The 72,089-nt window shown below is 34.2% G+C and overlaps 3 protein-coding genes, 1 long non-coding RNA gene and 1 pseudogene across 5 annotated transcripts; 2 read left to right on the top strand and 3 right to left on the bottom strand.

The window, feature by feature from the left end:
- Positions 1-6,179: 6,179 nt before the first annotated feature.
- On the top strand, positions 6,180-9,674 carry LOC108323202 (mitochondrial carnitine/acylcarnitine carrier-like protein). Its single transcript, XM_017555575.2, has 3 exons — positions 6,180-6,671; positions 8,221-8,612; positions 8,996-9,674. The coding sequence occupies exons 2-3, from the start codon at positions 8,221-8,223 to the stop codon at positions 9,492-9,494; spliced, it is 891 nt and encodes a 296-aa protein (XP_017411064.1). The 5' UTR covers positions 6,180-6,671; the 3' UTR covers positions 9,495-9,674.
- A 27,343-nt stretch (positions 9,675-37,017) lies between these two features.
- Positions 37,018-38,062, top strand: LOC108334751 (abscisic acid receptor PYR1). Its single transcript, XM_017570693.2, has one exon. The coding sequence runs from the start codon at positions 37,141-37,143 to the stop codon at positions 37,789-37,791; it is 651 nt and encodes a 216-aa protein (XP_017426182.1). The 5' UTR covers positions 37,018-37,140; the 3' UTR covers positions 37,792-38,062.
- A 2,021-nt stretch (positions 38,063-40,083) lies between these two features.
- On the bottom strand, positions 40,084-41,149 carry LOC108341812 (uncharacterized). The gene is made up of 3 exons (XR_001833315.2): positions 40,995-41,149; positions 40,612-40,703; positions 40,084-40,501 (listed from the first exon to the last, which is right to left on the bottom strand). It is a non-coding gene; the product is annotated as an uncharacterized LOC108341812 (long non-coding RNA).
- Positions 41,150-56,548: 15,399 nt separating this feature from the next.
- Positions 56,549-57,286, bottom strand: LOC108328136 (inositol polyphosphate multikinase beta-like; annotated as a pseudogene).
- Positions 57,287-58,965: 1,679 nt separating this feature from the next.
- Positions 58,966-60,913, bottom strand: LOC108336605 (protein HAIKU1). 2 transcript variants are annotated; one of them, XM_017573079.2, is made up of 2 exons: positions 60,759-60,913; positions 58,966-60,644 (listed from the first exon to the last, which is right to left on the bottom strand). In XM_017573079.2, exon 2 carries the CDS (start codon positions 60,577-60,579, stop codon positions 59,677-59,679), a length of 903 nt encoding a protein of 300 aa, XP_017428568.1. In that variant the 5' UTR covers positions 60,580-60,644; positions 60,759-60,913; the 3' UTR covers positions 58,966-59,676. The 2 variants fall into 2 exon arrangements, with proteins under 2 accessions (XP_017428568.1, XP_017428575.1); XM_017573086.2 differs by having other exon boundaries at positions 58,966-60,583; positions 60,759-60,909.
- Between the last annotated feature and the right edge of the window lie 11,176 nt (positions 60,914-72,089).

The following is a 72,089-nucleotide window of genomic DNA, read 5'->3' as shown; positions in this document are numbered from 1 at the left end:
GTTCAGGGCGAATGTGAGGTTGAGGTTGAGGGTGACTATGAAGCTGGGATTGATAGTAAGAAGGAGATTAGGCTAAGGCTAGGATTGATAGTAAGAGGGAGAACGAGACTAAAGTTCAGGGTCAAAATGAGAATGAAGCTTAAAATGTTATGGTGAATGAGGTTTTGATGTTCCAGTTAAAAGTTGGATTGAGGTTAAGGTTGAGGTTGAGTTTAAGTCTATTAGTGAGCATGTAAATAAGTTTGTGAGTGGAAATTATAAGTGGTATGCGTGCTATGGTCAGTTACCAACAATCAATTTTTGACAATTAATAAAAATTAAGGACAAACATAGTTGTAGTAGATAATTTAAAGTTTATTTACTTAGTTTTAAATGGTTAAGGTAAGTTAGAGTTTTGTATACTAGAAAATTCAAATGTAAATGTTGTTGGCATATGTAATAAAGTTGTTAAGAAATGAAACACAATTATTAAAAAGTCTATGGCTCATAGGGTAATGATAGTGGCATCAAAGCATGTGGGTTCATATAAAGAGCAATATAAGAGAATGTATGATTATGCACGTGATTTTTGTTGAGATCAAATCTTAAGTCAATAATGAAAATAAAAGTTGAAGAAAATGATGGTATGACAATATTTAAGAAATTTCATAAATATTTATTTTTCTGTCATGTCAGTCTATCATTAGTTTGGATGAGTTATTTTTTTTGAAAGTTTACTATGGAGATGAAATGTTATTTGTAGTGGGAAGGAATGATAATGATCAATTTGACTAACAAAATGTATGTATTGCATTTTGGTGTATTTTACATAGACTAAAATGATGCTCTAAGTATTTGTTGCATTTAACATGCTTTGTTTTAAATTTGAAAAAAGTTTATTGTCTGAAATATTATGACTTTTATTTGAAGTTGATCAATGATTTTTGCGTTTGTCATTTGTATTCAAACTTTAGGAAAATAATTTTGGGAGAAAAATCTCAAGAGGTTGATGGGATAAGCAATAACAAATACAATGTTAAGGCATTCAAAAACCACATAATTTTTTAGGCATGTCTTGCAAATTAAACAACATCATTTCATTGTTATTGTATTTAGACAACTTGTTATGTTTCATTGTCTTTGAAATATGTTTTGGTCAAGATATAAGTTTATCCCTAATGCTATGTGTGACACACTTATAAACAATATGCACGAGAGTTTGAATGATGTCATTCAAAGTGCAAGAGTTAAACCCATAATAACGATGTTGACGGAAATTATAATTTAAATCATTGAAAGATGGATAAACAACATATTGAATATATAACTTCCTTTCAAGAATCCATCTCTTCAAAATTTGAAAATAGATTGCAAAAGGAATCATAAGAAATAAAGTTTTTATTTGGGACTGTCTTTATTGATGTGTGGCTCTTATATGTGTAACAATTAGTCTGCAAAAAATTTATTTGAGGTCATGCACGTTAGAATGATTGGGGACAAATTTGTGGTTAACTTAGACAAAAAAAAAGTGTAATTATAGAAAATGTATGATTAGTGGCATCCTTCACTAGTGTTGAGATAAAATTATCTAGAGAAACTAGACTGTCTACCAACCTATGTTTTGAAGTTTATCAAACAACATTCAACAAAATAATGATCATAAGATATAACGTCTAAATGTTTGGATATACAAAAGGACTATACTGATGAAACATGTGTCTATCAGATATAACAATATATCCAATGCATTGAACAAGATAAATGTCTATAAAGAATACAATGTTTGAGGTAAATTTTGTCTAAATAAAAGCAACGTTTGATATAACTGAAACATAATCTATGTGAACGTAAAGCTAAACATTGATGCTTAAAATTCAACATATAAACGTGGATTTCCACCAAGCGTCTGAAAGAATGTGCTATCTAGGATATCATAATAACGTACTAAATGCCATCAAGAGATACACAATTATTTGATATCTCAAACATGCCCAAGGCATAAGACACAAAAAGTGTCAAATGCTATAGAACTTATAACACAATGTTAATCACCATATCGCTTGAACAAAATGACAAGGCATATGAACATCAAGTACTGTTAAGCATTGCTAAGCGATATAATTGGGCCTAGACGACATTATGAAACAAAAGGCTTAAAATATCACATCATAACATACCAAACACTTTGTCTACGAACAATGTTTTTATCAAAACATACTGACACGTGACAATATGTCTTAAACACACAACATGCTTAACGATCATCAATGTTTAAAACATTTAATGTTGTACAAAAAAATGTCTCTCTACTTACATGCTTTGTTCTTGTTATCTGTGGAGGTAATGTCAATACTAAAGCTTTATTCAGAAGCGGCGCACAAAGGATAAAAATTCATTGAGAGATAAGAAAACATTCTTAGAATGTTTCCTCAAGCTTTGGACTAAAAGGGTGTACAAGCTACATTTAAATGAAAGCATTGATAAAGCACTATCATGCTGCAACGTAGACCTGAGTCTGACTTGCTGCCTAAAAAGACTATGAAGTCTATCTAGAAGTTAACTCTGTGTCCAATAGTCATTTCTTAAGAGGGCTATATAAAGAAGATCCACTAAAGAGAAGAAGTTGTTGAAGTTGGAGCAGGTGAAAATAGAAAAGAGAAAAGGAGAAAGAGAAAAAGAGAACATACTCAAGAAAGATCATTAAACCTTATCTCTACTTTGCCTCAAACATATATCATTTGATGCTCTTCAACCTAAGAGGAAGAATCTCATATGATTACAAATTGTATTATATTGTATTAATCATCTTCTTGAGAGTTGTTCAAATTTGTATTTGTAATCAAACATTGATTGTGTATGTATTAAAACAATTGTATTGAGCTATATGTACTAGTCAAGATTGACTAGGAAACCAGGAGTGGTTGGCAATGCTCGGTTGTAAACTAGGAGTAGTTATAATACTTGACAACCATAAATGGGTAAACTCGGACTAGTCAAGATTGGCTAGGGGTACCAGGAGTGGTTTAAATACTTGGACACTAAGAGTGGTTAAACTCGAACTAGTCAGGATTGACTAAGGGATCAAGAGTGATAATAATACTTGCAACCAGGAGTATATTAAACTCAGTTGTAATCTTGGATAAGATTAGTGGAACCTCTCAAAAGTTCTTGATGGAGATTGGACATAGCTCAAGTTGAGTGACCCAGTATAAAAACACTTGTGTTTTTAACTATTCTAGTTGAAAAGCTTTCCTTAAATGCTTTATGAAAATATAATCTTTTAACAACTATAGTAAATCGTCTAACCCCTGCTATGGTTTGCGAAAGAGTTTTGAAAACATTATTCAAACCCCCTATTTCTAGTGTTTTTCATGTACTTCAATTGGTTCAGAAAAATAACATTTAAAGAAACATATAGTTTAATCATCTTTTAGTAAATGGTCAACATGTGTAAGAGATACCTTCATGCCCCAATATACCATCACCAATTAAAAGGATATTTCTTAGAAAATGCTACATGTCTTCACTAAACTTAACATAATCACATCTATATTTTACAACAATTTATGGAGATTTCAACAACACTGACATCATAATTATTTTAATTGTACTAAGAAAACAAACCATCACTAATAAGCATTGAACCCATTCTCTAGAAAATTTTATAGATTTCTCTAGATTATATCTTCTTTGTCTCACTATAATTGCATCATTTTATCACTAACATATTCATTGCACCATTTTAAATAATTGCACCTTGTTAGATATATTATCTTTATTTATCTTTAGTTAGTTTGTTATTATTCTTTATTTGTATTTTGGGCTTAACCCATATTTCTTCTATTATAAATATAGTACCCTGTGTGTATATTCAACACAAGAGAGATTAATCTCATACATAATTTTCACTATATTCAACATGTTATTTAGAGTCTGGTTCCTTTTGAGAAAAAAAATTTATGTTGCTTCTGCCACTACACCCACCATAACCGTTGGCAGTGTTGTCTACCGCTGCTGCCGGTGTTGTCGCCATTTACCATTGCCATAGTCGGAGTTTCAGTTTTGTTCGACGACCACATGGTTTTGATCGTCTTGGTCAGACAACCATCGTGTAGTCAATAGTTGCCTTAAGAATTTTGTAGTTCCCTACAATGTCTTTTTCACTGTTATCCATTGTTTGTTGTCGTTATCCACCATGATACTCTATGAAGGAGAGTCTATTTCTAGGTACTTTGATGAATAAAAGAGACCATTCTTTTTAGTCCCTACAATCTATCATTGTCTGTCACTACATGTCTCATCTGTTATTGGTGACAATTTAGTCCTTGTAGTCTATCGTTGCCCACCACTACAAGCCATCATCTGTCGTTGATGGCAACCTACTCTGCTATAGTTTGTCACTTTCAACCCCTGTTGGCCATTGTTCATTACTAATGGTAATCTTCTTTGTCAAAGTCATCTTAGTTGAAGTTTACAGTTGTCCACAGCTGTCCAATATTATTTTGCATAGTTTTTAGGATTCCTCTCTCCTTTTCATCCACCGCTTCTTCATCTGTTGTCTTTTATGATCTCTCTTTTGTCACTGATGTGTTTGACCTATCCATATATGATTTTTGTCCAGTGGAAAAGATGAATTTTGTTAGTTTATTTATAGTCGTGGTGACTCTTCAACAATGGTCTCTTTATCCATTAGATGTCAAAAATGCATTTCTCAACTACGATTTGCAATAAGAGATTTATATGGAGCAACCTTCCAGATTTTTTGCTTAGGGGAAGTTTTTTGGGTTGATATTTGGTCTTCTATGTCATTTTCCTAGATCAGTAACAATTTAGCTTTACTCGAGTGTAAGAAGAGATATTTTCACTAAGTCTTTATTGATTATATTAGTAACAAACTTGGTACATATGATTTGTATGCACCAACTTGAGAAAAATGTTATATGTATTATCTCTATCTTTTATCTTTAGTTGGTTTGTTATTATTTCTTATTTGTATTTAGGGCTTAGCCATATTTCTTCTATTATAAATAAAGTACCGTATGTGTATATTCAACCCAAGGGAAATTAATCCTATACATAATTTTCACTATATTCAACCCACATCACCATAACACAAATGATAATTCTAAATTTTTTTCCTACCATAACGATTCTAATTATTCTCAAAACTTTGACATCTTGTACCATTAATTATGGATACTGTTTGTAGGTAATTAATTATTTTTAAATTTCTATACAAAAGGTAAATATTTTTTATTTACATACAAATCTTATATTATTACCTATGGATATTATCTTTCACAAATTTTCTCTTTCTAAAACGACAAATATACATACAAAAAATTAGTAGAAAATATTTTTTATGTTATCTACAAAGAAATCTATATATAACTTAGTTTTATATATAAGTACGTAAAATTCGTATATAATACTTATATTATTTATGGATTCAAATTTGTATATAAATATATGTAGGTAAATCACAATTTTCTTGTAATGTGCAAATGAACGTTATCTCTGCACCTTTATTTTCCACCCCTGAGAGAAACTACAAGTGTTTTGTATCTCCAACCATTCCAACCGCGGGAGAAAATGAAGGGAATTAAATAGATAAGAAAGAATAGAAACAACATAAAAACAAAATTAAACAAAAAAGAAAGAACAAAAATAAGAGAAATGAAAAGAAAACAAACACAACCATCTCCATAAAAGAAACTACTTTGCCACATCTTCCTTTGCAATTCAAGTCCAATCATAAACAATGCCTAATGTGTCCGTTCGAACATGCTAAACCATGACTCTCTAAACCACATTAACACTAATCTAACATAAATAATTAGATCCTTATAAAAAAAATATAAGAATCAAGTTGCATTAAAAATAAATATAGAAAATATTGAATAATTAATGTAAATATAAAAACGAAACATGTTATTAAGTTTTTAAAATGTTAAATAGAGTAGTTAAAGAATAGTTTTATCATCATTACTAGTAATCTAATATGGAATTACCTTTTGAATATTTAAAGTTATCATTTATTAATATACAAAAAATGAACTATTTATATTATGAAAAATGGTAATAATTAATGAACACACTTTCATGTCAAACACTTTTTGCAAGTCGCATCGTCTCTCCTCGTGTGAGTCCACAAAACTTGGGAGTCATAGAATGTGAGCGGAACCACACAGATGACGTGTTGCCCATTTCCCATAATCTCATACTCAAAGTGCGTTCATGTTGGCCGCAATCTCTCTCTTTCGATATATGCATTTATTTATGAAGTGAGTGATTAATTGCTGAGTCAGGAAAGTGATGAGATTGGGTTTTGGTGATTCGAACAAATCCACGTTTGAGCTACACTTTGTCTAGTTGGCTTTGTTACCTTTGTCCCATTCCTATCCCAAACTTTCTTGTGGCTCTCTCCTTCTCCCAGATTCAATTGCCCATTTTTGTTTTTAACTCCTTAGGTTCTCCGCCACCTGAACATTACCCATTTCATGCCCCACACCTGTACTCCCTTTTCAATTAACCACACGAACCAAATTTTTCTGTAGACACCATCCTGCTTTTTCTGATTCCTTTTAGATTCTCTTAACTAACGAACTAACTTTCTGTGAATCAAAGGTGTTGGGTTTTGTTCCCTTTTCACCCTGCTTTTCATCGGAGTGTCTGGGCACTTCTAGAGTTCGGTAAGATTCAAGATTTAGCACAAATTCAAAACTTAGTTTATTGAATCAATGAATGCTCTGGCTTCATGTTGTTTGATTGAAAACTAGTGTATGTGAGTGTCTTTTCTTTCTTCTTTTTCTTCTTCTTTATGTTTATTTATCTCTAGTTAGATGATTGCTGACACGTATTGTATTTTTATTTATGGTTTTGAATTACGGTAATTGTGGTTTTGGAGAATTCCGCAACAGCAATTACCACGCCTTTTACTTTTGCTTTGTAATTCTGGTGTGGTGACAATGCAATCCTGTGTAACAAAAATTGCGACTGCAATTTAAAGCCAAAAGAGAGTGGAAGGTGTCATCTTTCATCTTTTGGTGTCTGAACACCAAATTACTCTTGTGAGCTTTCGGATTCTTTTCTCCTTTAATACTTCGTGGCATCAAGTGGAAAAAGGGGATGGACACATATAGATTGTATGTTGAGGGGCTATGAAATATTGTATATGGCCTTAAATAAAGCTGGTGGAAGAAAATGATTGTTTTTGCTGATTCTAAGCTATCCCATGGTGATGTTGTTATATACTTATCTGTCTAACTACCCCTCTTAATTTATTATCTGTCAAATGTGAATGGATTCTCTCCTGCCTATCCTTTTACATTAATGAAGGTGAGAGCTCTGAAAACTTTCAACTCATTTGGTGAATATGATGGAGCATGTAATAAGCTGATTTTCTGTAGTTTATAAGTTGTTGTTGCATGCTATACTTTCCATGTATATCATTGAACACGAACCAGAGAACCTGGTGTTGCATATATGAAAATGTATCTCTCGGGATATCTTAAATTATTTTGCCTTTGCATTTCTTGTGTGATAAACTTGCATTGATGAAATAGCACACATAATTAATCAATAAGGTACATAGTATGGGAAGAACTCAATTTTTAACTTTCGCGTTAGCTATAGTCCTATTCAAAAGGAAAATATGGGGTATGTTTCTACTGAGTTCCCATCCTACACTTAATGCTTTGTTTGGTTTAGGGAAATAAATAATTTTGAGCAGACAGAAATAAGTTGGTCTTGCTGGTTCAAGAGATTTAGAGAAGAATTTATTTGAAATTACTATGCTACTGTACTATAGTTTACCTACTTGCACTCATCTCTCTTCTCACATCTTCTCTATTTATTTTCAACCAAATATTTTAAACTTTTACTTTATTTTCCACGTATTTATGCTCGTCCTTTCTATTTCTATACATCATACTTCTTAGGTCTCTATACTTAATGAGTTCATTTTTTGGTTGAGAAAATAGAGGTTTTGTATGAATTGTTAAGTTATAATTTCGTGAGTTTGCACTGCACTTCCGTTTGTTTAAATAAAAATCCTATTTGATTTGCTACAAAACAAAAGCTTGATGTTTTTTGTTATGTCCCATATTGTTTAAATTGACTGTTTTCTCAAGGATCATACTTTTCGTTGGGTTCTTTATATTAAACCATTTTATATGTTGATGTTTCATGGTCTAAATAATTTGTTTCCCATTTTCCCTCTTTGGAATTTATGTTTTGCAGATGGGAGATGTGGCTAAGGACCTTGCAGCTGGAACTATTGGAGGGGCAGCACAGTTGATATGTGGACACCCCTTTGACACCATCAAGGTCAAGCTCCAAAGCCAGCCTGTACCACTCCCCGGTCAGCTTCCCAAGTATTCAGGTGCATTTGATGCTGTCAAGCAGACAATAGCATCAGAAGGGCCAAGGGGTTTGTACAAAGGTATGGGTGTTCCTCTTGCTACAGTAGCAGCTTTCAATGCTGTCCTGTTTACAGTGAGGGGACAGATGGAAACATTAGTGAGGTCCAATCCTGGTGCTCCCCTCACAGTGAATCAGCAATTTGTCTGTGGAGCTGGAGCTGGAGTTGCTGTTTCCATTCTTGCATGCCCAACTGAATTGATCAAATGCAGGTCTGATGGTGTTCTTCTTGTCATGATCCTCTTTAATATCATTTTCTTTCTCTTTTTTCTTTCTATCAGCTTCTATAGTTTTGTAGTGGTTTTGGAATCTTTATTTCCTTTTCTCTTCATATAAAGTATGGCTTGAATTTTGACCTGTTTTATTAATTTGTTTACTATAAAGTATCTCTTTTTTAGGTGCGTATAATATCTTCAACAAACTTCATTCCCTTCTCAGTTAACGTAAACCAGATTGTCATTAAGAAAAACCAAATGAATACTAGCTACAGATTACTCTTTATTAACTTTTCTTGTTACTTAGACATGACCATAGGTACTCCAAATATGAAGTGATCTTATACTTGACTTTTTCAATCCATGGTGAATATCATCAGGTTGCAAGCTCAAAGTGCGCTTGCAGGCTCTGAAACAGCTACTGTCGCTGTTAAGTATGGAGGGCCAATGGATGTGGCCAGGCATGTTCTATCAGAAGGGGGAATAAGAGGTCTTTTCAAGGGCCTGGTTCCCACAATGGCTCGAGAGATACCAGGAAATGCTATAATGTTTGGTGTATACGAAGCATTAAAGAGAAAGTTTGCAGGAGGAACTGATACTTCTGGTCTAAGTAGAGGTTCTCTGATTGTTGCTGGAGGCTTGGCTGGAGCTTCTTTCTGGTTCATTGTTTACCCAACTGATGTTATTAAGAGTGTGATTCAAGTAGATGATTACAGAAACCCAAAATTTTCTGGTTCATTTGATGCATTCAGAAAGATTCAAGCTTCAGAGGGCTTCAAAGGCTTGTATAAGGGTTTTGGTCCTGCTATGGCCCGAAGTATTCCTGCAAATGCAGCATGCTTCTTGGCATATGAGATGACAAGATCAGCTCTGGCATGATTAATTCTTATAGCAGCTTTAATATCAATCAAATTCTCAAGTTTGTTTTTTCCTTTTTCTTTTCGTTCACTGAACATATTTTATTCCATCCATTGACATAAAACCGCACAAGCGCGTCTTCTGTTATTTGCTTCAATCAACGACCGATTCTTTCACCTATAGTAAAGTAAACATTTTTCAGTTTCAGGTGCCACATACACATTATACACTCTGAATAACATGTTAACTGCATTACTTTAAAGACAAGAGAAAATTGTCCGAGGAAACAAATTGTCATCTCTCTGGATTGACTTGTACTATTCTAAAATTGTAAGATACTTGGTGCTTGGAAGTGGTTATATGCATTTGTTGTTTTTTTCATTTGTGGACTCGACTAGTGCTAACAATGTAAAAAAGCTCAAGATCATTTTGAAAGAAGAAATAATGTAACAGTGTTAATGTTTTATGCTGAACTAATTATACAAGAGGAGTGTGATACTCATCACCAAACCAGAACTGAATCTAGCTCTGTAGTTGTTGTTGAGTCACCATATAGCACATGTCAAATTCTAGAATATTTCTGTAGATTCAGGATATTGCTATTTTCTTTATCTTTTTATTGTTATAATATATTTGGTTTTGTTTTGCTCGGAATAATGTGACGTCACACCCGCTAAACTGATGTTTTCAGTGCGATAATGATGCTTGGCGGTGCAATGTAATAAAAAAGAAATACTTCAGGGAAAGAAAACAAAAACAGAAAAAAAAACTATCTCTTTTCCCTTCTATAAATTTTTTATTTTTTTATTTTTATTCATATCAATTAAATTTTCTTTATTTCTATTTGTAGCAATCTAATATTCTAAAAAAAAGAAATAAAAAATAATGTACTAAAAAATAATCTATAAGATCATACACTTATTTTCTCTAATTAGAAAGATTTTATAATATTTTCTCTAGTTAAGAAAATTATATAGATATTTTTTCTAGTTACAATAGTTTTCCTCAAGTTATAAATGAATATCAATAATTCTCAACTTTTCTACAAGATCTTGAAATCTACCCAGAGAGAGTCTTTTTGTAAAAATATATGCTATCTGAAGCTCCATGGAAACATGAGTTGTAATCACAAAGCCTTTGTCTAGTTTATCTTTGATGAAATGTCTGACAATTTCAATGTGTTTGGTCCTACTTAGAATTGAGAGAGAAACTGAAAATATTTTATTATTATTGTTCACTTAACCCTAATACACATACTACCCTATTTAAGGGATAGTAGATCAACATAAAAAAGGAAAAACATAAGGCTCCTAAAAATCCCACTCTAAAAAGCCCACTAGAAAATACATTATATTTCAACACTCCCCATCAAGCTGGAGCATATAGATCATATGCACCAAGCTTGGAACATATAAATTGAATTCTAGGCCCCCTTATAGATTTGGTCAGAATGTCTCCGAGTTGTTCATTAGAGTTGACAAACTCAGTAACAAGTTCCTTGGACAACAACTTCTCTCTAATAAAATGACAATCAATTTCTATGTGTTTTGTTCTCTCATGAAACACTGGATTGGAGGCAATATGAAGGGCTGTTTGGTTGTCACAGTACAGTTTCAACGACTCATTTTCACAAAATTTTAATTCTTGAAGTTGTCTGATCCACACAAGTTCACATGTAGTTAAGGCCATAGATCGATATTTAGCTTCAGCACTAGATCGAGCAACAACACTTTATTTCTTACTTTTCCAAGATACAAGGTTCCCTCCAAGTAAAACATAATATCATGTAGTAGATCTTCGATCAATTGGAGAACCAGCCCATTCTGCATCACAATATCCTTCGATCTGAGTGCTTCCCTTGTTCTCATACAACAATCCCTGTCTTGGGTTTCCTTTTACGTATCTGAGAATGCAAATCACTGCATTCCAATGGTCAACATGTGGATTTTGCATAAATTGACTCAACTCCCACTGGATAAGAAAGATCAGGTCTTGTTATTGTAAGATAGATGAGTTTTCCAACCAACCTTCTATATCTCTCTGGGTCTGAGAAAGGTTCACCTTGATCTCTCATTAACTTTTGATTTGAGTCCATAGGACTATCAATGGCCTTGCAATTTGTCAGGCCTGTTTCCTCTAAAATATCAAGAGCATATTTTCTTTGTGAAATGATGACACCTTCTTTTGAATGTGCCACTTCAATACCAAGAAAATATTTTAGACGACCCAAATCTTTAGTCTGAAAGTGGTTAAACAAATGATTCTTTAATTGAGTAATTATAGTGACGTCATTCCCTGTAATAACAATATCATTAACATACACCATGAGATAAACACATTTTTCAGGAGAAGAATGACCATAAAACACGGAATGATTCGCCTCACATCGTTTCAATCCAAAATTTTGCACAACCCGACTAAATTTACCAAACCAAGCTCGAGGTAATTGCTTCAAGCCATAGAGGGAATGACGTAATTTACAAACTAACCCAGACTCCCCCTGAGCAACAAACTCAGGAGGTTGCTCCATGTATATCTCCTCTTCTAGATCACCATGAAGAAAGACATTTTTAATGTCCAATTGGTAAAGTGGCCACTGACAAATGGTAGCCATAGCAAGCAAAATACGAACTGTACTAGTTTTAGCCACAGGAGAAAAAGTATCACAATAACCAACGCCATAAACTTGAGTATATCCCTTAGCTACTAGACGAGCTTTTGGACGATCAATTTCACCAGTAGGACCAACTTTAATAGCATAAACCCATCGACAACCAACAGGATTCTTACCAGGAGGAAGAGGGACAAGGTCCCAAGTACCATTGTGGTCAAGGGCCTGCATTTCATCAGCCGTGGCTTGTCACCATCCAGGATGATCAAGTGCCTCATGAATATTATTAGGAATCTTAAGGGAGGATAAGGAGGAAACAAAAGAGAAATAGGGAGGAGACAAACGATGATAACTTAAAAAATTATAAATAGGATATGGATTACGAGTAGAGCGAATACCTTTCCAAAGGAAAATGGGCAAATTATCATCTGAGTCAAGAGAAGGCGAGGAGGATGAAGGATCCATGGTCTGGGGAGCTGATGGAGGAGGATCTGAGTCTCGAGGATCTTCAGTGTTCTGAGTTTGAGATTGTCTCCGACGCTGATATGTGAGAAGAGGTGGAGGAACAATGTCATTTGCATTTTGAGTTTGAGGTACAGAAGCAGGAATAACCAGGGGATCACATGATGGTAGAGAAAACATTTGTTGAACAAATGATCAATCCTCCATGGAGGACAAGAAAAAAAGGTGTATCCTCAAAGAATGTGACATCAGTAGACATATAATATCTCTTGGTGGAGGGAGAATAACATTTATACCCTTTATGAATACGAGAATATCCCAAGAAGACACACTTAATAGCTTTTGCGAAGAGCTTATCAAGACTTGGAGAAACATTATGGACAAAACACGTACACCCAAATACACGTGGGGAGACATGGTATAGAATGTCGTTTGGAAAAATGATAGAGTGAGGAATTTTATTCTCAAGAGAGGAAGAAGGCATCCTATTGATTAGAAAACAAGCAGTGAGCACTGCATCGCCCCAATGATGCACAGGAATATTTATATTCAACATTAGGGAGCGTGCAGTTTCAATGAGATGTCTATTCTTTCTCTCTACAATACCATTTTGTTGTGGAGTGTGAGGACATGTTGACTGATGTAAAATTCCTTGGGAAGATAAGAATGAAGAAAACACTGTAGAAAAATATTCCTTAGCATTATCACTACGAAGGATCTTAATTGTCTTCCCAAATTGGTTCTTAATTTCATTAAAAAAGGACATAAATATGGACAAAAGTTCAGATCTCTCTTTCATTAAATAAACCCAAGTACATCGAGAGAATTCATCAATGAAGGTTACAAACTAATTAAAACCAAACGAAGTAACACGACTTGGTCCCTAAATATCAGAGTGAATAGTTGAGAAAGGAAATTTACATCGTGTCTCACACCTTTTAGGATAAGAAGATCTAACATGTTTTCCTAACTGATAAGACTCACAATCTAAGACTTGAATGTTCTTGAGACTCGGAACCATCATCTTCAACTTGGACAAACTTGGATGGCCCAAACGATCATGCAAAAGTTTTGGGGATGAAGTTGTAAAACAAGAAACTGAAGAGCTATGTTTTAAGAAATAAAGTCCTCGAGACTCATGTCTTTCTCCAATCAGACGACCCATACCATGTTCTTGTATAACAAAGGAATTAGCAGTAAATGTTACAGAACAATTTAAGGAATGAGTCAATTGACTCAAGGAGATTAAATTGTAAGGACAATGAGGAATATACAAAACATAATTTAAATTTAGTGAAGGAGATAAGGAAACTTTGCCAATCCCCTGAGATGCAACTTTGGATCCATTGGCAATAGTAATGAAATGAGGGATTTTTGAAGAGGACATGGAAGAAAATGAAGAAATGTTACCAGAGATATGGTTTGAGGCACCTGAGTCAAGGATCCATGGGCTATGACCTTCCACAGATTGAGATATTCAGGCAGTTGACACATTGGACATGGAGGAGAATTGTTTAGGATTAGAAGATTTTTCAGACTTGTACTTTGGTACTTGTCATTTGAAATTCTGGATTCTAGATCATCAGATTTAGAAACATGAGCAGCTTTGTCTGGATATCCATGTAAGGCATAACATTTCTCTCGAGTATGGCATATTTTCTTACCATATGTGCATTGAGGACGCATACTACGACCACCACATCCTCCTCGGTTGATTCTACCTCCTCATCTTGCTTGTGGTTCTACCATCGCTGATGTTTCAATACCATCAATTGAATTTTCATCTTTCACTAATGAAGGTACCCAAAGGAGTCGAGTAACTAGGCTGTCCATTGATGGGACTTGATCACCAGCTAACATTTGATCACGAACATGATCAAAATCTGAGTGTAGACTTCTTAGAATTAAGACCATGTAAAACTTATCAAGCTTCTTGTTTATGCCTTCTAAAGAATCAGCCACAAAAAATTCTTCAATTCATCTACGGCAGCACGAGCCTTTCCTATGTGAGCGACTATATCATGATTGGCTTGTTTGAGGGAAGTCACTCTTTGAGTTGCATCAAACAGACGTTGCACATCATTAGCAAAGATATCCTGTGCTTTTTTCCAAAGGGAGGAGCACGTTTTGTAAGGTCTCAAAATTTCTAAGACCTCTTGTTCGACAGATTGCCATAGGACGACAACACATAATTGAAAGTCAATTTTCTGCCAATGAGATTTCTCTTCATCGAGTACAGTGGAAATATCTTGTTCAAGATGATCATGGTATCCTTGACCAAGAAACCATAACTCCACGGAATAAGACCAAGATAAATAGTTTTTCCGATTTAGTTTTGCAGAAGTAATGGTAGGGGTAACAGATAGAGAAGTTGTTACAAAACCAGAAGTCATTCTAATGCCAATCAGAAGAGGAAAAAACTGAATTTAGGGAAGAAACCCTAGATCAAAGCTACTGTCAACGGAACAGCAAAACAGTTACCATAACACACTCAAGAGACTGAGGCAAAACGACCGACAGTGGTGCGGTGATGTTCCGGCACGGGAAAGGCGGCGCGTGAAGCCTACGCACCCGAGATTGGCCAGAAAGAAGCAGCGTGTGACGACACGTCAAGAGAAGAATAAAGCGGCGACCAACAGTGATGAGTTGCGCTCGTCGAGGCGCACCTAACCCTTGACTTCGCTGGAGGAAAAACTGCGACGACGGCGGCGTCGACGACACACAACACCGACGGACAGCGACACTGGACAACAGCACTAGACAGCAACACTGAACAGCAGACAGTGGCGGCGACACTGGACAACAGCGGACATCGGCAGCGAGAAAACGGCAGCAGACAGCTAAACCTAAGTGGCTGTCGATACCAACTTAGAATTGAGAGAGAAACTGAAAATATTTTATTATTATTGTTTACTTAACTCTAATACACATACTACCCTATTTAAGGGATAGTATATCAACATAAAAAATGAAAAACATAAGGCTCCTAAAAAGCCCACTCTAAAAAGCCCACTAGAAAATACATTATATTTCAACAGTCCTATTATATTGTACTAGATTATAGACTATGCTAATGGCAAACTTATTGTCATAATGTAGTTGGACAGGATTATCCACCTTGACTTTAAGATCATCCAAAATTATTTTCATCCAAAGTTCTTCACACATTCCTTGAGCAAGAGCTCAAAATTCAGCTTCTACACTAGAACGTGATACTCCTTGGCGCAACATTTAGCTCACATAGGACGAAAAACCCCCTAAACATGTAAAAATATATGTAGAAGAAATCGTTAGTACTACCCTCCTTTTCATATGCAGCACCTGTTCGTTCCCCTTGAAAACAATCAAATTGAACTTGTCGCCATCCTTTAGGGACTTCACGAAGAGGCAGCTATCGCCTGACCACTAAAGTTGATTCCTCGTACAGAAACAGGTGGCGTACTTCCCCACTTAGTGGGATGCCCAGAGTATCACATCCGCTTCCCCTTCATTGGATGCATCAATTTTGAGGGCTACATCTGTAGGGAGGTTCAACACACACACATACACATAGATCTCCACACTGGTAAGATATTGTCCGCTTTGGGCCAAGCTCTCACGGATTTGCTTTTGGTACCACTCCAAAAGGCCTCTTACCAATGGAGGTATATTATGTGTATATAAACCTATCACTAGTGCAAAATTTGCCTTTCACGTCACCCAATAGACGTCGGTCCACGAAAACACCAACGTAAATAATTGACCGGTGGCATTTTCGTAAATAAGTTTGACTTTAGACGTCCGTTTTAGAGGGGCCCCGACGTGTATAATATTATAGACGTCGGTGCCCTCCAACAGACGTTTAAGTGGCTGACAGGGTAGTTGAAGAGTTAACTTTTTCAGCCTCTTAAACGTCCGTTGGAGGGGCCCCGACGTGTATAATATTATACACGTCGGGGCCCCTCCACAACGGACGTTTAAGCGGCTGACAGGGAAGTTGAAGAGTTAATTGTTTCAGCCTCTTAAACGTCCGTTGGAGGGGCCCCGACATGTATAATATTATACACGTCGGGGCCCCTCCACAACAGACGTTTAAGCGGCTGACAGGGAAGTTGAAGAGTTAATTGTATCAGCCTCTTAAACGTCCATTGGAGGGGCCCCGATGTGTATAATATTATACACGTCGGGGCCCCTCCACAACGGATGTTTAAGCGGCTGACAGGGTAGTTGAAGAGTTAACTTTTTCAGCCTCTTAAACGTCCGTTAGAGGGGCCCCGACGTCTATAGTATTATACACGTCGGGGCCCCTCCACAACGGACGTTTAAGCGGCTGACAGGGAAGTTGAAGAGTTAATTGTATCAGCCTCTTAAACGTCCGTTGGAGGGGCCTCGACGTGTATAATATTATACACGTCGGGGCCCCTCCACAACGGACGTTTAAGCGGCTGATAGGGTAGTTGAAGAGTTAATTGTTTCAGCCTCTTAAACCTCCTTTGTGGAGGGGCCCAGACGTCTATAATATTATACACGTCGGGGCCCCTCCAACGGACGTCTAAAACCCCCCGCGAATATCAATATTTAAATCCAAAACACGTCATATTAGTTATGGCCCCGACGTCTATAATATTATAAACGTCGGGGCCCCCCAGTACCGGACGTCTAGTGCCATTTATACTAAAATGGCGAACCCGCGAGGAGTTACGCTCATTGTTCATCGTCTTCCCCGCGATTTCACTCTGTGGCTGTCGCAATCAGAATCGCGACGGGACGACGATCCAAAAAAAACGGGTTTCGAAAAGAGATTTTGGAGTCGCCACCATAGTTTATTCTGGAAAACTACGGAAAAACCATAAAATAATAAGACACGGTCCACGAAAACCAGATTCTGGGTTCGGGAGTCGGTTACGCGTAGGGAAGGTATTAGCATCCTACAGCGCCTGCCCGAAGGCAGTACCTTTAACTAAATGCGCGAATGTGATGTGGTTTTCAAAATGTTTAACTATCCCCTAAAATAAAATTCTAAATAAACAAAATATATTTTTTAGTTTTTTGGGCCCGACAAGGATTGACCTTGCTCCTACGTATTCTCATTCAAAATGAGAAATCAGGGTTACGTAGTTCTTTTTGAAACTGTGTTGGAAATTTTGTTTAGGAAATTGTTTGAGAATTTTGTTTGGAAATGATTTTGGACAAATTTGGATTTTTGGGAAGTGAACCTGACAAGGGCTAGCCTTGCTCCTACGTATCTCCACTTTTGATGGAGAATCAAGGATCACGTAGTTCTGGGTAGAAATTGTCTGTTGCTTTGAAATTGTTGATGATTTTAGTTTTTGAAAATTTTATACTTTTTGATATTTTTATAAAATAAACAGAAAAGGTATTTAGCACAAGGACGATGCGTGCGATCACACGTGTGTTCAACCTTTAAAATAGTTTTGTAATTCTATTTAAGAAAGAAGAAAAGGTTCTTAGCACAAGGACGACGCGAGCGGTCACACGTGTGCTTAACCTTTAAAACGTATTTTTTGTAACTTTACTTATGAAAGAAGAAAAGGTTTTTAGCACAAGGACGACGCGAGCGGTCACACGTGTGCTTAACCTTCAAAACATATTTTTGTAATTTTTATTTAAGAAAAAGAAAAGGTTTTTAGCACAAGGACGATGCGAGCGATCACACATGTGCTTAACCTTTAAAACATATTTTTGTAATTTTTATTTATGAAAGAAGAAAAGGTTTTTAGCACAAGGACGACGCGAGCGGTCACACGTGTGCTTAACCTTTAAACGTATTTTTTGCAATTTTACTTAAAAAGAAGAAAAGGTTTTTTTTTTTTAAATAAAATAAAATAAAAATAAATAAATAAATAAAATAAATAAATAAATAAATAAAACAAATGAAATAAGATAAACAAAATAAATGAAATAAAATAATAAAAAAAAACAAATAAGTAAATAAAAATAAAGCAAATAATGAGGGGCCCGAAAAAAGGGGTGCCGAACGGTCCGTCGCAGGCTACCGTGCAGTCCGTGGAAGTGGCCGAACGGAGGTTGGGAAAGGATTCAGAATAACGAGCGCTCATTGGGGAGATGACGAGCGGATGCTGGGAAATGAGGCTGAATGACGAGCGTTCGTTGGGGGAGGCGACGAACGTACGATGAGAATGAGGCGGAATAACGAGCGTTCATTGGGGGAGATAACGAATAGACGTTGAGAAAAGGAGGGTGGATGACGAGCGTTCGTTGGGTTAGATGACGAACGGACGTTGGGAAAGAGGCTGAAAGGCGAGCGCTCGTTGGGGAGATTATGAACGGACGTTCAAAAATGTGGCTGAATGACGAGCGCTCGTTGGGTGAGATGACCTACGGACATTGAGAAATGGAAGCTGAAAGACGAGCGCTCGTTGGGGAGATGACGAGCGGACACCGGGAAAGAAGGCTGAATGACGAGCGTTCGTTGGGGGAGATGGTCACCAAACGGTCCGTCCAAGAAGTGGCCGGACGGACGTTTGGAGAGGAGGCCGATGACGAACGTTCGAAAAAGGCTTAACAACGTGCGTATATTTCTGGGCTTGGCCCACCCGGGTGGTTTCTAACCTAGAATCCCCTAGGGGTTCGGCATTCTCCCTTCATTCCTCACCCACTCAGATCCAACACTCTCCCGTAAGCTCGCTCCCTCAGCTCACACACTCTCCAGAGACCCAAGGTCTCTTACTCTCTCCGCAGCCTCACCGCCGCCTATGCCAGCGCCGGCCACCGTCGCCTCAACCAGAACGCGCCTTGGCCTCGCCGGCGACAACTCGCGCCACCAGACCCACTGCCGACCGCGGCGCCACTGCCCTCTCTACCTCGCTTCTCTCGCACTAGCCTAGGGTTGAGGCTTTTCCACCTTGGGCACCGCCTACCGCCGCCTCTGCCAGAGCCGGCCACCGTCGTCTCTAGCTGGAGCGCGCTTCCTCACCGGCGCCACGAGCGTCACTCTCCTCCCTCTCCATTCGAAGATTTTCTCAACTGCTAATCGTCCCCGCAACACCACCTTTCCCTCTCTTCTTCCCCTAATTTTTATCGTTTTTTATTGATTTACTGATTAATTTGGCATTGATTGATTCGACGTTTTACCGGGATTGAAAATTACGAGTGTGTGTTGTGTACATCTGAATGTGAGGGGTGAATGTTGGATTTGTTCTGCCTTGTGTGTTGATCGGGTTATGCTTGTTGGAGGTGGTTACGGGTGTGAACACGATGACCAGAGGAGTAGAGGATCAAAGGGGTTGATGGAGGCTTGCGAGGGAGGGAGACAAAGGTTGGAGTCGAGAAATGGGTGAAGATGGTTAAGGGTAGGATGAGGCTGGAATGGAATCTGTTTTAGTGCTCTCTGTTCGTGACTTTGGGTGCTTCAGGGGCTGAAATATGATAATGTCGATGGTGGTTGTTGCTAGCGATGCAGATGCGAAGTGGAAGCTGGAGCAAGAGCCCTACGTGAATGACAACCTATTCGGTTTAGCAGCCGAAGGAAGACAGTATAATGGGGGATCACAACTCGCATTAAGGTGATGCGAGCATGAATATTGGATGTAAATGAATGGAATAGTGGATGAAACAGCAGGATAATCGAGAATTCATACCAGTAGGACTATGAATGAATGCGGATAACATAAATTAGGGATACTTACCTTCAATGAAACGATTAGCCCTCTCCTTCCTCTACTGTGGACTCGCTTTCGCTTTTCCTCTGCTCTTCCCACCCCTTGCACACTCCTCTCTTTTCTCTCCAATCTCCAGCAATGGATCCCCTTTTTTTTTCTTTTTTTTTTCAAGCCCCCGTAGCTCTCCCCCATATCCCCCTTTCTCTATGCTTTTCTGTGCTTTTTCTGCCACTCTGCAATTCCGTATACCAAATCGTGTATGCCAATTCTGTAGGCTCCAAAACGTCTCTGCCACACCCGCGCACTCTGCAGAAACGGTTTCTTGCCCCCCTTCCCGCACACACACTGTTTCTCTTTTTTTTTTTTTTTTTTACGCTTTTCACTAAAGACAAAAACGCCCCCTTTTCTTAATTCTTTTCTTTTCTTTTTTTAATAAACTAAAAAGGTAAAAACTAAAAAAAAACAAAAACTAAAGACACAAATAAACTAATAAGAAAATAAATAAATAAATAAATAAATAAAAATAATAAAAAAAACGAAAATAATAAAATAAAAATAAAAATAAAAATAAAAAAAGGTAAATAATAAAACAAAGGAGAACAGTCTACGGTAAAGCCAAAAAACCAATCCGGACGAAATTCGGTATTGACAGCGGCATTGCATTTCCAGGTGCGTTTTCTCTCTTTTGGACCGTTTAAATTTACTTTTAATCCGATTAAATTGTTCTGTGATGAAATATCTTTGATTTGAACCGATTAAAAATCGTTTTCGGTGCGTTTTGGTGCAGTTTCTTGCGTGTTCTTGGGCGGCGTTTTTGACTGTTTTTGGCCTACGTTTTAGGTCGTGCCCTCCTCGATTTCCCTCCATTTCATTTGGAATCTGCTTTTCAGGTTAGCTTCTTCGTTGATAATTTTTTTGTATGCATGTTATTGGGTTTTGTGTATGCATGTTTTTGACTTTAAGGTCTGCATGTGTTATTGGCTTTTGAATATGCATGTATTAGTTATGTTATTATAATTGTCATGTTAGATTATAAGTATCAAATCATTGAGTGACACTTAGTTCCCTTTTGAAATTTAACACAAACGATTAATCTTTTAATCGTTTGTGTTAAATTTTGAATTATCCGATTGGACAATTTGAGAAAATTAATTTTCATACTTTGTAATAACATGTAAGTTGGAGTTTATGGATAAGATTGATAAAATTTCGGTTCAGTACGTGTACGTGGAGTTCCTAGGGCGATTGGTCTTCGTGACTACTTTGGCCCTACACAGAAAACCACAACATCAATGAGTCAGGAGGCATTGAGGCAGATGGATCTTCAGTGGGAGGAAAGACTCAACCAAAGCATGAGATCAATGGAGCAACGATTCATGGAGCAGCTACAAGAACAAAAAGAAATACAAAGAGCGCTTGAAGAGAAGCTGCATTCCATGACGCAAGGCAACATGGGGACCGCTGAAACTCCCACACCACCTCGTGTCAGCACTAGAGGATCATGCTCTGCTATAGAACCTACTCAGTATAGCGGTCAATATGAGCTGTTGGTTGATGGGGATCCCCCACGCATTGTGGCTGTCGGACGAGTGCTTGAGGGAGGGCTGACTATTCATGGTGTTCCCATATTACCCCACCACGTGCGTGTGACGATTGACGAGATTCGGGATCCCCAGGCTCAGGTGCCTGTACCCACTCCAGAAATTAATTTTGTGGGGGAGGCCATAGGATCATTTATAGCCTGACCTAGAGCATTGATCATGTCACACATCGCTACTCCACAGGTATAATGTCTTTTTTATTAGTATTTCTATGTGAAGTTTAAAAATATTTGTTGATAACTCTTTGATGAAATTCTTATCTTCAGTTCACACGTCCTCATAAGCAGCCGATTCATGATACAGTCATACATGAAGATGATGACATGGCTGAAGCGGAGGATGATCCTCTATCAAAGCTAATGACAAGATTACCCAGGTTGAAGAAAGCACCATTAGAACTATACTGGGATTTGAGAGTATTTGGTCTTCCCCCCTTGTGCCAGTTTATATCACATTGCCTGATGCATTGGAGGTGATTGGGGGAGACAGGATGTTGAATATTTCCATCATTCAACTGTGGTACATGTAAGATAGTTAATTTTGTCTTTCATATTACTTTTATTTAGATTCTTGGTTTAATACCCAATTTTGTCCTCAGTTTGGTTCGGAAATCTCAATTTAGTCCCTCATTTTAAAAGTGTTTGAAATGAGTCTTCTCTTTTAAAATTTCGAGTCAAATTAGTCCCTTCTGTTAAATATAAGCAGACGGAGTTAATGGAATGATGATCTGGCAGTAATTAATGATTAGGTGTCAAAACACAACTGTCTGCGTGCTTACGTGGTATTAAACCTTAAATTTATATATGAAATGGCGAAAACACCCTCACACATCCACCTTCACCTCACTCGCTACTCACTCACACTCATTCTCACTCTCTTACTCTTCTTCTTCGTCTCGTCTTCGTCACCTTCATTTCAATCACACCTTTTTTTTCAAAATCACATTCTAGGGTTAGGGTTTCCGCATTATGATGTGAAACGATAGCACGCCTCGTCCACCATCTCCTCTGAAACCCTCCCCTTCGCCGCGATCTCCGCTCCTCCTACCATGGGAAACTGCTGCAGATCCCGGCCGCCGTGGCCCGCGAGGATGTCAAATCGAGCTTCTCCAACGCAAACCACCATGGCAAGCGCGGTTACGGGGCTGAGGCTGTCAAACAGAAGGCGCCGATCACGGTCCTCGCTGGCGTGCCCAAGGAGAACATCGAGGACTGCTACCTCGTGGACCGCGAGCTCGGCGTGACTTACCTCTGCATCGACCGTGACACGCACGAGCTGCTCGCTTGCAAAAGCATCTCCAAGCGAGGTTGCTCAGGAAGCTCAGGACGGCTGTCGACGTCGAGGATGTCCGCCGCGAGGTTGCCATCATGCGCCACCTTCCCGAGAGTCCCAGAATCGTGCCACTCCGCGAAGCCTGTGAGGACGACAATGTCGTTCACCTCGTTATGGAGCTCTGCGAGGGGGGTGAGCTCTTCGACTGGATTGTTGCCCGCAGCCAATTTCTGAATAAAATCCTTTCTTCCCCAATTAAAAAATCATTTCTGAATAAAATCCTTTCTGCGATTTTGTGGTTTGTTTCTGGATCTTCCTACGAGAAGACGAACTCACGAGACGAAGGTGATGAGGCGCGAGGTGGTGGCGGCATTGGGGCACTTATGCGTCACGGCTTGCACTTCTTCGTTATTCTTCATCCTCATTTCTCCTAAACCCCAAATTCAGAAGCCCTCCAAAATCCCCTTATTACCCTTTCGTCTTCTCCTGACACAAGCAAATTATGACACGTAACCAGTAACTGATGCCAAATCATCACCTATTAACGCCGTTTGATTATATTTAACGGAAGGGACTAATTTGACTCGAAATTTTAAAAGAGAAGACTCATTTCAAACACTTTTAAAATGAGGGACTAAATTGAGATTTCCGAACCAAACTGAGGACAAAATTGGATATTAAACCTAGATTCTTATAGTTTCTAACAACTTAACTTTGTTGTTTTAGGTACATGGACACAATCGTTGTAGACCAAGGTCGGTCTTCCATGTACAGATTTGTTGAACCTCAGACCATTCAACCTTCTGGTAACACACTTGAAAACAGACAACATTATTTGCAAACATGGATGGATGAGTCAAAAAGAGACGTATACCTTGTGCCATACATTGATGGGTAGGTGTTGTTATATGTAAAAGTTCATTATTAAAGTTTCCTTAATTAGTTAAATAACTATTTGTCCTTCGTGATAGGTCGCACTGGCAGCTGATGGTCATCATTCCCAAACAATGTAAAATTATATGGTTTTGTTCGTTGCATAGGAAGATGAAAAATGACTTGAGAACAATGCTTCAAGGGTAAGTGTTTCTCCAAAAATCACTTTGAATTTGATGTTCACCTTAAACTTTTATGATAAATATAGTTATATTAATTTTACTTTGTGTTTTCAATATGTACAGAGTTATTGGTAAATCTCGAGGTCAACTAGTTCAAATTTTGTATCCAAAGGTTGTAAGTCATTTATAGTTCTAATTCATTTCTTATGTTATTGAATGATCTAAATTCTTAACTATTTAGTTTGTCATTTTAGTGTAACCAACAGCTAGATTCATGGGAATGTGGCTTCTATGTCATGTGTTGGATTAAGACCATCATTCAAGCTGTCATTACAGATGACTGGAATGAGGTAATGATGTATACCTTGAATACATTACAAATCAAATTCATCTTCAAACATATATGAAACCATAATGAATCTTTCTTCAATTTTGCAGCGCTTCAAGAGTACATCTCCTATACCAGAGGACACAAGATAAGGCAGGAGTGGACAACTTATCTTCTGCAAAGATGGAGTTAGGAATAGTTTTATTTGTTGTTGAACATTGCTTAGTTTTAGTTTAAGTTTATATCTTGATAGTTTTGGTAGTGGATTATTTTTTACATTAAGTAGAACTTTCTTTATATGAAACGTATATATATATTATACTATATTGTTCTTGGACAATTTTCTGCTTTTCAGGTGTGGTTTTATTACAAAAATAAATTAATTTTTTTAAAAAAAACACCCAGTAGACGTCGGTTAGTGCACTAACGGACGTCTATAGACGTCTGGCAGTGCACAAACCGACGTCCAACCCCTAATCCCTAGTACAAAACCGTTCAGGCATATGGACGTCTAGGGGTACCCCTCGGACGTCTACATAGACGTCGGGGCTAACACAACAGACGTCACCCACAAAGACATCGGGGGGAGGTCGGACGTCAAAAAGCCAAAAGAACAGACGTCTAAAGTCCTTTCTGCACTAATGCATGTTCATCTCTTATTTTATCCGATGTGGGACTTTGTTTGTACCCAACATCCTCCCCTCAAACAAAGAACTATGGTTCTTCTACCTCCCCTACAACGGAAGTCTTTTCTTATCCTCGAGTACACCATGGTCAACACTGAGCATCTCCTTGTCCTCTTTCGCCATCCATGGTCACAACACTGAGCATTTCTTACTTTCCACCTCTCATGATACATCCGGCCACCTATCAGGCTTCACTTTCACTTTATCATGGAGGGACGTACTCAACTGAGCCCAGTCACCAGACCTGAAGCATGGGCTCTGATACCATTTGTAGGGAGGTTCCACACACACACATACACATAGATCTCCACATCGGTAAGATATTGTCTGTTTTGAGCCAAACCCTCATGGATTTGTTTTTGGTACCATTCTAAAAGGCCTCTTACCAATAAAGGTATCTTATGTGTATATAAACTCATGTTCATCTTTCATTTTATCCAACCTGATTTGACGACCACTCGTTGATCCCAAAAGAAGAACCAAGGATGACTTGGACAATAACAACACACCATTTGCATACTTCCGACCGCTTCCCCTGCGAACTCCTTAAACAACAACAACAGATCAATGATTATAACCAGAAATTTGAGAAGAGAAGACTGGATGCTCGATTCGCAGAAAGTAAAAGAATATTATAACAATTGACGTAATATTCTTTTAAAAACCTCTCACCTTCAAAAGTGTCCTTCTTTTTTCCATTTCTGAAAATTTTCATTTCAGGTTTTCACTTTGTGCACACTCCATTTTTGCCTACATCGAAGTTGTTCCCTACCGACAAGCCACCACTTGCTCTTCCACCAAGCTACGTGTTTGCATAAACACCACCACATTCCACAAGAACATTGCAGCATCACCATGTTTTGGGATCCGACTTATTGTTCGACCACCTGTATGTGAGTTGTTCTAAATCGTGACCTTGTCACCGTAAAATCACCACTGCAACAAGTTAATTATATATTAATATTTATATATTTTTAAACTTTTATGTTTACATTATTAAAACACGAATAGTTTTGATTAATTTTTTTATTAAAACTAGAAAAAGAATATATTAGCTTTAGAATATTATTAGATTTATAATTTCAATTATATGTAGGCCAAATGAATATTTATTTCGTTTATTTATAATTATAAATTTCTTTAATTAAATTTAAGTTTGAAATATTTGTATATATCATCATTGATATTTTTCTAGTTTGATATTCATGTTTGTGACACGTTGATTATTTGTTCCATAAACAACTTTGTATTAAAAATATTATAATTCATTTCCCTTAAATTAATTTAGTTAAATTTAACATATTAGTGCAATAGACAAAAGCAGAGTTTTGAGTGTGATTATTAGATCATGTATTGGATGTGGATCATAACCTGTCTCATTGTTGATTATTGGAAACAAATAACAAACTATTTCAATTATATAAAATAATGTTTATTCCCTATTGAAGTTTTTTACCAATTGCAATTCATTGAACAAAAGAACAATTGAAAAAATTCATAATCATGAATGGTAAGATATTTTCTATGTATATAATAATATAAGTTGTTTTTGAAATATACGGTTACTTTTGATTAATAGTTATGGTTACTTTACTTACAATTTGGTTACTTTAATTTTGGTACCATCTTTGAATAAAATGTGAATTTAAATATTATATTTGTTCTTGTTAGATTTCATATAATTCATGATTTATTGGTATTGAATAATTTTGTGTGTGTAGTTTTTCTGAAAGATTCTATATTATTATCGAAGTTTATAAGTTTTAAAATTTTAAATTAAAAATTATGTAATACTCTCTTATATAAATCAATGCATAATTAATTGATGTGAAATGTTTATCGTATATCCTTGAAAAGATGAAATAAAATGATCCATTGTATAATAGAGTTTGACTTTATTAAAGGATAATGGTGGTTCTTAAGCAACCATAGATATTGTTGGTGACAAGTTAATGATGGTTTGCGGAGTTGGGTAAGAGTGATAGGTCGCTGTGTAAAAGGGTAAGCGGGTAGTGTTTGGACGGTGGGGTAGAGATAGTGGTAGGCCAAATTTTCAAAAATCATCAATTTCATTGGGCGAAAAGAAGAAGTTGAAACTATTAAGTTAGAAGGAAAAAGAATACCAAATTAATCTCATTTTCTATACAATGTCAACCATATCTCATTAAACATGCCTCAAGTAAGTGTCAAATGTTAATAATTCAATGAAAACTTAAAGATGGGATCGTAAGGAGGAGTTGTAATTATGAAAAAAAAATTAGATAAAAATATGGTATAATACGTTTAAATACTTACGCCAACCTTTGATTCAAATACATAAATGACTAATCCTAAGTAATAAATTCTCCATCTTTCTATTTAACAATGTCAATCATGTCATCAAGCATGACTCGTGTCAACATCAATTTTCATACTTGAATGCAAGCTTAACTATGGATCACATACAAACTCAAAAGGTTATAATATAAAATTACAACGAACGAGAAAAACTCAATAGGACCAAACTCGGGCAAATACATTAACTATGTGAATAAAAGAATATAATTAAATCAACATATAATATGGTTATAATAATTTCCCTTAAAAATTAGGTTGTAATAATTGTTCCTTTTCTTTATATAAAATTCGTGTATAGGTATATAAGTTAATTTCGTATCAATCATTTATTATTATATAAACATATTAATATAAAAAAAATAATGACAAAAGAAATATAATGATTAAATCAAATCCATACACAAAAGTAAATGTTTCTATTGGATTGGTTGAGTATCCACAACTTTAAAATAATTTGATTTTTCGCTTCCTTTTTCCTTATCCATTCGTTAGTATTTTTAGTAATTTAAGTTTTTCGTTCATCCAAAGTTGTCAGGATGACACTTGCAAAAAGTAAACTGATGTTAAAATAGAGGGTATAAGTGCTTATATATTAAATATATGTCTAACTACCTTGCTTGAACCTCCTATTTATACAAATTGTAATGAACTTTTAGTTATCACCGACTTAACTGTGGTCCAATAATCACTTAATTATAATTTCTAAGCTGATTTGCATTAATCTTGGCAAGTTTGGTTAATCATGCTAGTTGTGTGCCTGATCGGTCATTGTATCGATTGGTCGACCTTTATAGGGATTTGTCCAAGAGGCACCATGAGATTTCTTCATTGTCCTAAGTGTTTAAATAGATCGAGCTGGGCTTCTGAAGTTGTAGTTGACCCAATCGATCCGTGTTGGACCTGTCATGTACCTACTATATAGTAAACTTTCTTCAGAAGAAATTAAACAATTCTAAACATAAGAAATTTATATTTATTATTAAAAAAAATCAAAAACAACTCTAAATATCATAATATCATATCATTTATAATAAATTTTATTTCTTAATTGTAAAGAAGTCAACTTATTTGCACAATGATTTTTCTTCATAAGATTATGCGAACACTTAAACTCCATACATTTTATATATCTCTAAACATTTTCTTCATGACCCTCTAAAAGACTAAGAAACAATATGAGAAATACAAAAAGTTTTACAAAACAATATAAAAATACTTTCTAGCCAAACATGTTTAGAGACAACGTCCTAAGAATACTTAATAACAATAATAACTCCCATAATTTCAGTATATAAAGGATTATTCATCCGAACAAAGTTTAGAAAGTACTAACATATTCATCTATATTATATCTAAAAAAGTCCACACAAGCAATAAGACTAAGACTTTCACAAGCTTCATTAGCATTCACCTTAATACAACAACCATCTAGGTACTGTAAAAGGATTTGTATATGAGAAGTATTTCTTTCTGGTCTAATGGTTATATCTGTAAGACCCAAGAAAAAATATTTACCTTAATAGTAACAATTTTATTACTAGTAGTAATAAATTTCTTTATGAATGGAAAATATAATAAGTTTATAAAATGTGTAAAGTTAAATAAGAAATTTTGGTAACTTAATTGGTAGAAAATTTTGGTGATGGGTTCAAACTCTTTTCTACCTCTTTGTAAAAAAAAAAAAGTAAAATAAAATTTAATGGAGAAAGCATTCATATTTGAAGTCATTATTAAGGAATTCATTATGAATCCATTATGTAAGTGGTGAATCCATTATGTAAGTGGTGAATCCATTATGTAAGTGGTAAATCCATTATGTAAGTGGTGAAATTAAAATAATAAATAATATTAAAAAAAATGATGAATAGTAAAAATTTTGGACTATAAATTGCAAGCATGGGGAAGGCTGAAACTTGCACCAAAAATTTAGAAAAATTTTGAGAGAAGAGAGTTGGAGGAAATTCTAGTTGCAAAGGAAAAATTCTGGAAGTTTTCGGGGAACAATTTCTAAGCACGAGATTAAGTCTGGAATAGAGGTAGGGGAGCTAACCCTTCTTATACATGATTTTTATACATGTTATGATCATGAATATGAGTTATGAACATGTTAAAATTTTGGTAATGGTAGTTATCTATTCACTTGTATAAATTTAATTTTCATGATTACAATTTTCTTATTTTCGAATTACTATGGTAAAACCTTCCTTTTAATTATTTTTACCATTGGATTTAGCTAAAAGTTTAATATATGAATCCTAAGACCTATTTCTTCACTTTGACCGTTCGAATCATCAATTAGAAGTATGTACTTGGAGAAATAAATCCTGCATATTTGAGTAAATTAATTACCCCTGTAGTTCTGTTACTGAGTCCTCTCGGTAAAATATAGATTCTGACCTATTTGACCGTTAGATCAACCTGCAAATTTGATATATGATTCTTAGGATATATTACTACACTTTGACCGATCGGATTTGTAATTGGAAGTCTATGTTTTGAGAAAGAAATTTTGAAAGTTTGAAAAATTTGATGAACACTATATTTCTATTCTTAAGTTATCATGGTAAAAACTTCAGATATATTTTATTTACCGTTAGATTGAGCCCAAACTTTAGTATGTAGTTCATAAGACATATTAAATCATCTTGACCGTTCAGATTTGTAATTAGATGTCTGTGCTTAGAGGAATTGGTTCCGCATTTTGAGTATAACCAAAAACATCTTTAAATTCTGTCCCTGAGTTACCTCGGTAAAACCTCAATATCTATGTAGTTAACCGTTGGATCAATCGGAAATTTTAATATGTAATTTCGTATCTTCTCAGGGATCTCAATATTGCTTAATTTCTGTTTTTGGACCATTTATACAAAAATTATGAGTTCTGCCTTATTAACCGTTGGATTTGACTGAAAATTTTACCACATGATCTAAACATGTTGTTAATTAGTTTGATTGGTTCAGATATTTAATTAATGATATGAGTGAAGAGAAATTTTTTCACGAAATAGTAAATTTATTTGAATTGAGTAAAATCTTGAATAATTATATTCTTAAATTTTATGTGTAGTTGTATTTTGAAGATTGGAAGATGAGTAATACAATATATTATATATTAGAAAATTAAATTATATTGAATTTCGGTGTTAATATTATATGTTGTTGTTTTAAATCTGTAAATAAGAAATTTGTTAAAAACTAGTTGAGGAACACTTTGGCTAAGGAAAGACTTGGTACTTAAGTTGTCCATTGTGACGCACCTCTCTTTCCTGGAAGTCTACTCGACAAGTTTTTAACTTAAATCCTATTGAACAGATTATGTACTGCTAAATTATTGTATAATATATCTTGTTGGAATGGAAATGTCTGATGAATTCATGTTATTGTGGTAGATATGGAATTATGAATTATAATTGTGATGATTGGATTTAAATTTATGCATTTGAACATGATATGAGAATTATGGGGAGATTTCGTAATGGTATAATATGAGTTGAGGAATGTGAGCATGATATGAGTCTCGTGGAGAGATTTTATAATGCCATGGTATGTGTGTATAAGGAATGTGAGCATGGTATGAGTCTCGTGGAGAGATTTTGTAATGCCATGGTATGTATGTATATGTTGATGTTGAGGGTCATGAAGTTGGAGGTTATCCTGATACTTTAATAATCATCCAGTCTCAAGTAGAGAAGGATGAATTATGTTGTGAGAGGGGCAAGAGGTCCTGGTCTATGTGCCGGTTTTGGACATAGTGAGGGGACTAACCTTGTGGATGGTATGGAAAGCAGGATGTCCTGGTCTATGTGCCGGTTTTGGACATAGTGAGGGGACTAAGAATGACATCACAAGTGCGGAACCTCCCGTTGATCGCTCATCAACATATCGTCGGGGATAAGTGTCTATTGGGTATTGTGGAATGAGTGTATATCGAGTGTATCAAAGTAATGGATGAGTATCTATGATGAGATTGTTGTATGATGGTATGAGTGTGTTTGACATAATTATTATATGAGGTTTGTTGAGTGCATCAAAGTAAATATGCATGTTTCATGAATGATTGGTTGCATGTTAGCTCACCCTACTTGTTTGTGTTTGGGTATGTGCGATGATCGTATAATTCGTTATACGGGAGCAGAGGAAGGAATGTCGTCTGACTCACTACCAATGAAGAGAAAGATAGAAGAATAAAGTAGAAGAACTCAACTCATAATGTTGTAGTTGAAATCTGAGTCTAAAATATGTATAGACATATATCAACTATGAATTTTTAAGTGTGAGATTACTTAATATTACCGTAAATGTAATGTTATAATATATAAACTATGAAATTTCAAGTGCGAAATTTGGGAATGTTACAATATCAAAAGATTTTTAAATTAGAAAATCATACATATTCAGTCTTCATATGTTTCATAGAAGAATTACCCGTCAATCTCACAGTCAATCTCACATATCATCTATCGTAATTTGCAATGAAACACTTTGTTGAAATATTTCATAATTTTTCACCCTTTCAAATAGCATACGTTATAACGGAGAGTCAGATGAGTTTAAGAAAAACATTCCATTAACTCTTATTTATAAATAAGTTGTAGACAACCATTGCAAATCTACAAAATTCCTTGCAACAATGACCAAATATATAAAACAATTTGATATTGAAAGAAAAAGGTGTCGATTGGACTTCTCTTTATCCTTACAAAGAAAACACATGTAACATAAATTCAACCCTCTGTTCTATACCTCATGGATGCTTTATACACATAAGTTTTCATAAAACAAACAGTTTTTGATTTTAGGAAGGAATGAAAGCATATTATTTTAGCTTCTCCAATCTTTTAAAGTAACAACAATAAAGAAAATATTTCTAACGGCCTTTTATATGAGAATTCCATATTTAATAAAAATCCAATTAGAAATATCTTCGAAAGAAGTCGTTTGGGAGAAATCTCACTTAAAAAAGGAGACAAAATGCAAATAAAATTAGTCTAAACTTAAAAAGGGAGACAATGTAATGAGACAACATAAGGAACATTAGCAAAGAAAAAAAAATGCATTTTCCATTACACCGAAATCATTCCAAAAATTAATCCTAAAATCATCCTAACAATCCACTCAGTATTAATATATGTGTTGTAAAATTAAAATAGTTTTAAATAATCGAACAATCTTTCGAATAGGTAGGAATATAATTTATAATATTTGTAAATAGTTACAAAATTTAAAAATTTAATTAAAAATAAACAATATGGTAAGAAAATCGTGTGTTGATAAAATTAAAATATGACAGGAGAAACGATTGTATTACAGCATAAAATTAATGATTATAAATATTTTATTCAATAAATAAATTATTAACATAAATGTTAGACATTTTTAAACAATAATAACTAATTTTAAGCTTATAATATAACCGATTTGAATAAATCATTAGAATTTTAAGTGTAAAGTCGTTATTAGAAATTGAATTGATTGTTAAATTGATAAAAATAAATTTATAATATTTAAATTTTAAATATTCTTTTCTAACAAATTCAGTTAATTTTTCTATTTTGTAATAGTTAAAACTATATATATTATTAAATTTTATAATATGTGTCTATGCTCTTAAATTTCAAAAGGTTAAAGGATCAATTTATTTGTTAATGATAGATGTTTTTAAGAGGTTTATTAGTCAGAGATTAAATAAATGTGATGTTAGGCTAACTAAAAAAGTTAATATTATTTTTAACTATTAAAATCTTTAAGATAATAAATTTATATTGTTGGAGATATTTCTTCATACACCGTATTCTGTTCATCCACCCATAACTTAAAGTAAATGATCTAAATATTTTTAATTTAAAAATTATTTAAATTTTAATGTAAATATCAAAGTTATCTTTCCTCTCTATTTGACCAAGTTGGCCACCTCTTAAACAAATTTAGTCGTCGCACTTTCATACACAGCTTGTGCATCTCTATTACCGAAGGCCACATTTTCATTACTAAAAAGTTATGACGAGACTTGCATCTTGATTGCTAAAGAATTTCAAAAACAATATTATAGAGTTTTTAAACCACTTATTTAAAACATTTTTCGATGCATTTAATCAGTTAAATGATGCTCGTCATTGATTATTCTAACAATTTTGGAAAACAATTGTAACATTTCTTTGTAATAATAAATTCTTACACATTTTAATTAATTAGACATACTCCTCATTAATTGCATAAAACATATTTAATTGATTAAATAAGATATTAATAGTCTGATACAGTGAAAAAACACTTAAAGCCCTTTTAGAAAAAAAACCAATTATCTTACTAGATAGTGGATTATTCTTATATGAAAACCTTTCAAGAAAAATTTAATTGATTAAAAACGCTGAAATATATTTTAATCTTGATTTTAACATTAGAAGAATGTTTTCTCTTTTTAATATAGGGTTTGTACTGAAATAGAAAGTCATAATGAATACATTGTGTGAAAGACACAAATATAACAGAAAGCAAGATTCTATAACTTGAATCTTCAACATCAACATCTTCTTCCTTCCTTAAGTCTTTTAGATGTTTTCTTCAAGATCAACAAATACACAATTTCTATTAAGAAAAGTAGAAATTCACATGGATAAAATGTAGTGTGATTGTATTAAATTAGAAAAAAAAAAAGAAAAACATGCGTGACATGCTTAAATGACGTTATTGTTTGTAAATGTATTCACTATAATTATACATGTTCATATAATCTTTAGTACACATTAAAATATGTCTCTAGTGTTCATAAAGGGTAAGCTACTTGCATCATTTATCATGTGAGAGGTTAAATTGGATTAAATTAGAATCAAATCATGATACATGAATTATTATACTCTTAAATATAGAGTTATGTCTTAATAATTACTTATAAATTTTGGCTTATTAGTAAGTCTTTGATCCAACAATTAGTATTACAATAAAGTGATAAGTTTAATTCGTAACTGGACAATTACTAAAAATATTGTTATAAATCACATCAATTATTTTATAATAAAAACCAAATATGTTAGTCACATTCACAAAGTGATACTTAAAAATAAAATAAAATATAATTATATTATCATTTCTAGATAAATTTTTTGACCTAATAATGCATTTAATACAATAATAAATAATAAATGTTCAATGCATTACTACAAACCATACTATTATGAACCTAGAATAATCCATTGTCGCAAAATGATTACAGTCCAAAATATATCTTTTATAACAACTACTTATATTAATTGTAATATATTAAGTATAAAAAGTGAGTGTTACCATAATTATAAATAAGATAATATCTGTTATACCAATTGTAGTAATAACATGAGTGAGTGTAATGACATTTTGTAATAAAGATGAAAATTTTTTATACTGATTGTAGTTACAATTGGTATAGAAAGTGGACATGATGTCATTTTTCTAATAAACAAGAAAACCTTTTTTATATTGGTTCTAATTATAAGAAGTATAAAAAGTGAATACAATGATATTTTTTTAATAAATAAAAAAACTTTTTAGATTGTAATTAAAGTGGATGTGGTGATATTTTTGTAATAAATAAGAAAATTTTCTACATTAAAATCGATTTTCTTTGTTTTTTTTTTTAAATTAGGATACACTAAAACTCTAAACTTTCCAATTCTTAGCAGTAGCACTCAAGCGAGCACCTTCTTTCTCCATTCACACTCTCAACATTCGTGAACACCTTCTTGCTCCATTCACATTCCCTGCACCATGGATCTACACATTCACAAACCTTTGAGCATTGTTTTTGTTGCAATGACTGCAACAATGATTGTCGGCAAGCCTTTCCCTCTCGCTTGAGGCTTGCTCCTTCCCGTTCTCTGATTTGCGATTTAACTTCTTCGACATCGAAAGTTCATAGAATCGAATACATAGTTCTCCACAATGTTGTTTGTTATTTCCCGTCAATGAAGGCTAGAGGCTCCATGCTCTCTGAACTCTTTCGTCTCTTGAAAATCACCATCGTTTGTGGTTCCATTCTAGAAAATTTTGGCAGTCGCTTATACAACACTTATTGCATTTTCAGCATTGATGCAAAGTCTCTTGCCAAGCATTGTTACCCAAGGTTGTTACTCCTTCCGCCACCATAACATTAAGAAAAAATTTGAAGAGATTTTTTTTTATACCGGTTGTACCTTTAACTTACATAAAAAGTGACATTTTCTATACTAGTTCTGAAACCAGTATAAAAAGTTAACATTTTCTATACCCTACTTCTATATCGATTCCAAAATCGTTATAATCTTTTTTTTAACTTATATAAAAAGACTTTGCACTAGAAAAAAATTTATCCAAAACTCAATCAAAATGGACATGGTGGAATCTTGTCCTTCAAAAATGAAATATTATCATTTAAAAAGTTCAAGTTATCATTTACAAAATCATTCTTTATTAGTGCAAATTCTATTGATAGTATTAAAACATTGTTCTTCTCCTCCTAAGTTGATTTTGATGTCCTTCTGTGCCTGATTCGATGATTACCTACAAAAGTTATTCCAATATTAAAGTAAGTGTTCGTTTTTGGTTATCAAATCAACAAAATATAGTATTAATATCAATCAATTACCATACATGTGTCTTATGTTTATATAGATTTATAAATGGACTTTACCTTTTGAAGGAGACTAATTGTAGATCCAACACATAACCTTGATTTATGATAATTGTAGATCCAACACTTTACCTTTTGAAGGAGACTAATTTATGATAATTAACCTGAGTTTAGTCTCAATCCTCTTATTAATAATACCTCCTATATTTGATTGTCTGGACATGGTCAATCGGTCTTACATGGTATCGATTTGTCCTTTATAGTACAAACATATTTCATAATATTTTTTAAAATCTCATACATATTTATATAATATTAAAACTATTTTAATTCAATATTTATTTCCAATAAAAAAACATAATTACATTAATTAATTAATCGTTTGTATAAATTAAGTAAAAGAGATGTATAATTAAATAATCACACACTCCTACTCCAAATTTTATACACAACCATTACCATCTATTCCAAATTTTAAGAATTACTACATGTTTTTTCATAACAGCTTATGATTTCTTACAAAGTATTGTATTTAATATTGATACATCACAAATTCAAAATATTATTATTTAAAACTGATGCCCGTTCTTGAAATAGGATTATTATCCATTTCAGAATCTTGATATAGTTTATCATTATACTAAAATCATTTAAATTTTCAAATACCACACCGTCAATTTTATTCAAGAAGTGTATATTTTTGTTTTTAAAGTAAGTAAAACTTGGAGAAGCGGTGAATTTAATTGATTTTTTTGTAAATTTAAAATTTCTGAGAACTTTATATTGTAACCCGACACATACTTTAAAATGAATGGAGCATGTATGACCGTATTATATAATTGGCTGAACGTGGATGAGGTTAGTCCAGGGACGCTCAAATAAAGAAAAATCCCATATTTAATTTCTGGAAATTGCAAAATATTTAGCATTCTTTATGAGAAAAGATAAAATAAAACGACAAAACCATACTCAATTAGGTGTCAGACCATTCCCTTTGTATTGATATTCAGTGATACGGTTACACACCACATCTGCTCAAAAACAAAACCTTTTTTATTTTCAAAATATTACCCTTTTCAGTTCGCAACTCTCTCTCCCTCTCTGCGCTCGCTATGGACCGAACCATCACCTCCAGCGCAGAGCAGGATCCGACTCAGACGCACCCGACCCGCCACCACCTCGAGCCCCCATCCGGATTGACTCCTGAGGAGTTCGCCGACCTCATACCCTCTATCATGGAGCACCACACCTACTCCATGACCGCCCGCCAATGCTCCTCCCTCCTCGCCCAACGAATCCACGCGCCGCCGGAAGCTGTCTGGTCCGTCGTCCGCTGCTTTGACAACCCCCAGGCCTACAAGCACTTCATCAAGAGCTGCCATGTCAAGGAGGATTTCCAGCTCGTCGTGGGCTCCACTCGCGACGTCAACGTCATCTCCGGGTTACCGGCAGCCACCAGCACCGAGCGCCTCGACCTCCTCGACGACGAACGGCACGTCATCGGTTTCACCATCGTTGGCGGCGAGCACCGCCTCAGGAACTACCACTCCGTGACCTCCGTGCACGGCTTCGAGCGCGATGGCAAGATCTGGACTGTTGTTCTGGAATCTTACGTGGTGGATGTGCCAGAGGGGAACACCGAGGAGGACACGCGTCTCTTTGCTGACACCGTCGTGAAGCTCAACCTGCAGAAGCTCGCGTCTGTCACCGAAGGGATGAGCAGTGACGGTGAGGGTGACGATAACCGGAACGGTAAGTCATAGCTTGAGCCACCCAAACCCGAAGAAAAATGGGTTCAAATTTAAAAGAAAAAAATAAAGAAAATATATTTCATTGGGAACCTTTTTATTTTCTTTTTTGGCGAACCTATTATCTTCATTTCTATTTTTCACTGTTGAAATTACGAGTATAGCCTTTGTTCCTTTGGGATTGGAACCAGTTTAACGTGTGAAATAAAGTAGTGATGCCTTTAATTTGTAATGCTATCTTGGATGTTAATTTCGCTCCAATATCTACGGTTTGAGTTTGATTTCATTCTTGTCCTTTCTTGTCAATTCACTTCCTATTTTTGTTATTATTCCTTATCTTTATGGTACTTCATTAAATAGTTTATCTATTGGGATGGTCTTAATTACGTAATTAAATCGTTCATATGGTGCAGTGTGATTCTTAATTTTTTCTCTCTCAAGTGAAATCTCTATAATAAGAATCTTACCGAAAAGAAAAACTCACTAATACGAAGAATATAAGATGCTTCATAAGAGTTCTTTTGTTACTTTGAACATATTATTTTATTATAATTGATATCAAGTTATATGTTTTGAAACAGAGTGTAGCTTCTTGTATAAAAGAGAGCGGAGTTTGGTATCATTTCAATTTCCAAAGAGTTACTTATTTTTTACATACCTAAAACAATTAATAAAATTAAATGATTTTGTTTAAGTAAAGTATATAAACCTGCATTGAAGTACATTTTTCATTAAAATAAAAGACTAACATTATATGCAATAATATATTCAGCTCAAATTTTACCCTTTTCATTATAATACAAACAATTTATTTTGTTTTTTAATCCTTTTTTATGTTCAATTTAATTTAATATTTAAAAGTAACCAAATTAACTTATTTTACACAACCATTATTTTCGGTGTGTGTACTCCGTCTGTCTGGTTAATCAACAGACTGAGCGGTCTATCAACCAATAACTCAGTAATCGATCAACAGAAACCGTAATTAAGGAAATTAATGGACAATTAGTAAGAGCAATAAAAATCATTGATTAATGATTAATAAAATTCATTAATGAGCAATTAATGAGTCTATTTAATTAGAAGTCATTTACAGGTTTATAAATATAGGTTAAGATTAAGCTAAAAGATATTTTGTTTTTCATAACCCAATTTTATTAAGAAAAATTACTTGAGCATCAGAGTATTTTTTTTAGTAACTTTTAGGCTGATTGAATGACTCAAGAATATCTATAAATTATTTGGTTATTAAAGCTTGTATGGAACAGTTAAGCAAGGAGGTAGATTCTCGACTCCCTAAACCAAAACATAGTTTAAAAAAATTAAAACGAATAACTTTAACGGTTCAAAATGTCCAAATTTTTTTTAAAAAGTATAAAACAATATTTTCACTATATAAAACAAAAAACAAATGTATATTAAATTGTAGAGCCATTCCCTATGAAACAAAATATGTTAAATTTTGAAAGTATAAAGGAATATTTTCACTATATAAAACAAAAAACAAATGTATGTTAAATTGTAGAGTCATTCCCTATAAAACAAAAGTATGTTAAATTTTATGATGATAAATTTTGAAAGTATAAAGGAATATTTTCACTATATAAAACTAAAAACAAATTTATGTTAAATTGTAGAGTCATTCCCTATAAAAAAAATGTTAAATTTTATGATGATATATTTTCACACAAAATTTTCACACTTTTTGGATATTATTTTTCTTTATTTTTACTATTTTTCTTTTTAAAAATACAAAAAAATATTTTTTTTTATAATAATTTTACTTTTGTAATATGTATTAAAGAAATGTAAATATATATCATCTTACCATTACTCTTTTAATATTACATAGGTTAGAATTTTAAATATAAATACATTATTATAAATTGTTCATCATTTATAATTACACACTATTCAATTTATATTTGGAAAAGGCATACACAATGTACTAAGACTTTCATGTTAGAATATGCTTTTATATAGAACCAAAATTACAGCACAATCAAATATTAGTCTTTGTAAACCATTTTCCAATTCAAGATAAAAATAAAATGCAAAAAGATACTTCAATTTGTCATTAAAAACGATGAAGGTGGTGAGATTAGCAATGAGTACGTGATTTTCTAAATATAGAACATCTTAGATTCTTTCATAGGTTTATTTGTTGATGGAGATGAAAAGAAACGATGTCTCTAAATACGAGAATCATAACCTTTTATATAATTCTATCAGTTATATTTATAATTTTAATATACTTGACTCAACATCAAATTAAAAATAGGGTTAAATATGTTTTTAGTCCCTATACTATCAAGCGATTTTGGGTTTAGTCCCTCTTTCAAAGTAAGGTACATTTTAGTCCTCCTCCTTAAGGAAACTTTGATTTTAGTCCTCCAAAATTAACACCGTTAAAAACCAGCTGACGTGGCTAACGGTAGACTGACATGATTTTCTTTTCTTGCGCTGAGTCAGTGTTTCTCACCTTTTCTCCCTCTCTCTCCCTCATCTCTTCCTTCCATCTTCTACCAACCTCCCCACCCTCTGCAAAAAGGTCATTGGCGCTGTGCAACTTGGGGAGTTTGTGCAACTTGGGTGGTCTGCAGTGGAACAAACAAATTAGGCTGTTGAGGTTGCTGGGTGGAGTAGGAGCACCATAACCTCTTCCGTATCTAGGATCAAATGGTTGTTGATAGCTATCAGGATATTGAATTCCAGAAACACCATGCTGCACTTGAATGGGTACTGACTCTTAGATGATGAAACACATGGAATAATTTCAAATCATAGAAAGAGAGTACTTATTGCATCAAAAAAATGCCAAAGAACAAAAATTACCTGATAATAATTTCTATTATAATTGGAATTATCGGCACCGTAATAGGACCCACCATGTGCTTGAGTATTTTCAAAAGCAGCGATTTTGAACTCTGCAAGCAATTAACCATTTGAAAAGGAAACAAAAAAAAGTGAAGAAAATAGAAAAGAATAATGTTTGCATTATTTGCTATTCATTGAAAATCACAAACTTTGGTAGCTCCCACCAATTATCATGTTATGAGTTTCTATTATCTCTGCTAATCCAGAAGTAGGGCTTAATAATTTTGCGATTTCCAATCAATAGAAAAGAGTGGTTGCTAGAACTCCTCACAGTAGAACGATTTCAGCACTTCAAATTCCAACCAAAAAATTGACTAGCAGCAAGGACCAATAAGACTTACACTACAAAGAAGAGCAGAGGTTTCCTTCCAGAATTTCAGGGGCCTAGTGTTCACTAAGCTCATTTATTTGCAATAACTAATGCATCTGCCCATTTATTTGCAGAAATGCATTGCATAACTGCCCACTCAGTATATATGTTCAACTCTTCATCCAAATTTGTTGTGGGGAGGTGAATTTGGAGCTCGGTGGGAGGTGATACTGGTGGGGAGGTTGGTAGAAGATGGAAGGAAGAGATGAGGGAGAGAAAGGGAGGAAAGGTGAGAAACACTGACTCAGCGCAAGAAAAGAAAATCATGTCAGTCTACCGTTAGCCATGTCAGCTGGTTTTTAACGGTGTTAATTTTGGAGGACTAAAATCAAAGTTTCCTTAAGGAGGAGGACTAAAATGTACCTTACTTTGAAAGAGAGACTAAACCCAAAATCGTTTGATAGTATAGGGACTAAAAACATATTTAACCCTTAAAAATATTACTTATAGTATCTACACAATTAGTCTTTTTTGACATATATGTCTTTAGTCATAATTTTTATATTAGTTAAATTACTTTAATATTTATGGCTAATAAAATAATAATCCTAACACGTAATATATTTATGTGTATGATCCAAAATTAATAACATTGCATTGTATTTTTTTTTACCTCTTTTCCAATTAGAAAGAGAAAGAGAAGGTCATCTTAAGTATTGAATTGTTGTCTACTTAGACTTTATTATAAAACTTTGATTATAGCTTAATATAAGACTTTGATTAGTAGACACCAAATTTACTTCTTATCTTAATCATAAAAGATCATTTGTATTTACACAAAGTTTTCATCTCATGCATGCATATAGTTCATAGTTACATTATTTTGCTTCAATTGTAATTTTTGTATGTTTTCTTTTAACCACATGTTTCCTCTTAACTATTATAGTCATAACTTATGAAAATCATTATTTACTGTACGACTGTTTACTCTTGTATGTGAATCTATTTAGATCATTTAAAATAGTTAATACACAACATCTATTTACTCTTTGTGCAAATTGCTTTAAAATAGATAATAAAAATGGATTATAAAAAAGAGTAATAATTAAGAAACATTAAATACTCATATTAAAGTTTCAAACAAAACATTAAATGTACATTATTAGTCCAACAAGTTCACAAATAAAAATGAAGATAAGTTTGTTTTAGCTCATAAATGAATTTTGTCAATTTGTAAACTATACTTTTTGTTCTACTATATAAATTGTCTCGTTAATGATGTCATTAAAAAATGTCATATTTGACATTCATATGATGAAACTCCAAATCACAACGTGCAACAAAAGTCATTGTTCTAAAAGAGTTTTTTTTATGCTTTTTCTTTTGGGTATAACCCTTCGTCACAAGATGAGCCTCGTACCAATCTACATTACCTTTTGAAAAGCTTTGTTTTTCTTATAATCAAAGTCTATTAGATGATTTCAAACATATTTTCTACACTAATAATAATGATTTCCAAAAATATTTTTAAAACATTTAAAAATACATATTCATTTCATATTTTACGTACTTATTCATACAAAATAATAATTTTTCACTATTTGCAAAGTTGAAGACACATTATGTATAAATATTTTGGAATGTTAAGATTTATAACTCATATCTTAATATAAAAAGTTGGAAGTTGACAGAGATATAAACATTAAGTAAACCTTAAGCAAAGATTTTTCTTTAGTATAACGGAGGTACACAAATCATTGAAATTAAGACCATTCTTGTATTACATTAACTAATCATAATATTAACAGAATGACACCCAAAATAATTGAGAGGTTTATCTTAAGTCAAGAAGAAATAAACACAATCTAGGAGAGAATCTCTAAAATATTATCAAAATATTTTTAATAAAATATTAAAAAACATAACCTAGATTAGTTCTATTTAGAAACTTGTTTAAGTAAGGACATGCATCAATCTTCTTCTTTTTTTTATTTAAAGAAAAAAATTATATTTTTGTTGTATGTGAAGAAAAAATTTACTTGCATTGAATGGTGAACACATTGTTACACATTCAATAATTTAGTTGTACCATTTACTTGAAATTATTTTTTTCAATAATCTAGATCAAAATTAATATAATTACATAAAGTCCTTATTCTTTAAATATAACTATTTGTTATTGTCATGTGTCAACTCTTTTTAACTATATATATTTTGGAGTAGTACTTAAAATTAACTAATCATACTGCTTTTATTGGTTTTGATAAGTTTGTTATTGATTTCTTATGAGGGAAAACACAAGTAAAATACTATTATTCTCTCCAACAAATAAAAAGAAACTTCTATTTTTTTTAAAAAAATTATTCTTTATGCACATCCAAACAATATATTAAAAGGAGAGGTATGTGATGATTGTAGAATAAGCTAAAAATGGTAAAAAGGATAAAAGGAGAGGGCCATAACATGATAGTCCCTTCCCTACAGCTTCCTCCACCTAACCCAATTATTGTTGTGCTTTACCCTTATATGATAGGAAAATGATACTTGAACAACCATTTTTGACAACATTTAGACACGCGCACACGTGTCTAAATTTGAGTGGTTCAGTTAGAAAAATTAAATGAAAATGGACCACTCAAATTTAGACACGTGTGCGCGTGTCTAAATGTTGTCAAAAATGGTTGTTCAAGTGTCATTTTCCTATATGATATATGCCACCCTACTATCCAACACAACTTTCTGCTCATTCTCTTCTCATCATACCATTAAGGAACAAGAATCAGTTCAAAATAGTTCAAATTTTTTTCTCACTTTACATTTTTTTTAATTATTTTTTAAGTCTTTAAAATTTTTAAGTTGTTATCTTTTATTATTTTATACTTAAAAACCATCATTTTATTCGTTTTACATATATTTTCTAATTATTTAGTCTATACACTAATACAATAAAAGGAAACGATAACGGTTATTTTTGCTTATACGTAGTGATTTCGTAACCGAGACATATACAGGCGAGGCAAAAAGGTGTGTGTTTTTGTCTCGGTTCAAATCCAACCGAGGCAATAGAGGGGGTTTTTCTTTTTTTTTGGTGTTTTTTTTTTGTTTTCACATAACCAAAATCGAAACCCTAAAATCACTGACCCAAAACCCCAAATCACAGTGTCATTTTTTACGCTGCCGTCGCTGGATACTCAACCCTTCTCCCTCGTCGTCGTCACCGGAGGTCACTCGCGACGCGTCACCGGAGGTCACTCGCGATGCGTCGCCGTCGTCTTCTCTCACCACCGCAACGCCATTCGCACATAGGCTCGGTCAGAACTGAACCCGCGTTTTCTTCGAAGGAGGAAAGCTTTCGCGATCCCACCACCACGAGAACGCCCATTGAGACGCCGAAAAAATAAAACCCTCCTTGCGACACTTGAACTAGGAAGAAAGAAAAAGAGAAAAAGGGGAAGAAGAGAGTGGCGCTACCTCCTCTTACATCGCAAGCCAAAAGAGAAAGGGGAAAGGAGAAGGTCTACCCGCGCAACGAAGGACCTAGGAAGTCTACTGCGAGCCACCATCAAAGACGAGAACATGCCTGAGTCACGCTTCCGCAGTGTTGTTATTATCGCCGCCGTGAGGCCATTGTCTCTACTCGAGACGCAGAACGTTCTCGCCCCCAAGATTGGGTGGTCCGCGAGAAGAAAAGGAGGAGAAGTTGATTTCTCGTTAACTGGAACAAAGAAGAGAATGGCGAAGAGTTTCCCATTGTGCGGCCTTAAAGCATGGTTTTCTTAGTGAAATCTGATTAGGGCTACGGCCTCGGTTCTATAAAGAACTGATGCCTAAACCCTCTGAAAAAATATTCAACTATTTTATACTTTGATTCTTTAAACAACCGAGGTAATAGACATTTGCGATAATTACAAAAATGTCACTGTGTCAGTTTTAGGCATCAGTTCTTTTTGAACTGAGACATATACGTTTGTGATAATTAAAAAAATGTCATCACGCCAGTTTTAGGCATCAATTCTTTTTTAACCGAAACATATACGATTTCGATAATTATTAAAATGGCATCGCACCATTTTTTGCTTCGGTTACAACTAAATCGATATCAAATACGTAAGTTAAAATCTTTCTTTTAGTAGTGATACCATGGAAACTAACAAATATATATATATATATATATATATATATTTCATTGTATATCATTTCGAATTTCAATAGAAGAAAAAACTATTGTGAGTTCCTTAGCCATTGTGATCTCTGGATAATGGTTGGTAAGACCTTTTCATATTAAGATTATCTTTACAAATTTTTGAACTCATCATCTTACTCTTTTCACTTAATTACTTTCAACCTAATTAATTAATATATGCCACCGTATATGTAACTTATTATTAAGTCAAAATTTACATTTTATTGACTACAAAAGCTATAAACTTGCCATAGCCATTTGGATAAGAAAAATAATTAATTGAAAAAAAAAGTCTTACAGAAATAAAGAGTAAATTTCTCAACAGAGTGTATACAAATAAAGTGGAAAAAAGCGATCTTTGAAAAAAAGGAAACTGTTTTTATTTTTGAATGAGTAGAAAAGAAAGTGAAAAATAAAATGTTATATTTGAGTATAATGTAGTGGCAGTTTTTTTTAATGTTCTAAATGTACTTTATGGTAATCATATAAAATCGTTAATGTATATATTTTTTTAATGTTATTTTGGTTATGAAAATTTAGGTATAGTTGCAATGCATTTTTTATCTGCCTGTTGAAGATTCGTTCATGTAATTGTAGTTTATTCAAAGTCTTTTTAGTCTAAGTTGTTGATGTTAGTTTCAATAACTTTTTCTATTTTGGTGATATGACACATGCCTAATTAAAAAAAATTAAAATTGTCTTAATTAGTAATTTAGTTATTATATTTAAGTATATATATTTTTATTTAATTAAATTCTAATATTTTTAAATAGAGTTAATTAATGTTAATGATTTTTAAAAAGTATCGTATATCAAAATCTAAAAAATGTCATAGGTGAAATGTTTATAAGTTGCCACGTATCCAAATTTAGAAAGTACTACGTTTCCGATCAAAAAATATTTATAATTGTGCCTTGAGTGCTAAGAGCGATGGAGGAAATGTTTATACTTTTGGTAGAAATATGTAATTTTAGATTTTTCAATTTTTAAATAAATTGACCGTTTTAGCTTTAGTTTATCGAGAATGTTATATTTGGTATCTTAGCTATAAGTTTATATTTTTCATAATTTTTTCATAAGGTGATTTTTGTAAATTAGATTTTTGAAATAAATTTGATTATTTATATTGTATTTAAATATTTAAATATAAAGAGATATTTTTAGGATTTAGTGTATTTATATAAAAATTACAATTAATTATATTAATGAATAATTATATTTCTCAAATAACTGACAATTCTTTTGAATCATCATATTCTTCATTATTATTTTACTAAACAACTACTACTAAGTTATTTAAAAAAGAAAAATTAGAACTACATAAAATCATATTTCTAATTTTTAACTTTACATTAAGCTTCTTTTCAAATAATTTCCCACATAATCATATTATTATTTTATTGTATTTTTCTAACTTAGTACACCAAAACTTTTATTGAATAAATTATGTTAACTACATAAATATACATTTCTCAAATTTAATTTTACAAAAGCCAATCATAATATATAATTACAACATAATTACAATATACACATCTCTGCAACCCCTCTCATTTCATACTATTATCAAAATCTATACAACAATTGGAAAAATCATTCCACAGATTATTCAAATTATTGCAATCCAGTTTCAAATACTAAATGATGACAAGGAGTTATTTTAAGATAAGGTTTATTCAAGATGTTACTTTAGACTTTTCAACTTGTGTATTCCTAGATTTAGTTTCTAGAAATCATTGTTATAAGTGTACCAGACATCGTTGTAGGAAAAGTAGAAAATAAACTCCAATACAAATAAAATTAACTTTGTTATTTAATTAATTTTTTCAATAAGATGATTACCAAAACTACCAAAACTTCTATGGATATAATAAACCTAAAAGTGACTGAGGTAATCACATGTTATGAAATTCTTTTCTGTTTCAATTTTAATATTCCTGAGATTTTAATTTTAATTTAAACAGGGAATTTTTTTTTTGGTTTTGATACGTAATTTTGTGTTTCTTATTATTTCCACACGAGTACAGTCAATAATAGAAATGAGAGCATCCAGCTCCGGTAATATACGTGTCAAAATTATACTGCTCTGTCATCAGTCCAAGGATACCCACAAAAACAATACGTAACAAAAAGGAAAATGATACTTGAACAACCACTTTTGACAACATTTTGAGACGGGACAAGTGTCAAAATGGTAGTGGTCCACGTGGAAAAATAAATTGGAAATGAAATATGACGTGGAAAGGGAGTGGTCAGGGGTTTGAAGTTTGGTGTTTCAAATTTGAATTTCATTTTGGAACATTTGTAGAGAGAGAAGAGAAGGTTGAGAGAGAGAGTCTAACCTAGAGAGAGAGGCCGAGAGAGTTGGAGAAAGGGAGTTCGAGAGAGAGAGGTTCGACGGATTGCTTGCCGGAGTGCCGCCGGGCAACGTTGAAGGCCGTCGGAGCTCTTCAACCCCTCCAGCCGGTTCCGATTCACGGCCGTCGCAGCTCCGACGTTGGCCAACGAAACGAAGGCGGCATCGTCTTCCCTCCGACCCAGCGAACTAGGGGCGCGTTTTGAGTCTCGATTCGTCCCACCTGCTTCCCTCCCTGTGCCGGACCTTTGCATTCACCGCCGGAGTGCCGCCGGAGCATCACCGGAGTACCGCCGGAGCATCGCCGGAGTGTCGACTGTACGGTGGACGAAAAAGAGGGGTTTTCCGGGTTGTTAGTCCCACCACACATTTTTCTTCGTGTGTGTTCCAACCGGCACACTTTGTGTTCACTCAAGGTTCGTTTTTTTTATTTGAGTGGAATGAATGTATAATATATGTATGATGTTTTTTATGGATGATTTTGGTTATGTATGATACGTTGTTTGTAAGCTGTAAAAATATGACTTGTTGGATGGCGGTGGAATGTTGTTTATGTATGATGGAGGTGGTTTGTTAATAGTATTTGTTGGATAAATTAAATGTGTGGTGATTGATACTATGGACATGAGAACATAAACATTCTTCCTTTGACAATACTGAAAATGTGTCTCCGAAGTGGGAAAATTTATGGAATAGAGGACCTCCAAAAGTAATGTAATTTCACTTTTTGTGCTTTACCCGTAATCTAGATATTTGATAAGTTATTAGATGAAATAAATGTGGTGGGATGACTTGGGATTTTAGAAGGTCCTTTGATATAATTAATGATACTGTTTGTGTGGTTTTCCATTTCATGTTTATCCTTTATAAATTGACATATAATTGAAGTGTAATGGATTTTGTTGTGTTAATGATTTTTATAAATGTTGTTTGGTTAATCTTACATTATTTTTGTAATTTTGTTGGATTGGCAGTCATGGACCTAGTTGGCCTTGCTGTGAAAAAACTTCAACCCAAGTACCCACTTAATTCGGCTTTGGTACCAGTTATGTTGCTGAACCATGAGTCTTACAAAATGTATTTTTATGTGACACGAATTTGTTAATAAAATGTTAAGAAATTGTTCCTAAATTACTTAGAAGTAGATCAAATGAGGGAAAATAAACAAGTCACCCCAAAATGAGAGTGGTGGACTTAGTTGGCCTTGCTGTGAAAAAATTTCAACCCAAGTACCCACTTAATTCGCCTTTGGTACCAGTTATGTTCCTGAACCATCTTACAAAATGTATTTTTATGTGGCACGAATTTGTTAATAAAATGTTAAGAAATTGTTCCCGAATTACTTAGAAGTAGATCAAATGAGGGAAAATAAACAAGCCACCCTAAAATTAGTGTGGTGGACGTAGTTGGCCTTGATGTGCAAAAACTTCAACCCAGGTACCCACTTAATTCGCCTTTGGTACCAGTTATGTTCCTGAACCATGAGTCTTATAAAATGTATTTTTATGTGGCACGAATTTGTTAATAAAATCTTAAAAAATTGTTCCCAAATTACTTAGAAGTAGATGAAATGAGGGAAAATAAACAAGTCACCCCAAAATTAGTGTGGTGGATGTAGTTGGCCTTGATGTGCAAAAACTTCAACCCAGGTACCCACTTAATTTGCATTTGGTACCAATTCTGTTCTTGTACCATAAGTCTTACAAAATGTATTTTTATGTGGCACGAATGATATAAATTAATAAATTACTATTATTTTTTTGTTCTCTTTTTGCTTGTGTTTTAACAAATGCTCACAATGTTTGTTATCATTTCCAATTTGTTCTTTTACTTGATTGTGTATACAATTTTTGCCATTGTTGTTTTAGTCACAAAATGATGAAAAGTTAAAGGAGTTTTCATTTGGTGCAGATTATGTTGTTTCTAGTCTTCAGTTTTTCATTTAATGTACCCCGACCACCACGTCAAAAAGTTTGACACATTTTGAACTCATTTATTATAAAAGAAATAGGTGTTCAAACGGTTGAACACATTTAGTGCTTGATTGAACAGATTCAAATACCAATTGAATGGACACGTCTCACGGTGCAGTGTTGAGACTTTTCGTCAAACCTCTTCATTGTGTATATATTTGTCATGTAGGCGTGGCTAAATGGAAAGAGCCAAACATCTGGGTTTTGCATTTTGAAATAATGGTTGCGTCAACCTTCGCTCAAACATCAAGAATCTTGTGGAAATTTGGATCCATCCACTTATCTCATTTGGTAAGCATGTTCTTCTTAATTAATTTACTTTCATGAAAGTTACCTTATACTTGGTTAGAATTGCTTCAGGACATTGGGTACGTTGATAGGCACTTTGTTGCGACATTTCAAAATGAATTAGGTCCGACGTGGTCGTTGGTGGACAATAATGGTCACACACATGTGGTCACTTATAACATGGATACCATCAATCCTAGAATAACTAATGGCTGGGGTCAAATGAGAAACATATACCCTCAAAGGTTGAATGATTCCCACATAAGCTTTGAGTACGTGGGTAATAATAATTTTCATATCACCATATATTTTGGTGCTTGCTCCCAAAACAATAGGGAATCTTTCATTTATGATTCTACCATTTATCCTGATACGTCATTGTTTGCGGTGAAGTTGACAAAATCACAATCACAGGGAAGTCATTTGGTACGTGGTCAATACAATTTTTTTTGACAAATACTTTTCATAAATTCCACAATGTCAATTACTTGATATTAGTTACTACACAGGACATGCACACTGCATTTGGGAATTTTATCAAAAGCAAACGCTTCACGGAGGTTATGCTCCTTGGACACAAGGATGGCATCATGTGTAGAGTTTTGGTTTCTGAGACTCGCAATTCAACAAAGTTTGGCAAAGGATGGAAGGAATTTTGCATGGAATATGGGTTGAAGGAGGGAGACGTCCTGGTGTTTGAGGTTCACAATCTTCAAAATGACATTATAGTTGACGTTTATATTAATGGATGTCCCTGTACTCTTATACATCCAATTTCACTCTAAAGCATAATCTACATTATCAATTTATGTTAATGTCTTTCAATATTTATGTTGTAATGAAAATCCAATTATAACTTCTTTGTGTGAATCACGTTGGTCTTCATACAATTGTTCTATTTCACCTTGCTTCTATTTTTCTTAACTTCATTTCGTATGCTGAAATAAAATAAATAAATTTATTAAAACCATTAAAAAAAACATAGTTTGTAACAATCATCATTAACATTTTCCAATTGCTTTATAATAGTAATAAACAATCAAAAACAATAATTTATGTGTTACATGAATTAAAATATTGTAACAAATAAAATGTTTATTACTAAATTTTCTTTTTAGCTTTTGGACATCAAAACAGATGCTCTAACTCAAATATTGTCTTCAAAATATTAAATATAATTTTTGTACATAACTAGGACTTTAGTTAAAATAATTGGGTACTTATGTTGTCAGTTTTGCACACAAGGGTTTGTCAACTTCTAAATACATCTTTCAACCTCACAAAAATTAGTTCCATGTTCTAATAACATTTTGTTAAGGCATCGAGGGATTTCCATCACGGTAAATTACACCTTAAGTCACCAAATAATGAACACAACCAACAAATCTAACTTTTAAATAAAATGTGATTTAACAATGCAAATAGATGGGTACTTATGTTATCTGTTATACCCACTACGGTACACTTACTTCGACATCAAGGTTTTCAACTACTCTTGTGATTTTCAAAAAATCAATGGTAAATCATAATGACAAAACACACAGCATGTAAATTTTGTGAACGAAGAACTATTGTACGTTCCACTTACGTATGGGATCGAAGTTCACTTAATTGGGTACTTCCTTTATAACTTATGCACACCAGGGTACATTACCTTTTTCATAAACGTAATATGAGTTCTACATCGACGTAATTCATTTGTAATGTTCAGTTTGAACAACAATGCTGTATGACCAACAATATATTTCAATTTAATGCCTTTGTTATCATTTGCGGTCTAACAAAAACAAGAACCAATTCCAAAATGTTATTTCTTTCAACAACCATGCCAAAAACTCCAAAAACATGCCTCAAATTTGTCATCCTTACCTTACAAACTTCATTTCAAATAAGTATATTTCATGTTCAGACCACTTCACTTCAACTCCCTGGTTCTATCATAAACAATTACAGACACTAAAAGTCAAATCATGACAATTCAAAAAGGATTCCAATGTTTTCAAAATTCAACTAAGTTTTTCAACAAAATACCAAACATCATAAAATTATCTAACACTTAAATTCCTATTGTAATACAAATTACAGAAGTACTCATTGTTTTCTTCTACCATCTGCAGTATAAGGACTTTTTTTTACGACACTCTTAAGCCGTATTCGGGGTTGCGCTTTCATACGATCATACATTGTGTTTTTTTGCCTTTCAAAAACGCCTTCAAACACCGAGGTTTGCTGCTCATGTTGAACCGGTGTACTTTGACAACGATCTTCACTTCCCCACAACGGTTCTTCCACAAAATCTTTACCCTTATCTTCATTTTTTGCTTCAACCAACTTTCTTAAATCATCAATACTACTTTGCATGTCCGCAATAACCCGTGTTTGTTCTTCTACAACAGAAACTAATTTTTCCTTATCTGCTCTATTTTGCTTCTTAAATGGAACACTAAATTTCTCACAAGCGTCTTTCACCATACCATAACAAACCTCCTCTTTGGACACACCAACATCAATAACAACCTGCAATGTCAATAACAAATTTTTTTTCATACAAACACAAATCATAAAATACTTTGTACCAACACATTCGTCTAATCAACAACTACTCAGTGATCCCTTTGCCAAAGCAGTTTTGATAAACTTATCCCCAATATTGATATCAATCCAGTTCAACAACCTTGAGAATTTTGTTACCCGGGTACTATAAATGGACTTTGATGTCACAAAATGGTGACAAAACCACACCTGCAAATTTTGTAATCCATCAACAATGACATTACAAATGATGAAAACAATAACAAATCATTGTCTTTGATTAACAATTACATAACAAACATGTACCTGCAAGAGGTAAGCACATCCTTGAACATGAATATGGCTTTTGCTTGTTTCATTTTTCATTGTTGTTGAAGCACTACACACACTTTCAACAAAGTACTGAAAGACTAAACTGCCCCAATTGTACTTACCCACACACCCCAACTCCCAAACAAGGTCAAATATAATTGGAAATACTACTCCACTTCGATTAGGAAGCAAGAACTCTGATATCCCTACCAATATATACAAACTGCAAAAATGTTCTATTGGAAAATTTTCATGTTCCTCTAACAAAAACTCATATACCATGCTCACATCTACTTTTCCCTCAGGGAAGTACTCCTTACAAACACTACGATGCCCAACTTTATTTAAATCTATCACTTCACCAACAACAGGCAACCCTAACGACAAACACACATCAAATTTAGTAAACTCAATAACTTTGTCACCAAAATAAAACCCACTCATGTTATCTACCCATTGACCACATACTTAGATAACAAATTCCTACCTATCTTAATACAACCTGGCAAGTATAACAACCAACAAAACACACTCTTCTCAATGTAACCCTTCTGCTCAGAAGTCAACCGTTTGTTCAAATGACCTATCATCTTGGTCTTGTAGTAGTGTCTGAACACTAACTGCATACGAAGTCATGCTTACTATTTAAAAACATTCCAACAATAAATGTATGCAAATCAAATACAATCCTACGTACCTTCTTCCTTGTATCACGTCCTTTACTTTGTTCACCAAGTTCCTCTATCACACTACACCAACACAAAAAGTGAAATTACATTACTTTTGGAGGTCCTCTATTCCATAAATGTTCCCACTTCAGAGACACATTTTCAGTATCGTCGAAGGAAGAATGTTTATGTTCTCATGTTCATAGTATCAATCACCACACATTTAATTTATCCAACAAATACTATTAACAAACCACCTCCATCATACATAAACAACATTCCACCGTCATCCAACAAGTCATATTTTTACAGCTTACAAACAACGTATCATACATAACCAAAATCATCCATAAAAACCATCATACATATATTATACATTCATTCCACTCAAATAAAAAAAACGAACCTTGAGTGAACACAAAGTGTGCCGTTTGGAACACACACGAAGAAAAATGTGTGGGTGGGACTAACAACCCGGAAAACCCCTCTTTTTCGTCCACCGTACAGTCGACACTCCGGCGGCACTCCGACGGTGAATGCAAAGGTCCGGCACAGGGAGGGAAGCAGGTGGGACGAATCGAGACTCAGAACGCGCCCCTAGTTCGCTGGGTCGGAGGGAAGACGATGCCGCCTTCGTTTCGTTGGCCAACGTCGGAGCTGCGGCGACCGTGAATCGGAACCGGTTGAAGGGGTTGAAGAGCTCCGACAACCTTCAATGTTGTCCGGCGGCACTCCGGCAAGCAATCCGTCAGACCTCTCTCTCTCGAACTCCCTTTCTCCAACTCTCTCGGCCTCTCTCTCTAGGTTAGACTCTCTCTCTCTCAACCTTCTCTTCTCTCTCTACAAATGTTCCAAAATGAAATTCAAATTTGAAACGCCAAACTTCAAACCCCTGACCACTCCCTTTCCACGTCATATTTCATTTCCAATTTATTTTTCCACGTGGACCACTACCATTTTGACACCTGTTCCGTGTCAAAATGTTGTCAAAAGTGGTTGTTCAAGTATCATTTTCCTAACAGAAAATCCCGTCCTTTGGCATCCGAATAATTTTACTGAAATATCCTCCCATTCTTTCAAATTGTTTATCTTTTAAAGCAAAGCATATATCTTAAATAATTAAATATTAAGTAAAGTTAGTAGTTACAGTGAATAATTAAATATTAGATAAAGTACTATTGCATTGAAATTTTATTTATGCAATAATTAATATTTGTTTTTTAGTATTAAATATTTAAAAATAAACTAAGATAATTAATTATGTTATTAATTCAAAGTATTTCTTAATTATACGAAATGATTTTGGTTAATTATGTTATTGGTTCAAAGTAAATAGATACAGTGTTTATTAAATACGCAATGAAACATCTTATTGCTATTGAAAATAGTATTACAACTTCGAACATTGTCTCCAATCTTATCAAGTAATGAAAACAATAATGATGATTTGGATTGGGAAAGTCAATTTAGAATGAAAATGAAGAAAAAAAAAGGAAATGAACAAAGGAATGGGTATGATAGATACTCGAAAGATGGTGTTGAAGACGGTAATTTTGAATTTGACCTTTTGACATGGTGGATGATGAGCGCAAATATTATGATCTTCCTTCATGGTTAGAGATATATTGGACATTCATATGTCCATTACGTCATCTAAGTTTGTTTTTAGTAAAAGAGGGATGTACTTTATCTCTTTCATAGTTTTTAAGTCTCACAATAGTGAAATTTTAATTTCTACCCAAAATTGGCTCAAAATAATAGTTCATGTGTTAAAGATTTTCTTTTTCCTTTTCCATTTGTTTCCAATATGAATACAAATTAATATTTTATTTGCTAATGTTTAAATTTAGAGTAATTGATTTGACACTAAATAATCATATTATAAAGACTACTATTTGTAGGGACTTAAAATATTATTTTTAAATTTTGTATATATGTATTCATGAATGTATGAGTGTCTATATACGGGTGTGTGCATGTATGTGTGAAATCAATACATGTTAAATCGATATTTTAGCTTAAATTGTCAAAAGTTTTAAGAGAAGTATGAACCTTTTTATTAGATGATTCTCCTTTTGTTCTTATTTGGTTCATGAAATAGTATGTATTCTTCATTCTATAACATCGTTCATGTGATAGTTGTTTTTATCTATGTGAAGAATCATTAACCATAAAAAAAAATATATTTGATATTCATTTAAGAAATTAAATTAGAGATATCAAAATAAGTTAAAACTCGTTAGTCAATTTAGCTCATAACTAGTTCGGGATATGTTAGGGTTGAAAAAATTTAGTTTTTTAGTGTGAATTAAACTGAATTTGGATCAAAGGTGAGTTTATCATTTTTTTTCATAAGTTTTTTTATTATAAATATTTAATATTTCTAATTATGCAAATTGACAATTTAATATTTTTAAAGACTAAAATGTTGTTTGATAATAATTAAATAATTTTGATATTTAATTTATCTATTTGTTAAATTACGTAGGTTGACATTGTAAACTTATAACTTTGATGAAATATGTAAACATTTTGATTGTACTATTATAATAAAAATAAGTTGAGTTATACACTTTGATTGAACTACAATAAATACGTAAAATAAATTGGAAAAACAAGACATATCCTAAGGGAGTGAATTCACCTAATTCATCAATCCATAGTGAGTTAAACTGTATTACAAAATTTATTATTTATTAAAAAGTAATTTAAATTGACGTAACTTATTTTTAATTTAACTTGTAATAAACCAATTCATATGAATTGAATTGACCCACTTTAACACTCTTCGATGTAATCCATAATATTCAATTGAAATATTGTGATTCATGCATTTATTAAAGTATTCTTTCTATCCATTTATAGGATTCAATTACATTGTTGAATTGTTATTCCATATGATGGCCAAGGTTAAGAGAGACAAGAAAAACAATTTCATAACCACTGGTGATTTGTCCATATGAGTTAAACAAATTTTTTTCTTCAACGGATGTCGACATCCGTTGAAAAAAAGAAGTGGGAGTGTAGAATGTTTTAAAATAGGTTTAATGTCTCTGTAGGTCCTTATTTTGGTCCGGAATCTCAATTAAATTTCCTTTCTTTTTGGCGTCTCAATTAGATCATTGTTTTTGTAAAATTGGAACAATTAGAGGCTTGTCGTCAAATTCAACAAACGGCAGTTTAATTGTGCGTTACGTGGCATGGGCAGTGTTTTCACTTATAACACTGGAATTAAAAAAGAATTTTGTATTAAAAAATATGAAAGCACATATGTTAAATGAGCTTTTGGGAAAAGACACAGGGGGAAACTTATTACGATTCCCACTTCAATCATCCGTGTTCCCCTTCTCCTTCTCATACACCACCAGAACAGAACATGAATAGAAATGATAGAGTCTAAACCTCAAACCACGCCTTCAGCTCCACCAACCGCTCCAAGACGGCGTCGAAAACCTCCGCCGCAAAGTCGCAATCAGGGTCGGAACGGGAATCGTCAAAGTTGGAGGAGGAGACGAATTTGCGGAGGACCAGGGCGACACCCTCGGCGAAGAGAGTCTGGAGGAAGGTTCTAGAAGGTTCCCAATAGGAGAGGGAGTCCTTGAAGTCGGTGAGTCGGAAGCTGAGGGGGATGGTTGAGGTGGTTTTGTCTTTGCTGAGGCATTTGGCGATGTAGTCTTCAAAGTGACCGAGGTGCCAGGTTCGGGAGCCGATTTTGATGTCCATGACGGAGGGTTTGGTGTAGGGGGCGATGAGGTCCTAGAGGAGAAGGTGGGTGTGGGAGCTGGAGCCGTCGAAGGCAGGGACGACGGCAGTGCCGTGGAATGCCAAGAAGAAGGGGCGGATGGAGGGTGGGACAGCTAGGGAGGTGTAGAAGGAGAGCTCGGCAGAGCCCCTGTCATGTTCCTGCAGTGGCGTGTAGAACTTTCCAGAATCGTCCACCAGCGGACCCAGAACGTCGTTCTTTGCCATGTGACCCGCCACCTGGTGCTCCCGCACCTTCAGCATTTTCATAATTCTGAAACGAAGAAGAGAGGTATGAGGAAGAAAACACCCACCACAATACAACAAATCAACAAAACCAATTATACTGTCTGGGGAAGTAGAAAAAGGTTGGAGGAGGAGAAGTAGAAACATTGATCAGTTTGGTCTGCCTGGGGAAGAAACAAAATTGGATTGACGTGTGGAGGGGTTCGTGTTTAAATGGAGCAAGATGTGAGAGAAGTACTGGGAATAGGTTTGGCTTTTGGAGAGAAAAAGAAATTTAATTAAAAAGAATGAGAGTTGGAGAGAGGTGCAGGGCCGTAAGTGTACTAGAATGCTAAAATTCTTTGTTGAGAAGAGAAATAGGAAATGGTTATCTAGTATTGGGTGGGCCCCATGTGTAAGATAAAGTAATGTAGGTTTTAGAAGGGTAGGGTACTAGGTTGCAGTAGAAAAAGGTTGGAATAATAATATTTTATAGCTTTCATATTTTTTAATACAAAATTTCTTTTTAATTCAACGTGTGATTAGCAAAAACACTCTCCGTGCCACGTAATGTACAATTAAACGGTCGTTTGTTGAATTTGACGGCAGGTCTCTAATTGTTCTAATTTTACAAAAACAAGTATCCAATTAAGACGTAAAAAAGAAAGGGGACTTAACTGAGATTCCGGACCAAAATAAGGACCTAAAGAGACATTAAACCTTTAAAATATAAATGTTAGTTTTGGATCTTTTTAAAATGTGGTGGTGTAGGACACAATCTGGAAATAATGTAGGGAGTAACCCTCTTATCTTATAATTGAACTTCTTAATTTACTCAAGGCCCATAAATAAGGCCCAATATGTATCACTATATTAATGTTAGGAACATTTGAGCTTTTTTTCTACAGTTTTTCATATTACATTCATATCATTTGTCTTCTTCTCTTTACCTTTTTCAAATTTTGTAGTTTTTCTCTAAATTCGTGCAATCTTCGTCTTGCATAATTGATCATGCATTATGCTACGGAAGCTTGAATCTCTACGATAATTTATTCTCTATAGTTCCGTGATTAATTAAAAGATGAAGTATCGATCCATTTGACTTCGTGCTTTAATCGGTAAAATTCAAATCTTATAATTGAACTAGATTTAGGAAACGTCTTTAATTAAACTTAATTCAATCAAAACTCGCCAAATTATACATTGTAAGAAATTTGCCTAGATTGATCAATGCTTAATTAGTCAGTTTCGAATCAATTAAAGAATGATAGTCGATCATTTAATCTAAGTGGATAATTGGTCTATTCTAATTTAATTTAATTGTTTACCTCTCTTATTTTTATTTCATACTAATTTTATTTTTATTATGTTCTAATTGGAAGCAAATTCCCCACGCTTCTGTTTGACAATTCTAAAGGCTGGCTACACAGACATTTGGGAATTAAACTACCTTAATCTAATAATGTTTTAAACTCTGTTTTGTTTAATTTATAACCTATTTGTGAAACAAGCATGAAGAGATTGTAAAATCTTCACAGAATCACAGAATTCATCTTATCTTTTTCCATGCAACTTCATCCATCACGTCATTCTGCACTTCAATTCTCATTGACCAAGCATCATTTCCTTTTTATGCTCCCCTCAAATTAAAGTTTTTGGTCATAAAATGCAGAATAAAGCAAGGTGCAAATACAAAAACTGCATCTTTTCTCAGAATCAAAATGTCAAACTATTTCAATGCCAAACTTTTGTTTTCGATTTATTACATACCATCTTTCAGCTTACAAAAACACTTGCAAATTGCCTTGCTTTCCACACAATAAAGAACGCATGTGTAAGGTAAGAATAATCATTTTGCTCAAGATGACGGAGTAGTAATTTATCGCCAGCCAACGAAATCTTCCAGAACAACCATTAACAAAATTACTTGACATAAGAAATGAAAAATAATGCCGAAGAAGCACTTGGAAACAAGTGTAAGTAAGATCAGTACTTAAAAATATGTTCCACGGAAAAGATACCATGAAATTTTAACATGCAATCCATTATATTACAAAAGAACATGACCTAACCTACACAACAAATATTGTCTGTAAACCTACTTCCTTTCATGTTACACCCCATTTTTCCATCATACGGCTCCTGTCCAACAATCCAATTGTGTTCCTGATCTTCAATAGAATGTCTAATGTTTAAAACTTGTAAAAGAAAAAGGATTGCAGCCCTTATGGTCATCAGCAAAAGAAGAAAAAGAAACAAGTGAAAGGAAAATGAAGAACAATGAGCAGCCAAAAACTACACCTTACAATCTTACAACTTGCCCATGCCGATGAAAAAAGGTTTGTTTTTTTTTAGAATAAAGATCAGTTCAGTTAGAAGAGAGCGGCATCTCCAATGAAACAAGAGGCTAAAAATGAGAAGGCTATTTATTGATCTCACCACCTTGGACTTGTGATGGGGAAAAACCCTGAAGGAGACAAAGGAAATATCCCAGGAGAAAGGGGAGGCTGCTGCCCGGGGCCAAAAATCCCTGACTGCCCAAAGGGCGAGAAAGGAAAATTGGGAGTAAAAGGAGATGGAAACTGAATGCCAGGGGACAGTAATGGAGGATAAGCAGATTGAGGAGACAGGAAATTCATGTAGCCATTTGGTGAAGGCAAGGGAAACTGTGATGTTGGAGAAGGTAAAATAGGAGGTCCATTTGTTTGTGGGGAAGGAACACCGTGATGATGATGATGAGGAGGAGGAGGAAGAGGGTTCAAACCATTGACAGGCACAACAGTAGCATTTAATAATCTTGGAGAAGGGAACATAGGATTATTAGAAAGCAAAGCAGAAGAAGGTCGAAGAGGTTGAACTTGGGTTCCCTTTGAACCTGGATCTGTTAAAGAATGTTCAAGGTATCTGACGTATGCAGAGATTGGAGATTCGGCTGCATTAGGTTGTGGAAAAGGGTTAGGTGATGGTTGTCTAAAGTGAGCAGGTCTTGGTGCCAAGTAGTTGTTACTGTAGGAAGCAGGCAATGGAGGCCTCACATAAGGTAAAGGAGGAGGCCTAATCTTCTGCAACCTCATGCTTTGAGGTTTTGGGGAATTGCTCTGAGGAGGTTTTGATGGAGGATCCTGAGAGGGAGACCCTGTAAGTTGCTGAACAATATCTCTGAACTCGTTCTTGCTTATGTTGTAAACGTGAGGCTGAGGTTGTTGTTGTTGCTGTCTAGCCCCGTTAACGTTGTTGTTGTTGCCATAATTGGGCTGATGTAAAGGACTCTTTCTAATGTTTTTTCCCGTTTTGTTCACTCCCAAACTGTCATTATGCCTGTTTTTTGAGTTATCCATTTCGCTATAAATAAAGACAAACTCAAGTTCAGAAACTCTTGCGAGGACAACCTGGAACTTGAGAACTAAAAACAGAAACACCAATCAGAAAATCAAGCTCAAAGTCAAACCGAACCGTGATCGTTATCGATCATAGGCATAACACCCCAAATGAACCCCAGAGAGAACAGAGAACGTACCCTTTTGGGAAGATTGACAAAGCCAAAGAGGATCCTCTCAGCGGATCGAGAGAAGAGGGATTTCAGAGCGATGGAGAAAAGAGTTGAAAAAAGATCGGAACTTGTCGTGAGGGTGTAATAGTAATGATGAGACTTTGAAGAATGGGAAGCCTATAAGAAATAAGAAGACGGAGAAGGACACAAAATGTTATTTTATTTGATAGGAGTTTCGTGATGAGTCATCGGTAGAATATGGAATTGACATCGAATGGTTTTTTCGGCCATGAAAAAAAAAACTATTAGGGAACCAGATTAATGTGAAAATATGTCATTAAGGTGAATTAATTAAGAATAAAAGTGATAATGACCATTTCCCTGTTTGAGAAGTGCAAAAATTCAATAGAGAGAGTTATTGATGTGTTAATTAGTAGTAGTAGTGAGATGAGAAGTCTTAGATTCCATTGGATATGTTGGTCATGTTTACATTCATTGGCACTGAAGTCAAGTTATCACAGTGGATTAAGATGTGTATAGAATATAGACATAGATTAATAATTAAGATAAAAAAGGATGCAATTTGAGTAACAAAATGTTATAGGAACGAATAGTCAATGTCTTTTAAGACGTTATATAACGTGCCCTACTATTCTAGAATTTTTGTTTTGATGTAATTGGGAATAAACTTATTTTTGTTAGTATTATGTCAATTTAATATTTGCATTTAGATTGTATATGTAATACTTAATTTTTTTTGTCCGAGGAACATCTACACTCTGTATCTCTTTATATTCATTTCTATTTTAAATTATAATATTTTCGTCCACTTTCTATTTTAAGTTTGAACTGTATTATTTAAAATGTGTATTATATATACAAAAATTAATTATTAGTTATATACATCCAATCAATACTGAAATTCGTTACATAACGGATGAATTCACTTGATATAAACAATTTATTTAAACATGGTATATTGATACTTAATTTTTATCTATCATAATTATCTTGAGGTGACCAGACAAATAAAATTGTTACACTGATGATTGTTTAAAAGAAAGGGGAAAAAATAGCATTTAAATCCTATAAAAGTGAACTTTATAATATATTAGTTAATTAGTTAAAGTTGAGGTTTGAAAATGAAAACAGTAACGTGTGAACTGGGAACTAGGGTAGGCAAGAAAGACTGGGTCAGACCGCGGAATCAACGCTGGTTTTGGCGTCGGTTCAATTTTGACTATCAGAGTGGGTTCATTCTGGGAGATAAATCCTTTTATCCTAACAAATATATATTCCTCAACCTTTCAAATAACTACTAAATCAATTTTAAACATTATAATCCATTATCCAAAATTATCAAATATACATTTAACCGTTAAATTACATCAATGCATTTTTTTTCTCTGGTTAAAAACACAGTTAATCCTTTCATTTAAACTTTTTTAAATGAAAATAAAAATCACATCGACAGAAGAAAATACCACGTTAAAAGGATTCCTTCTAGATTTTTCTTTTGCAGACATTACATCTACAAAAGTAATGTAATACCTTAAAAGTTGATTGATAAATATAAAACAAAACAAAAATGTATATATAATAGTTTTTATAAATTTTATTTTTGTTATACGGATTAGAAGTAATTTTGGTAATTATTGTTTTAGAAGTTTTATGATTTAAAATTATTATAAATTATAGCACATGACTATAGAAGAATCTAAAGGCAGCGTAAGTGAAACGTCCAAACCGTTTAAGAGTGAAGTTCCGTCCAAACACGGCGCAATCAGCAGCCTGAGCTGAACTTATATTTAGACAAAGTCCAATTTTGGTTGGTAATTTTGACTTTGGTGATTCGTCTTATCGCAAATCATTATTTTAGTTATAAAATGATTGTAAATTATTGTTTAATTTTGTCTTCTGAGGCTGATGTGATTGCTGTTAGAAATTTTGTTATACATTTATTTATTCTTCAATTATAAAACCAATTACATCACTTAATAATGGTAGAATATACTCCAGAGTTCTGTTTTTACAAGTTTGTTGCACGTTCTCTTTCCTTGTTCATAAATTTTCTATTAAAAAATTTGCTAATTTCTAAACCGTGTTTCGTGACAAGTGTGTCGGAACCAAAAGGAAATAGAAGATGATGTTCTGCGTAAGTTTCTCTCTCCAAGGCTACAAAATAAGACCATAATAATAATAATAATAATATATTATTATTATTACATGTTTACTTTTTTTCATCCAAATAAATATTTTATCACACCCAATTCAAAAACGTGACTCTCAATTTTCTCAATTCAAATTAAGAAATGTGATCAAATGTTTATTTGGGTGTACAAACAATTTTAAGAGAAATAAATAAATATTTTTTTACAAATTATAAATTTCAAAATAGAAATATTTTCTAAAAATATCATATGTTATTTAAATCTATACTTTGGTTTAAGGGTGGGCAAATAGAACTGAACTGTACTGCACTACTAAAATCTGTACTGAACTAAAAACTAATTTGTCTAAACTGAACTGTAAAACAGTTCAGACAAACTGAACTGAACTGTTTTTCGTTTTATCAAACTGGACTGAACTGAACTATACTAAATTGTACTAAACTACAATATAAACTAAACTGAACTACTAACTATACTAATTTTAAACTGAATTGTACTAGTTTTTAAACTGAATTGTACTAGTTTTTAAACTGAATAGTATAACAATACACGTTCTTTTTAATTGAAATTTATTTTAATATTTATTTTAATATTTATTTTATTTTATTCATAAGGGTCTTACAAATTAACTTTTTAATTATTTGATATTATTATTTTCTATTTTATTTATATTTCTTTATTTATTATATGTGTATGAAAATTATTTTATTATTTATTTATTTATTTTATTTTTTATTTTTTTATTTATATTTATTTTGTCATGAATATTATTTTACTTTTATATTTATTTTTTTATTTTTTTATTTATATTTTTTTGTTTTATATGTGTATATAATTTATTTTATCTTTTTATCTACTTATTTTATTTTAAAATACTTTTTTATTTATATTTATTTTGTTCTCTCGTAAAATTGTTTTATTAATCAACTATTTATTATTTATATTTTATTATGTAAAAATTAAACTAATATTTATTAATTATTATAATATAATAAAAGATTATACTAGAAAAATTACTCTTAATAAACGTTTGTTAATTTTTTTGTCATTTAATATTTCTATAATATTAATTATTTTTACTACATTACTATTTTTTATGATATTTCATTATATATTCATTTAATTAAATTTAACGTTAAAAAATATATTTTAGTTTTAGTATGTAAAATACTATCATTTAAAAATAATAATATTGATATTTATTTTAAAGTAAGTTGATTTTTAAAATAAATAGTTATTTTTGTGTGCACTTACACACATTTTAATATCATTAAAAGTTTTTTTAACATATTTTTACATATTTAATAATATGTTAAAGAATATAATATATTTAAAGTATTATTTTTTTTATATAGTCTTTTTTTTATGATTTATATTACTTAATCATTTAATAAAATTAAATTTAAAAAATATATTTTACTTTTATTACTTAAAATAATATTATTTAAAAATTAATATACGTTTATTCATAAAAAAATATAAAAATTTGTGATAAAAAGTTTTGTCTTAAAAAATTAATTATTAATTTTTTATTTGAACGGTTTCTTTTATTAATATTAACGTTTTCTTAGTAAGACGGAACAATTGAACGGGAACTAGAGAAGAGAAAAGAGTAGATACAGTTCTCACAGTTAACTGAACCGAAACTGTTATAAGTTCAGTTTTTAAAAACTAAACCATAAAATGTGGATCAGTTTTTTTAAGTATAATAGAGTATAGTTAACTATAGTACAGTATAGATCAGTTATTTTTGCCCAGCCCTACTTTGGTTTAGTTTAAGAATTACCACGAATTATTGTTTTTAAAATATGCTTTTAGTTGCTTATAAACTTTGACACAAATTTTAAATTTATTCATAAAATATAAAATTTTAACATATTTTAATTTTCAAACTTAAAACGTTAAATTAATGTTTTTTAAATTAAAAAATTTCAAACCGAATTTCAATTTCATCAAAATTAAAAAATTGAAAACATGTTTTTTTATAAAGAAATTCATGGTATTGCAATATATGAAAATTTGGGCCCGATAGAGCACTGATACAGCAATGTATAATTCTATCCTTACTTCCTGTTTTCCACAATTTCTTTGCACACACCTCAAATTTTTTTAAATATCCGTAAGTTAAATTTGTTTTGGAAAATGCTTTCCAAAATACATGAAATATGTTAAATAAAATACTTTGAAACAAGTTTTCTTCTATATTTTCTCTTTTCTTCCTTTTGCAACGTCTTCTCTCTCTTCTTCTGCAGCAACGGTACGCCAGTGATGATATGCAAACAGTTACAGTGATAACGTGGTGTGATAAGGGATATTTATGTCTTTTTCTAACATTGTGAAAGTAGTTAATAATTTTGAGATGCAGGAAGCAATAGCCACAATTCTATTAAGAAAGAAAAATTGATTCAATGGATCCAGGCCCAGGAAATCCTCAGTCTTGCCGTTTTGAAAATCCAACCCAAAAATTAAAACTTTTTAACTTACTAATCCAACATCTAATTCCCTATCAAAACACTAATTAATTTAGCTTATTATTCTAAGCTCTTTTTTTAAACAAAGGATTAATTAAATTTTTACGTTCATTAAATTGTTTAATTTAAGGTTTCTATAATAATCAATTTAATTAATTTATTCTTGTACTCTCTACTCTACTTAGCAATCAACTAATTACTTATTATTAACCAAATTATAGTTAAGTATTTTCACACATTTGACAATGCTTAATCTTGTTATTAGACTTCGTAATAGTATTTAAATCTTCAAAAGAAATCTTATTATGATCAGTAAATAAATTCTTAATTTATTTAAACACATAATATATTTATAAGTTAATCTATTTGCTTTTCTATAACGCGCTAAGGAAAAAAAAATAGAATTGAAGGGAAAGATGGGAAGAAAAAGAGAAAAAAAAAAGTGAAGGGACCAAAGAAAAATAAAGAACAAAGGTGGGGTATGTAACATCCCAAAAATACAGTATAAACTATATAAGAGAATAATTACATTTAATAATAATTCAGATTAGTCTTACACTAAGAAGAACGAACGTAAGTCTATAACCAAAAGGCCTTACAGGAAAAGTTACAAGCTTAAACTGTACAGGAGTACAAGTCCGACCGACTGATTTACAAAAGGAACTACGATCGAACGGTTCACAGAAGGAAAAATATCGAACGGTCATACCTAACAAAAGGGAAGGTGATCGAACGACCACCTTAAAACAACTAAACTATTGACCGATCGTCCTACTATTCGGTCTTAACTTCAACCTCCACCAGATTTTCTTCCTCCAGTGCCTCTTCCAACTGGACGTCTCCTTCTACTCACATCCACACGGATGATCATTGCAATGACAAAGACGGACGTACAAAACAAGACAAGACAGGAACACAGGGTAAGCTTATGTAATTTAATTCATGTATAAACATACATTTCACACAATCAAACACACAAGATATATTTCAACATACTTTTCACATAAAGCCTAATACTAGACTGACTGTCCGGACTGTATGAAATCTGTGTAGCTACAGGCGTTCATGCACCCGGGTGATGTAGTAACTAGAATACTCTCATCAGCTGTCACCCGAAGTTAGTCCTGTTTGTCCAAAGTACCCCTAAGGACTGGACCTCCTGCCGTTTCCACACATGATCTACCCTCCTCTACGTGAGGACGAGTACCCATGAAACATCAGGATGAACTGCCAGCACTAGCATGACCACAGTCATACTTTACCAATTCCAATATTCTCATTCCTGAGTCGTTCCTCCACGAAACGCTCGTTAATAAACCAATACATTTCATCCACATTGTCAACACTCAATTTCGTCCGGATTGACTAAATAATTTGTTTTATTATTTTATCCTCATAAAAGAAAAAAATTAAAAAAATATGTGTATATGTAAAAATAAAAAAAATGTATAAAATAAAATAAAAAAAAAAAAAAGAGATGAAAACGTTCGTCCAAACAGTGACCGTTCGGTTCTCCCCACTGTTGTGACGTTCGTCCTTCCCAACTGTTCAAGCGTTCGTCCTTTCCCACTGTTGCTGCTCGTCCACACAGTAAGCGTTCGTCCTTCTCCACTGTTGCTGAGGCCGTTCGTCCAAATTGTTCAACCGTTCGTCCTTCCTCTTTGTTCAACCGTTCGTCCTTCAACCGTTCGTCCTCTCTCACTGTTCAACCGTTCGTCCTTCCTAACTGTTGCTGAAACCGTTCGTCCAAACAGTAAGCGTTCGTCCTTACCTACTGTTGTTTAAAGCGTTCGTCCTGCTCCACTGCGAACGTTCGGTTTCATCCTTTTGCACTGTTCTATCGTTCGGCTTTGCGTTGTGTTTGTCTTCATCTTCAACCGTTCGGTATTGTGTTAGTGAACGTTCGGTCTTGTTTTGTGTTAGTGAACGTTCGGTCTTGTTTTGGGTTAGTGAACGTACGTTCGGTTTTGTGTTAGTGAACGTTCGGTTTTGAAGTTATTTACACTCATTTGAACGTTCGTTTTTGGTGTGTGTTTGATTATTAGCGTTCGGTTTTGGGCGCTCGTTATTGGTGTACGTTTGATTTTGAGCGTTCGGTTATTTTGCTTACTGAGCGTTCGGTCTTCACTTGAACCCTCGGTCTCATTTGAACGTTCGGTCTCCATGCGTTTGTCTTCAGCGTTCGTTCGTCTAGCGTTCGGCCCAACAGCAAACAGCATTCTTCAAAGAAAGTGGTAAGACGTTCGTTCTAATTCACCCCCCCATCCTACCGCTCGTCCAGATTGTATATCTTTTTGAAAACGGACGTTCGTCATATGATGTTGGATGGCGTTCGTCCAATTTGAGTTTCGGACGTTCGGTGCTGGCGTTCGTCCAATTGGTCCGGGGTGGGCCCTAATCTCAATTATTCCACCATCCACTTCTAACTTCTCCCATTTCCACTATTCCCCACCATCACCAACCTCACACGAATGAGTGCTCCACTCACCATCACCAACCTCCCACTTCTATGAGTGCTCCACTCACCATCACCAACCTTCCACTACTGTTTCCCACTCATCACCACCAACAGCTTCCACCATCCACTTCTAACTTCTTCCACTTCCCCAATCCGGGCCGACACTACCCAACATCCCACAATATACCATGGCCTAAGTTTCGAACTCCTCACTACCCTTCATACAGCTCACCCGTAACGGCAGTAAAACACCTTTCTTCCTCCATTTTTCATCACCTCCAAAAACCCATCATCATTCATCCTCTGCTGCAACCACCACCACCCACTGCAGCACTGCACCTATCATCCTTACACCATCTCCACCATATCATCATCATCAACAGATACCTGGCAGACGGCCAACATACATCCGGGATATTCCCACACAACCAACAACTCACGGGAGGCCCTTTCATCTTCTCCATTTTCATCTCCAACAACAAAACCACCTCCAGCATCATTATTCCCACCTCTTAGACCCTTGATCACTCACCACACCTGGGAACGCCATCAAACCAGACTAAGGGCCAGTTTTTCATCACTTCTGAGATGGATCCCCAACACCCACCGTGACCCAACCACCTCACCTTCTTCCTCCATTTTCATCATCCAACTTCAAATTCAAATCTTCAATCATCATCCCTCTCCCTTTTCATCATCAACACCCGTAACCATCCAAACCACTTTCTTTTTCTTCCCAGCTCACTCGCTACCTCCACCACATCTCCCGTCAACCATCATCTTTATCCATATACCATGGCCGAACTCTAAACTCCATCCTCACCAAGGAGAGACAGACAAGGAGACCATCCGAGATACAGAGACAGGACATTCTGAAGAGTCAGCCGCAAGGAGATAGAGTCCATCTGACGAGCTACCGGAAGAGCGAACCAAGCTTCAAAAGATAAGTGATGTCTTGCACCCCATGTTTTAGTGATTTGGTTACTGGCTTTTCATCATATCTCTGTTTGGCTATCGTTATGTTTGCATATGATTGTTGTTGAATACATTCTTAGTGCTGCGGACGTTTGTATATACCCATTATTACCTCACAACCATCTCCAGCGCCCATATTCAACCCACCGTCTTCATCCTTACCCTGCGGCCAGCATCTTCAACTTCATCCCGATCATCCCAACACCCATCATCTCTACCCCGTTTTCCTTCTCCATCATCTTCAACACCCAAATCTTCAACTATATTCACTTCAACCGTATTCACCTGCCACAGTCACCTGATACTACGATCATCATCACTCTTACACCGCCAACATCCACCAACCATTATATACAATCACATACTTCAACCATCTCCAACAACCACCGTGACCCAATCACCTTACCTCACGGCCAACACCATCATCCGTTCCGGCCAGCGAACTCATCCTCCATCAACAACCATACACTTCACGGCCCACGTCACCATCTTCATCCATCACTCTCACCTCCAACACCCAATCACCTCTCATATTTCATCTCCAATACCATATAGCACACGGCCTAACCTCAATATTGGGTTTCCTTCTCTGAATAATCAACCATATTCGGTTCAACCGTATTCACTTACCACAACTATCACGCATACTCCTTTATCTGCAAAAAAATTCAACTCAAGCAAAGACCGCGACCCCTACGACAGCGGCGCTGGCAGTGGTGGTATCCTAGGCTGTTGGGTGGTGGAGTCGAGGCGGTTGCCGGCGTTGGTCGCGTATACCGGTGGTGAATCTGGGCTTTGCAAGCGGAAGGAAAGAGAACTTCAACGTGATGACCAGAGGCAACCCTGGCTGGGCAACGTTTCGGCTTGCAGCTGGCGGCGGATGTGAGAATAAACTGGCGGGAGCAAACCCCTCCCTGGGTCACCATTTTTTCGAAGCGAGAAGAGGGAGAAAGGGCAGTGACACCGTGGCCTGCAGTGGCTCCGACGGAGTGGTGTCGCCGGCGATGCCGATCTGGCAGAGGCGGCATTGTACGTGCAGAGGTGAAGCCACTCATCCGAGTTCTGAGCTGGAAAAAGAAGGACCTGTTTGTCATGTTTGCAGATGGAAGAATGAAGAAAGTCCCCATTCACATCCCATTTTCATTTGGGCTTAAGCCTCTTCAAACAAAAAATCAAAAGAGGGGAGAAAAGAAGCGGGCCTCGGATGCACCCCCAAATTTCATTTTTACACATTCGCAGATACAAAGTTAGAAAAGAAGGGATTGGCACAAGCGAATGAGCTTCAATTTCACTCATCACTCCTGGTTTTATCCCTGTACCCTTAATTTTGTTAAGTTTTTCTTCTCTTGTTTTATTTTTTACGCTTTCTTCCTTTCTTTTATTGTTTTTTTATTATTGTGTAATCCCCTTGTAAGATACCCCACACCCCTTTGTTTTAGTGAATTTGTTCATTTCATTTTATTTCAAAAAAAGGAAAATAAAAAAATAATAAAAAATATGTAAAACTTTAAAAAACATTTAATGTAATAAATTTCGGTATGAGTACTCGTGCGATCGTACGCATCAGCCTAGTACTTATTGCCCAAATATAAAACAAATAAAAGCCGTGTGAGTGCTCGTGCGATCGTACGCATCAGCCTAGTACTCATTACGCAAAACAAAAAAATAATAATAAATAAAAGCCGTGTGAGTGCTCGTGCGATCGTACGCATCAGCCTAGTACTCATTACGCAAAACAATAAGAGGAAAAGAAAGCCGTGTGAGTGCTCGTGCGATCGTACGCATCAGCCTAGTACTCATTACGCAAAAAATATGTTTCAAAGGTTTAGGCACATGTGTGATCGCACGCATCGTCCTTGTGCTAAAAACCTTTTCTCTTTTCTAAAATTAAAAATACCAAAAAATATGTTTTAAAGGTTTAGGCACATGTGTGATCGCACGCATCGTCCTTGCGCCAAAAACCTTTTCTCTTTCTTCAAAAATACCAAAAAAAATATAAAAATCCTCAAAAACCAAAAACATCAACATTTTCAAATAACAAACAATATCGCCTTGCCAGAACTACGTGATCCTTGATTCTCCATCAAAAGTGGAGATACGTAGGAGCAAGGCCAGTCCTTGTCAGGCTCACTCTCCCAAAAATCCAAATCAAGTTATCCGTAACAATTTCTCATACGATTTTCCAAACAATTTTCTCGAGCAGTTTTCTTAAAAAGAACTACGTAACCCTGATTTCTCATTCTGCGTGAGAATACGTAGGAGCAAGGTCAATCCTTGTCGGGCCCAAAAAGCTAAAAAATATTGTTTGTTTCTTTTGAGTTTTATTTTAAGGGAAAGTTAAACATTTTGAAAACCACATCCACATTCGCGCATTTAGTTAAGGGTACTGCCTTAGGGCAGGCGTTGTAGGGTGCTAATACCTTCCCTACACGTAACCGACTCCCGAACCAAGAATCTGGTTCAATTTGACCGTGCCTTATCATTTTATGGTTTTTCCGTAGTTTTCCAGAATAAACTATGGTGGCGACTCCAAAATCTCTCTTTTCAAAATATTTAGCTAATCTTTTTATTGGATCGTCGTCCCGTCGCGATTCCGGTTGCGACACACATCATATTCTCTTCATCTTTCATTGCAGTCATCTCAATTTCATCTTTCGTTATAAATTCTCATGTTTGCTTAATAAAAATCACGCACCTTGTACATATCATCATATCTCTTTATCTTTTTTCTTTCTTTCTTTTGCTTTTTCCTTTTTCTTCGCTCATTGTTTTTCTTCATAGTCTTGTCACATTTTGTGGATTCTAGTCAAAAATTATAAAGTTGTGATTAAGGCCTTTAAGCTAAAAATGGAAATTAACATGGAATTTGAGTCAAGGGGTATAAGAATTTGGTGAGTTTGTCAGAGGGGAAGAATTTGGGAAAATATTAAATGCAAGTCTTGAGGCCAAAGCTCTATACAACTAAATCGGGCAATATACCCATGTCCCGTCCTGGCTGAAGTTTATGGGACCCTTAATCGTTGTACGAACTTAAAGAGGGAAAGATGTTATGTTGTCTACCAGTGGTGTATTTGTGGTTCATTTCCCGTGAGACTGGAGACGCCTTAAATTCCCTGTACCCCATGGACGAATTATTGTAGTATGTAATCGATTACAAGGACATTGTAAACAATTACCCTAGAGAAAATTGGATTTTGTACAAAAAGTCCATCACAGGTACTCAGTCAGGTGAACATGGGTCACCATTGGAAAAAGAAGTGACTTTTAGACACTTTTGCGCCTG

This window comes from Vigna angularis, chromosome 1 (assembly GCF_016808095.1).
Source record: "Vigna angularis cultivar LongXiaoDou No.4 chromosome 1, ASM1680809v1, whole genome shotgun sequence".
Lineage (NCBI taxonomy): Eukaryota > Viridiplantae > Streptophyta > Magnoliopsida > Fabales > Fabaceae > Vigna > Vigna angularis.
This window is presented reverse-complemented; position numbering and strand designations above follow the sequence as displayed.

Excerpts from the sequence above, each read along its gene's own strand:
- LOC108336605 (XM_017573079.2), bottom strand. The coding sequence starts at position 60,579 with ATGGATAACTCAAAAAACAGGCATAATGACAGTTTGGGAGTGAACAAA.
- LOC108323202 (XM_017555575.2), top strand. The coding sequence starts at position 8,221 with ATGGGAGATGTGGCTAAGGACCTTGCAGCTGGAACTATTGGAGGGGCA. Across the intron at positions 8,613-8,995 it reads ACTGAATTGATCAAATGCAG|GTTGCAAGCTCAAAGTGCGC; the intron begins GTCTGATGGTGT and ends GAATATCATCAG.
- LOC108334751 (XM_017570693.2), top strand. The coding sequence starts at position 37,141 with ATGGACCGAACCATCACCTCCAGCGCAGAGCAGGATCCGACTCAGACG.